General features: G+C 45.5%; 1 protein-coding gene across 6 annotated transcripts; it reads left to right on the top strand.

The window, feature by feature from the left end:
* Positions 1-19,188: 19,188 nt before the first annotated feature.
* Positions 19,189-34,441, top strand: SRSF10 (serine and arginine rich splicing factor 10). Of its 6 annotated transcripts, XM_062190630.1 has the most exons (7): positions 19,191-19,367; positions 21,023-21,129; positions 24,771-24,872; positions 27,729-27,891; positions 28,096-28,149; positions 28,283-28,384; positions 31,698-34,441. In XM_062190630.1, exons 1-7 carry the CDS (start codon positions 19,303-19,305, stop codon positions 31,756-31,758), a joined length of 654 nt encoding a protein of 217 aa, XP_062046614.1. In that variant the 5' UTR covers positions 19,191-19,302; the 3' UTR covers positions 31,759-34,441. The 6 variants fall into 6 exon arrangements, with proteins under 6 accessions (XP_062046613.1, XP_062046612.1, XP_062046614.1 ...); XM_062190629.1 differs by lacking the exon at positions 31,698-34,441 and having other exon boundaries at positions 19,189-19,367; positions 28,099-28,149; positions 28,283-31,691; XM_062190628.1 differs by lacking the exon at positions 31,698-34,441 and having other exon boundaries at positions 19,190-19,367; positions 28,283-31,691.
* Positions 34,442-54,517: the final 20,076 nt, after the last annotated feature.

Here is a 54,517-nt window from a genome sequence, read left to right as displayed (position 1 = left end):
ATAACTGAGTGCCGACACTGGTTGATGATGCGGAAGACACCTGCTTGCCATCTGGTAAGGGCACACTTGCTGTGTCATGACATGACAGGAGGCATCCCCTGGTGAGACAGGGCAAGTGTGCCATAGAGCTTGCTTTCATAACACGGCCACTACCAAGATAGCCCACAATCCATCAAGCCATGAAACGATTCATCTAATCATGAGGACAGAGTCTTCCTGACCCTGTCACCTCTCCAAGATCCCACCTCTCCACACAGCTGCATCAGAGGCCACGTTTCCATCACACAGAACTGAAGGCCACATTCAAACTCCCAAGACCTGTGGCTTATTCTTCAATATATCCTGGTGTCTGCCATGATACCCGGCATGAGAATGTAAGTGCCACATTTCTTGTGTGTTTACTGAATGAATAATGAGAATGAAACCGGTGCAACCTTTCCAAAAGGCATTTTGATCATGTATATTGAGTCCTTAAAACTACCCATATTCAACTCAACCATTCAATACTTAGAAATGTGTTCTTAAAACCTTGTGCATCCAGGGCCAGCATTGCCTGTGACACTGGCATCCTATATGGGCACTGGTTTGAGTCCTGATTGTTCCACTTCCAATCCAGCTCCCTGCTATTGCACCCAGGAAAGCAGTTTAGACACCTGCCATCCACTTAGGAGACATGGATGGAGTTCCAGGCTCCTGGCTTTGGCCTGGCCCAGCCCCAGCTGTTGCAGCCATTTGGGAAGTAAACCAGCAGTTAAAAGATCTCTCACTGTGTGTGTGTATCCTTCTCTTTTTTTTTTTTTTTTTTTTTTTTTTTTTTCCTTTTTGACAGGCAGAGTGGACAGTGAGAGAGAGAGGCAGAGAGAAAGGTCTTCCTTTGCCATTGGTTCACCCTCCAATGGCCGCTACGGCCGGCGTGCTGCAGCCGGCATACCGCGCTGATCCGAAGCCGGGAGCCAGGTGCTTCTCCCGGTCTCCTATGCTGGTGCAGGGCCCAAGCACTTGGACCATCCTCCACTGCACTCCCAGGCCACAGCAGAGAGCTGGCCTGGAAGAGGGGCAACCGGGACAGAAGCCGGTGCCCCTACTGGGACTAGAACCCGGTGTGCCGGTGCCACAAGGCAGAGGTTTAGCCTATTGAGGCGCGGTGCCAGCCTCCTTCTCTCTTTCTGTAACTCTACCTTTCAAATAAATAAGTAAATCTTTAAAAAGATTTTCTGCACCTGAAATGTTGTTCAACAATGTTCACCTCAAGATCAGTTTTTTTTTTTAAAGATCTATTTATTTATTTGAAAATCAGAGTTATACAGAGAGAGGAGAGGCAGAGAGAGAGGTAGAGACAGAGAAGTCTTCCATCCACTGGTTCACTCCCCAGATGGCCACAATGGCCAGAGCTGCGCCGATCCAAAGCTAGGAGCCAAGAGCTTCTTCCAGATCTCCTATGCAGGTACAGGGGCCTAAGGACTTGGGCCATCTTCTACTGCTCTCTCAGGCCATAGCAGAGAGCTGGATTGGAAGAGGAGCTGCTGGAACTAGAATAGGCGCCCATATGGGATGCCGGTGCTGATTCAGGCCAGGGCTTTAACCCACTGTGACACAGCGCCGACCCCAAGATCAGTTTTTATAATGAAAAGTTGGAAAGAATACCAATGGGAAGAATGTAAATTGGAAAGAATTATGAATTCAATAATAGATTAAATTTTGTTCTATTTTATAGGCTTTAAAACAGTTTTAATTGACACATAATTGTACAAAATTATGGGGTGCAGTTATGTTTCAAAACCTGTATACATTGTGTAATGATCCAATCAAGTAATAAGCATATTCATCACCTTAAACATCTAGCATTTCTTTGTAAAACATTCAAAATTATCTCTTTGAGCTACTGAAAAAATGCAATGCATTATTATTAACTAGTTACTCTACTGTGCTATAGATCACCAGCACCTATTTCTGTCGACCTACCTCTTCCCATCCTCTGCCATCACTCACCCTTAGCCTCTGGTAATCACGATGCTACCCTCTACTTCCATGAGATCGATTTATTTCTCTTCCACATATGGGTGGCCACACAGCAATTATCCTTCTGTGTCTGACTTACTTCACCTAGTGTAATGTCCTCCAGCTGCATCCATGTTGTTGCAAATGACAGGATTTCATCTTTTCATATGAAACAATATTCCATTATGTATATATATATATATAAATATATACACACATATATATATTACATTTTCTTTATCTACTCATCTCCCAATCACCTTAGGCTGATTCTACATCTTGGCTGTTGTGACTAGCACTGCAAGAACATGAGAGTGCAGGTATCTCTTCGACAGAATATTCCGACTTCATTTCCTTTGGGTGTGTGTCCAGTAGTAAGAATGCTGAGTCACAGAGTAGTTCTAGTTTTAATGTCTTTGAGGAACCTCTAAATTGTTTTCCACAATGGTCATACTAATTTACATCCCACCAACAGTATACAAGGGTTTCCTTTTCTCAACATCCTCACCAGCACTTTTTGTCTTTTTTATAATAGCCATCCTAAGTGGAGTAAGGTAGTATCTCATTATGATTTTTATTTGCAATTCCCTGATGATTAGTGGTGTTGAGAATTTTTTCATGTATCTGTTGGCCTTCTTTTGAGAAATGTCTATTTAGGTCTTTCGTCCATTTTAAAGATAAGATTGTTTTGCTTTGTTTTGTTGCTGTTGAGTTGAGTTCCTTATGTACTCTGGATACTAATCCTTTACCACATGTATACTTCACAAGTTATTTCCTCTCATCTGTAGGTTGTCTGTTCACTGCTTCCTTTGTTTTGCAGAAATGTCTTAGCTTGATGTACTCCCACTTGTCTATTTTTGCTTTAGTTGTCTGTGCTTTGAGGGATCTTATCCAAAAAATTCTTGCCCAATCCAATGTCATGAAACATTTCCCCTATGTTCTCTTGTAGTAGTTTTATGTCTCACATTTAAGTCTTTAATCCATTTTGAGTTGATTTTCTGTTTATAGTCAGAATGAGAAAGGTGACTTCTAGTTTAATTCTTCCCCATCTGAATATCCAATTTTCCCAGCACCATTTATAGAAAAGACTTGTTTTTAACATCTTTGTCAAAAATCAGTTGTCTACATATGCATGGTTTATATCTGAGCTCTCTCTTTGGTTCCACTGATCTATGTGTCTATATGCCAACACTATGCTGTTTTGAGTGCTTTAGCTATGTAGTATATTTTGAATTCAGGTAATATGTCTCAAGCTTTGTTCTTTTTGCTCAAAATTGCTTTGCCTATTTTTGTGGCTCCATATGAGTTTCAGGATTGTGTCTTCTAGCCTGTGGAGAAAGCCTTTGGTATTTTGACAGGAATTGTGCTGAATCTGTAGATCACTTTGGGTAGTAGGATATTTCAACCATATTAGTGGTGGGATATATCCCAAGGATGCAACATTCACAAATCAATAAATATGATACATCACATTCACAGAATGAAGGACAAAACCCATATGAGCATCTCAACAGATACAGAAAGCATATTTGATAATTCAACATTCCTTCATGATTAAAAAAATTCTGAACAAGCTAGGTATAGAAAGAATGTATCTGAATGTGAAACGGCCATACATAACAAACCCATAGCTAATATCACACTGAATGGAGAAAAGGTGAACACTTTCTCTTCATGATCTTGAATAAGACATGGACCTCCACCACTTTTATTCAGCATAATACTGGAGGTCCTGGCCAGAGCCATCAGGAAAGAGAAAGAAAGAAAGGCCATCCAAATTAGAAAGGAGGAAGTCAAATTGTCACTATTGGCAGACAACATGCTCCTAGATACAGAAAAGCTCAAAGGGGGCTGGCGCTGTGGCGCAGCAGGTTAAAGCCCTGGCCTGAAGTGCTGGCACCCCATATGGGCGCCGGTACTAGTCCCGGCAGCTCCTCTTCCAATCCAGCTCTCTGCTATGGCCTGGGAAAGCAGTAGAAGATGGCCCAAGTCCTTAGGCCCCTGCACCCGCATGGGAGACCCAGAAGAAGCTCCTGGATCCTGGCTTCGGATTGGCACAGCACTGGCTGTTGTGGCCATCTGGGGAGTGAACCAGCAGATGGAAGACCTCTTTGTCTCTACCTCTCTCTCTGCCTCTCCTCTCTCTGTGTAACTCTGATTTTCAAATAAATAAATAAATCTTTAAAAAAAATAAAAGCTCAAAGAATCCACCAAAAAATTATTAGAACAAATAAACTAATTCTGCAAAGATGCACAATACAAAATCAATATACAGAAGCCAGTTGCATTTCAATACACCAATAGTAAATAATCTGAAAAAGAAATCAAGAAAGCAATCCCATTTACAATAGCAACAAAAATTAAAATATCCAGAAATAATTTTTAAAAGATTTATTTATTTATTTGAAAAGCAGAGTTACAGAGAGGCAGAGGCACAGAGAGAGAGAGAGAGAGAGAGGTCTTCCATCTGCTAGTTCACTCCCCAGATGGCTGCAACTGCCTGAGCTGCACCAATCTGAAGCCAGGAGCCAGGAGCTTCTTCCAGGTCTCCCTCGCGAGCACAGGGGCCCAAAGACTTGGGCCATCTTCTACTGCTTTCCCAGGCCATAGCAGAGAGCTGGATCGGAAGTGGAGCAGCCGGGATTCCAACCGATGCCCATACGGGATGTTGGCACTGCAGGCGGCAGCTTTACCTGCTACACCACAGTGAATAAATTTAACTAAAGAGGTAAAAGATCTCTACAGTAAAAAGTATGAAACATTGATGAAGGAAATTGAAGAGAACAGGCCGGCGCTGTGGCTCAATAGGCTAATCCTCCGCCTGCGGCGCCGGCACTGTGGGTTCTAGTTCCGGCCAAGGCACCGGATTCTGTCCCGGTTGCCCTTCTTCCAGGCCAGCTCTCTGCTGTGGCCCAGGAGTACAGTGGAGGATGGCCCAAGTACTTGGCTCCTGGCTTCGTATCAGCGCAGCGCGCCGGCCGCAGTGGCCATTGGAGGGTGAACCAATGGCAAAAGGAAGACCTTTCTCTCTCTCTCTCTCTCACTGTCCACTCTGCCAGACAGAAAGAAAGAAGGAAAGAAGGAAAGAAGGAAAGAAGGAAAGAAGGAAAGAAAGAAAGAAAGAAAGAAAGAAAGAAAGAAAGAAAGAAAGAAAGAAAGAAAGAAAGAAAGAAAGAAAGAAGGAAATTGAAGAGGACAGAAAAAGATGGAAAGATACTCCACGTTCATGTTTTGGGTGAATTAATATGTCAAAATCAAAATACACCTAGCGGCGCCGGCACACCAGGTTCTAGTCCCGGTCGGGGCGCCGGATTCTGTCCCAGTTGCCCCTCTTCCAGGCCAGCTCTCTGCTGTGGCCAGGGAGTGCAGTGGAGGATGGCCCAAGTGCTTGGGCCCTGCACCCCATGGGAGACCAGGAGAAGCACCTGGCTCCTGCCATCGGATCAGCACAGTGCGCCGGCCACAGCGCGCCAGCCGCGGCGGCCACTGGAGGGTGAACCAACGGCAAAGGAAGACCTTTCTCTCTGTCTCTCTCTCTCTCACTGTCCACTCTGCCTGTCAAAAAAAAAAAAGTCAAAATATCCATATTGCCTGTTTTTTTTTTTTCAATCATGCTAAAGCACACATAACATAAATTTGCTGTTTTAACCATTCTAAAGTATAGAGGTCAGTGGCATTTAGTACATTCACAATGCTGTGCAATCATTACCCTATGTGGTTCAAGAATTTTTTTTAATCACCATTCCATTTTCCCAAAAGGCAATTTTCTACCTCTGTGGCTCCTCATTTCTCCCTCTCCCCTTCCTTCTGTCTCTATGGATTTTTGTATTTGTATAGCCATTTCATACAAATGGAATCATACTATATGTGTCCATTGGTGTCTTTTCTTCATTTAACATAATATTTTTAGGTTCATCCATGTTGTAGCATTCCTTTTTATGACTTAATAAATCCCATTGTATGAATACACCATATTTTAATAATCTATCAGTTGGTGGGTACCTGGATTGCTTCTATCTTTTGGCTATTATGAATAGTGCTGTTATGAACATTTGTGCGCAAGGTTTAGAAACAGAGTCTTTCCATTTTAGGTTCACGCCCCAAATGCCCACAATAGTCAGAGATGGACTAGGCCAAAACCAAGCGCCCAGAACTCAATCTGCATCTCCCACCTGGGTGTCAAGGGTTCAAGGATTAAAGCCATCACTCATAGCCTCCCAGGATATGCATCAACAAAATGCTGGAATTCCAAGTAGAGCCAGGAAAGGAACCAAAGCACTCTGATATGGGATGACATCCAAGCGATCTCTTAACCACTGCGTAAAACATTTGCCCCACAAACAAGATTTTATTTTTTAAATTTTTTTCTTAAGATTTATTTATTTTACTTGAGAGGCAGAATTACAGACAGAGAGAGGGAAATACAGAGGTCTTCCATCTGCTGGTTCACTCCCCAAATGGCCACGACGGCCAGACCTGGGCCAATCCAAAGCCAGGAGCCAGGAGCTTCTTCCAGGTTTCCCACACAAGTACAGGGCCCAAGGATTTGGGCCATCTTCTACTGCTTCCCCAGGCCATTAGCAGGGAGCTGGATTGCAAGTGGAACAGTCAGGACTCAAACCAGCACCCATATGGGATGCTGGCGTCACAAGTGGCCGCTTTACCTGCTACACCACAATGCCAGCCCCCCCCCCCCCAAGATTTTGTTTAAACATCTGTTTACATTTCCTTTGAGTACATTGCTTTATGGTCTCCAAAACCTTATGTTGATAGTAGTAAAAGGGTGTGAACTTTATATTATTGTTTCTATTTTTCCCCAGAAACCTTTTATTTAAGGAACACAAACTTCATGCATTTCATAAATACAACTTTAGGAATAAAGTGATTCTTCCCATCCAATCTGCCCTCCCACCCCTCTTCCTCCTCCCTCTCCTATTCCCATTCTTATTTTACTAAGATCTGTTTTCAATTAACTTGATACACATACAATTAACTCTATATTAAGTAGAGTTCAACAAATAGTATGAAAAAACAAACTGTTCCTCAACAGTCAAGACAAGGGCTCTTCAAAGTCATTGCATCTCAAAGTATCAACTTTACTTCTATAGATTACCTTTTAGGTGCTCTATTAGTTATCACAGATCAGAACATACGCTATTTGTCCTTTTGGGACTGGCTTGTTACACTAAGTATGATGTTTTCATCCATTTTGCTGCAAATGATAGGACTTCTATTTTTTTTTTAACCATTGTGTAGTATTCTATGGTGTCCGTATCCCATAATTTCTTTATCCAATCTCCAATTGATGGACATTTGGGTTGATTCCATATCTTAACTATTGTGAATTGAGCTGCAATAAACATGGGAGTACAGATAACTCTTTCATATGCTGATTTCATTTCCCTTGGGTAAAAGGGTGTGAACTTTATCCAATCATGTTGTCTTGGGGCAGAGCCTTTGAATGATAGGATTGGGTCAGGTCATTAGGGTAGAGCTCCCATGATTAAATCCTGGTTGCTTTATAAGAGACCACATGGATATAGGTAGACTCACACGCTCCCTCCTTTAAAAAAAAAAAGATTTTTTTATTTATTGGAAAGCCAGAGTTACACAGAGAGAAGAGAGGGAGGGAGGGAGGGAGAGAGAGAGAGAGAGAGAGAGGTCATCCATCTGCTGGTTCATTCCCCAGTAGGCCACAACAACCGGTGCTGCACTCATCCAAAGCCAGGAGCCAGGAGCTTCCTCCGGGTCTCCCACATGGATGCAGGGGCCCAAGGACTTGGGCCATCTTCCACTGCTTTCCCAGGCCATAGCAGAGAGCTGGATCAGAAGTGGAGTAGCCAGGACTCAAACTGGTGCCCATATGGGATGCCAGCACTGCAGGCGGCAGCTTTACCCACTATGCTACATGCTCCCTCTTGTCACATGATGCTTTGTGCTGTCTCAGGATTCTGCCAGCGAGAACACCACCAGCAGCAAAAGGCCAAACCAACAGGGCCTGCTTGATCTTGGACAATGAACCTCCAAAGCCATGAGCTGAAACAGAAATGTTTCCTTTATAAAGTTAGACTACCCGGTAGGTACTTGGCTCAGTGGTTAACTGGCCACTTGGGACATCAGCATTCCCATATGAGAGTGCCTGGTTTTAGTTCTGGCTCCTGCACTTCCAATCCAGGTTCTAGTTATGGTGCATCCTGGGACACAGCAGCAGATGATGGCTCAAGTACCTGGGTTACTGACACCCATGGGGAAGATCCAGATGGCATTCTGAGCGCCTGACCTCAGCCTGGCCTACTGAGGGCATTTGAAGATCTCTGTTTCTGTCTCTACCTTTCAAATAAAATTAAAAGAAAGAAAAATTTTTAAAAAATAAAATGAAGTTTGGGGGCCGGTGCTGAGGCATAGCGGGTAAAGCTGCTGCCTGCAGGGCTGGCATCCCATATGGGAGCTGGTTCGAATCCCGGCTGCTCCACTTCTGATCCAGCTCTCTGCTATGGCCTGGGAAAGCAGTACAAGATGGCCCAAGTCCTTGGGCCCCTGCACCCAAATGGGAGACGGGAAGAAGCACCTGGCTTCTGGCTTTGGATCAGTGCAGCTCCAGCTGATGCAGCCAAATGGGGGAATGAACCAGTGGATAGAAGACCTCTCTATCTCTCTACCTCTCCTTCTCTCTGTGTGTAACTCTGAATTTCAAATAAATAAATAAATAAATATTTTAAAAAATAAAATTATATTTGACTGTCTCAGGTATTTTATTGTAGTGATGAGAAACTGACTTATATACCAAAGGATCCACATAGGTGCCTCATGATAGCCTTTGCCAGCTGTAAAAAGAATGCACAGGTGCTGTAAGCCTGGCCTGAGAAGGGAACAGAGAAGGCAAAACTCAGGATCCCCAGTGGAGCCTAAGAATTCAACCAATATAAAAGAGGCCAGCAGGAGGAAAGCAAACAGATTCTCTCATGGATTTGAGAACCCCTACAGGAAAATCAGCCAGCAAGCAGGTCCAAGGGCTTGGGTGCCAGGTTGAACAAAGAGTAGCCATTGTGGAAAAGTAACTAAAAGATCCTGGGAGTCTGAGGAAGATAAGATGTATTTTAACAGAATCTGTTTGTGAAGACTTCTGTTGGCCTTGCCGCCTCCTCTCTGGTGAGGAGAACGACTCTTTCCTGCGGTGTAGGAGGGCATCTTGCATGTGGGAGTTTCATCAACTGCTTTCAGGAAGAAAGGGGGAGGTGAGCCTGCCCTTCCGGCACCTGCTGGCTTTCTAGTGCCTTTAGCTCAAAATAATCCATAGTCCACCACCCTTCAAGGGCTAGTGATCAGGGGCTCAGACCACCACTGAGCAAGCCATCAAGATTCACAGAGGTGACAGCAGGCTGGTGGGGGTGACGGAGGAGGGAGAGGATGAGTGCAGGGTGTGGAAGGGCTCTTGGTGGAGCAAGGCCTGGATGCCAAGGAACTGCCTCTTAGATCTGCCTTCAACAGTGATTGTAACTCAAGATCAGCCTGGGCTACGGGCCCTCCAGGATCCACTGCGGCACCGGGGCTGAGGCCGTGCTCTCCCAGTGGTCCCAGCCAAAGACTGAGCATGGTGGGATGCGGCCTGGCCACTTCCATGCCCGGAGGTGATCGCCGAGTGATTTCTGTGCCGGGCTCTCTGTGGAGCTGTAGAAACTTTCTCAGAGCTGTTCCAAAGCAGGAGGTTCTCCTCCCACGGCCTCCCTTCCCCTCGCCTTGCCAAGGCGCACCTGCTAAGGGCACGCCCTTGCCTCCTCATGCTCCCTTTCCCCCTCCATTTCACAGGCATTCACAACACAGTTCTTGCGTTTCTCATTCCAACTTGGCTCTGCTTCCCCGAGGACTCACCACAGGACCTCGTAATTCTACTGCTACATATTTACCCCTGAAAATGAAGGTAAGTATCCACAAAAAGACATGTGCACAGATGTTCACAGAAGCTTCATTCATAATGGCCCCATACTGGAAGCAACTCGAATCAATAAGCAAAGTATAGAACAACTGTGTGAGTTAGAGTTCTCCAGGGGAACAGAGCCAATAGGCTCGAGATGGAGGTGGAGGTGGAGATGATGGAGATGATGGAGATGGAGGTGGAGATGGAGATGGAGGTGGAGGTGGAGATGGAGGTGGAGATGGAGATGGAGGTGGAGGTGGAGGTGGAGATGGAGATGGAGGTGGAGATGGAGGTGGAGATGGAGATGGAGGTGGAGGTGGAGATGGAGGTGGAGATGATGGAGATGGAGATGGAGGTGGAGATGGAGGTGGAGATGGAGGTGGAGGTGGAGATGGAGGTGGAGGTGGAGATGATGGAGATGATGGAGATGGAGATGGAGGTGGAGATGGAGATGGAGGTGGAGGTGGAGGTGGAGGTGGAGGTGGAGGTGGAGGTGGAGATGGAGGTGGAGGTGGAGATGATGGAGATGATGGAGATGGAGATGGAGGCAGAATAAGATTTATTCTAAGAAGTTGGTTCATGAAATCATGGTAGCTGAGAAGTCCCAAGATCTGCAGCTCCCAAGTTGGAGCCCAGGAGCGCTGACGATGCATATCCACTGAAGTCAGGGGAGCAAGCCCGAGCAGTCAGGCAGGCTGGGTTCCCTCTCGCCCCCATGTCTGTTCTATTCAAATCTTCAATTTACTGGGTGAGTTTCATCCACAATGAGGAGGACAATCTCCTTACTCGATATACTGATTCAAATGTTAATCTTCTCCAACGCACACTCAAGAGACACACTCAGAATAATGGCTAACAAAATGCATGGGCACCGTATGGCCCAGTCAAGCTGACATGTAGAATTAGACAGCATACCATACAAAGGCTACTATTTGGCAATAAAAAGAAAAGAATTACAGATATACACAAAAATATGGATGAACTTGACCAACAGAAACAGTAGGTAGGCACTTGGCACAGAAGTTAAGATGCCTTCTCGGGATGCCTGCATCTTGTATCAGAGTCCCTGGGTTTGAGTTCCAGCTCTGTTCTTCATTCCAGCTTCCCAACAACGTGCACCCTGGGAGGCAGCGAGTGATGGTTCAGGTTCTTGGGTTGTCATCACCCACATGGGAGACCCAGATTGAATTCCTGGCTACCGGCCATTGTGTGCACTTGGGGAGTAAACCAACAGATGGGAGATCTCTGTCTCTCTCTACATTCAAATAAATCGCCTGGGACCAAGGGCAGATAGGACGTCAAGTGGGATGGGGAACAAGGGGAACTTTCAGGGCAATGACCATGTTCTATATTTTCATTGTTATGATTTTTACACAAGGTCAAACTCATCGAAAGGCACACTTAAAAAATGTGTGTATGTTCCCTGGTGTATGTAAATTGTAGCTCAATAAACTTAATTTTAAGTTATCTAATTTTAAGTTCATCTTTACAATATACGTAAGTGGCTTTATTTCCTTCCCAGAAGCTGTGGTTTGAAGGTGAAATTAACATGCAAGTACAGCACCTAGCTGGCAATCCTGCTCCCAGAACAAACCTCCCACTCGCCTGCAGTGTGGGCTGAGGCCTGCATCCCTCCCCTTCCCGGGATGCAATTTTCCTTGTTTATAAAGTGAGGAGGTTAAGGCAGATCAATGTATTTTTGTTTGTTTTTTAAGATTTATTTATTTATTTGAAAGGCAGTAACAGAAAGAGAGTGAGATCTTCCATCCACTGGTTCACTCCCAAATGATGACAGTTGCTGGAACTGGGCCAAGCCAAAGCCAGGAGCCAGGAATTCCATCCAGGTCTCCCAATGGGTGGCAGGGGCCCAAGCACTTGGGCCATCTTCCCCTGCTTTCCCAGGCCATAGCAGAGAGCTGGGTCTGAAGCAGAGCAGCTGGGACTTGACCCAATGTTCAGATATGGGATGCTGGCATCACGGGCAATGCTTTAATACCAGCTCCAGATAAGTGGTTTTTGAACTCTAGGAGTCCTTAAGCAGGTGAGGGATTACAGCTCTCCAGCCATGTTTTCTTTTTTAAAAAAATATTATTTATTTATTTATTTGAGAGGTAGAGTTACAGATAGAGGGAAAGACAGAGAAAGGTCTTCCATCTGCTGGTTCACTCCCCAAATGGACGCAATGGCCAGAGCTGCACTGATCCAAAGCCAGAAGCCAGGTGCTTCTTCCCAGTCTCCCATATGGGTTCAGGGGCCCAAGCACTTGGGCCATCTTGTACTGCTTTCCCAGGCCATAGCAGAGAGCTGGATCAGAAGAAGAGCAGCTGGGAAGTGAACTGGCGCCCACATAAGATGCTGGTGCTGCAGGCGGAGGATTAACCTGCTGTGCCATGGTGCCAGCCCCCAGCCATGTTTTTTTAAACATATTATATTGGGTTTCTGATAAGCATCTGTATAAACAAGAAGTTCTGTGGCAGGTGCTAGCATTGTAGCATAGCAGGTTAAGCTGCCACCTACACCACCAGCATCCCATATGGACACCGGTTCAAGTCTCGGCTGCTCCACTTCTGATCCGGCTCCCTACTAATATGCCCTGGAGAGCAGTGGAAGACGGCCCAACTCCTTGGGACCCTGTACCTATATGGGAGACTCAGATGAAGCTCCAGGCCAGTGCACCCATTTGGGGAGTGAACCAGCGGATGGAAGATCTCCCTTTCTATTTCTCCCTCTCTGTAACTCTCCCTTTCAAATAACTAAAATAAATCTTTAAATAACAATAATAGTAATAATAGTAAAAGAAGTTCTGTTTCTTTAAAAAAAAAAAAAAAAAAGACTGGAGTCCATGAATGGGGTGACCCTAAAGCTAGAACATTCTACCACTTCTCCACTGTCTCCCATGCTCTTTTGTTACATTATCCAAACTGTTGTATCTTCACCTAGACAACCAGGAAGTGAAGAACACCAAGCCTTGGCAGTTCTGTAAAAGTTTTAGGACAAAGATTGGGACCCTTCTTGGCAGCCACTGCACATCCTCCCAACACTGCCTGATAAACCCTGGCTTTGCTTCTTTAGACTTTATTTTTCCATGGATCTACTTTTCTAGGGAGAATAAGGAGATGTGTGACATTGACTTATGTATGTTTAGTTAATTAATTAGAGAGACAGACAGACAGAGCTCCCACCTACTGGCCCACGCCCCAAGCGCAGGCTGAGCCAGGAGCCAGACCGCCCACGAGGGCGGCAGGAACGCAGTCACTCGCACCACCACTGCTGCTTCCCAAGGTCTGTGCCCGCTGGAAGTCGTCGGGAGCCAGAGGCAGGAATCAGGCCCAAGCACCCGGACGCGGGACGTGGGTGTCTTAACTGCAAGCCAAATGCTGACCCCCGTGTGTGGCATTTAAAAGCCAGGCTTCACGACAGGTGTTTGGTACAGCAGTTAAGACGTCCCCTGGAATGCCGGCTTCCCACCCTGGAGGGCCCGGCTGGAGTCTCGGCTCCACACTTCACATCCAGCTTCTTGCTACTGCACACCCTGGGGGCAGCAGATGCATGCTGTTTCCCATAGCCTCCCATGTGGGAAACTCAGATGGAATACTGGCTCCTGCCTTTGGCTTGGCCCATCCTAGGCTATTGTAGGCATTTGGGGAGTGAATCAGAGGATGGGAGATTCTCTCTCTCACACACATATAATTTAAAATAATTTTAAAAAAATGTTTAAAGAGAGAATAAGGGTGGCCATGAGGCTGAGTTCCTGGCCAAAGAGCATAGCGCAAACTATTAGCCTGGGCTTAACAGAAGTTCTTCAGGTGTAAGCGGTAGATGGTGTGCCTTTTGCATTTTCTCCTATCCTTTCTTTTTCCTTTCTAGGATATAGATGTGATGCCTGGAGCTTCAGCTGTTATCTTATGACCATAAGGCAATTTGAGTATGGAAGCCAGTATTAGTCAAACTGAAGAAGAAAAAAAAAAAATGAAAGAAAAAAGAAAGAGGAACCCGAGTACATCATGGATACTAATGATGGACTGAGCTGCCTTCCCAGTCCTGGACTCCATTTTTCTTTTCTCTAAAGATTTATTTTATTTATCTGAAAGGCTGAGTCACAAACAGAGAGGGAGAGACAGAGAGAGATCCTCCATCCTCTGGTTCACTCCCCACAGGGCCACAATGGCCAGGCCTGGGACAGGCCAAATCCAGAAGCTGGGAGCTCCACCCAGATCTCCCATGTAGTTGGCAGGGACCCAAGCACTTGGGTATCTTCCACTGCTTTCCTAGGTGCATTAGCAGGGAGCTGGACTGGAACTGGAGCAGCCGGGACTCAAACCAACGCGCATATGGGGGGCTAGCATTGCAGGTAGTTGCCTGACCTACTACTCCACAATGCCAGCCCCATTATACAACTTTTTTTAAAAAAAGATTTATTTATTTATTTATTTGAAAGGCAAGGTTACAGAAAGGCAAAGGCAGAGAGAGAGAAAGAGAGAGGTCTTCCATCTGCTGGTTCACTCCCAAAACAAGAACTGTCACCCATTTGGGTACCAGAATCTCAGACAGTGGCTTTACCCACTATGCCACAACTCCAGTCCCTTAAATATATTTTTTAAAATTATTTATTTATTTGAGAGGCAGAGAGAGGAGAGACAGAGACAGAGACAGAACTCTCACCCTCACCCAATGGTTCACTCCTCAAATGTTTGCAATGATGAGAGCTGAGCCCCGGGGAAGAAACTGGAAGCCAGGAATTCAACCCAGGTCATCCATGCAGGGCATAGGAATCTAGTGACTTGAGCTGTTACCATTGCCTCCCAGGATCTGCATCAGCAGGAAGCCAGAGTTAGGAGCTAAGAGAATTACGTAACCCAGGCACTCTGCTATGAGACAACAGAATCTTAACCTAACACCCATCTGCCCCGAAATATAATTTTTTTAAAGATCTATTGATTTATTTGAAAGGCAGAGTTACACAGAGAGAGAAGGAGAGGCAGAGAGAGAGAGAGAGCTCTTCCATCTGCTGGTTCACTCCCCAGATGATCACAATGGCTGGAGCTGCACCAACCTGAAGCCAGGAGCCAGGAGCTTCTTCCAGGTCTCCCACATGGGTGCAGGGGCCCAAGGACTTGGGCCATCTTCTACTGCTTTCCCAGAACACAGCAGAGAGCTGGATCAGAAGTGGAGCAGCCAGGACTCAAACTGGTACTCATATGGGATGCCTGCACTGCAGGTGACAGCTTTACTGCTAAGCCACAGCACCAGCCCCCCAAACATAATTTTTAAAAGTTGTGTGGGCCGGCGCCGGCACACCGGGTTCTAGTCCCGGTTGGGGCGCAGGATTCTATCCCGGTTGCCCCTCTTCCAGGCCAGCTCTCTGCTATGGCCCAGGAAGGCAGTGGAGGATGGCCCAAGTGCTTGGGCCCTGCACCCGCATGGGAGACCGGGAGAAGCACCTGGCTCCTGGCTTCGGATCAGCGCAATGAGCCGGCTGCAGTGGCCATTGGAGGGTGAACCAACGGCAAAAAGGAAGACCTTCCTCTCTGTCTCTCTCTCTCACTATCCACTCTGCCTGTCCAAAAAAAAAAAAAAAAAGTTGTGTGGGGGTCAGCGCTGTGGCATATTATTATTTAATTGATGACCAGGGGAGGTATTGTTGATAATATGGTAGGAAAACAGCAAAATTACAAAATTGTGTATATACATGAGTATAGTATGATTTCAATATTAACAAATAAATGAGTGGAAATGCACAAAAGTTTTGATAGTAAGTGGTTCAGAATGGTAAGATTACAGGCAGTTTTTGTTTTCTTTACATTTTTTACTTCCAAAAGTTTAGCAATAAATGCATGACATCTATAGCTTGGAAAAAGGTTATTTTAAAACAGTAAAGTAGGGTTAAGAGATACCAAGTGATTTTACCTTCAGCAGATTCAAGATGGCAATCTGGATGCTAGAATAGGCCACCTGAGGAATACGAAGAACAAATGGTGTTCCCATGCCTTCACCCCAGGGCAGGAGCCTGAGAGCCCTGGGGTAAAAGGAAAGCCCGAGCATAAGTAACTGAGCAGTGTGCACACAGTAGAACCCAGTCTCCAGCCCACAGTGAGGAGGCTCCAATCAAGAACACTGAGTCCCCCATAGCCTGAGGAGCTGGGCTTGCTGTCTTCTCACCAGAGTGAGGACTGGCAGCCCACACCAGGCGCATCCTATTGAACGAGTTAAATGAACACGCTTCCAACTGCTTGTTTGCCCTCAGAGACACAGCATCACCGAGCACAGTCTGCGGCAACTGTCTGAATTAAACAATCGGGCCAATAAAATTAATGTTGTTGTAGTTTTTAAAAAGATTTATCATTTATTTATTTGTCAGAGTTACAGAAAGAGAGGGAGAGAGAGATCTTCCATCCATTGGTTCACTCCCTAGATGGTCACAACAGCCAGCACTGGGCCAGGCTGAAGCCAAGAGCTTCATGTACCCACATAGAAGGCAGGAAGTGCCATCTTCCACTGCTTTCCTAGGTGCATTAGTGGGGAGCTGGCTTGGAAGTGAAGCAGCCAGGACACAAACCAGCATGCATACGGGATGCTGGTATTGCAGGTGGCAGCTTTACCCACTACGCCACAGCACTGGCTCATGGATGACTCAAGGGTTTGGTTCTGCATATGGGGACAGCCTCCTAATTCCACTGACTTAACACAGAATTTGTCCCTGGGACCCCCTTCTAGCAAGCAGCAGTGCAGCTTACTACTGTGGTATCTATGTTGTCACCCACAGAAGAATACATAGCGATCTATTTTACGTTCAGGTCTCATTTGTGAAGTTCTGAGAAGAGGACCCAAGGAGAGTGGGTTTCTGACATAAATTCCAGTGAAACAGTTTCTTCAAGCCAAGAGGCAGTGTCCACAGAGCACTTTCCTAGGAGCAGGAGTCTGAGACCTAACATACTGCTTGGGACACCCACATCCCGCCACAGAGTGCTTGGGTTCAAGTCCTGGCTCTACTTCAGATCCAGCTTCCTGCTAATGTACACCCTAGGGGGCAGTAGGTGATGGCTTCAGTACTTGGGTGCCTGCCACTCATGTGGGAGAGCCGGATTGAGTTCTTGGGTCCTGGCTTCAGCCTGACCTAGACCTGGCTGTTGTAAGCATCTGGAGAGAGAACCAGTTTATTAAGATTTATTTATTTGAAAGGCAGAGCAATGGAGAGGGAAGGAGGCAGAGAGCGCGAAGGAGAGGAAGAGAGAGAGGTCTTCCATCCACTGGTTCAGTCGCCAAATAACTACAAAGGTCTAGGCTGTGTTGTACCAGGGCAAATCCAAAAGCCAGGAACTCCATCCAAGTCTCCTACATGGGCGACAGGGGCCCAAGCACCTGGGCCATCATAGGCTGTCTCTCAATGGCACTGGCTGGGAAGCTGCATTGGCAGTGGAGCAACCTAGACCCAAAGTGATGCTAAGACAACAGATGCTTGCAAAGCATGGCTCAATTCAGAGCCATAGTGCTACTCAGCCCCCGCTGAAATGCTTAATACATTTGAACATGGATTTTTCAGGGTGCTACAGGGCCCACAAATGACACAGCAGTTCCGTCCACATGTATAGGGCACTTATAATCCATCAGGCTCCGGACTAAACTCACCCTAGTAAACTGAGTGGTCACAGTACTCTACATTTTCGGCATTGATTAAGGTAATTTGCAAGAGTCTGTTTTCAAGCCCCTAAAAAGTACTTAACTGAGGAGGGCAGGGAACACACTTGTTCAGCAAGGCCTCCCTAGACAACATTCTGTTTTTGAAACTACAAACAAAAATCGCCTCTATTACACTACTACTTCTTTCAGATCCCAAGTCTGCACTTAGTTGTTTACTTGTTTCTATTGTCAGCCCCTCTCCAAATATAAGCCCCATGCTGCTCCTCATTTAATATCCAGTACGAGGCCTGGCACCGAGTAGGCAATCAATAAACACTGAATGAATCCAGTGTGCAAGGCTTCTCGGGCAACACCAGTGTGGTGACAACAGCTCAGCCACAGAGCACTAGACACCATCCCCAGCCATGCCACTCACTCAGTTGCTTTGGACGCCGACTGACGCAGTAACAGTTCACGTTAAGCACTCCTTGAGGCCCCACAGTCTAACAGGAAGTCCCTCATCTCTGGAAATGGAATCACACAGAGCAGGTCCCCAGGGTCCACACGCCTCGCCTTTTCCATGTCCATGCCCTCACAAATGAAGAGTGCCACTGGGGACAGGCATGACGGTCCTTGCCAGGCCGACGTTCAAGTCACAGCTACTGAAATGCCAGCCCAGCTTCCTGCTCACACGCCTGGGAGTCCGCAGCTGCCACCCAACTGGGGGACCCAGACGGAGTCCCTGGCTCCTGGCCTAGCCCTGGCTGTTGCAGCCACTTGGAGGGTGAACCAGCACACGGGAAACCTTTCTTTCCCCTCCCCCCTCTCTCTCGCTCTACTTTTCAAATAAATCTTTAAAGAAAAACACTACCCCCAAAGTTTAAAAAAAAGTGGCGCTTTTCCAAAGGCTACAGGATATAACGTGACGGAGCAGCGGGGGGTGTACTACTGTGCCACAGATGTCTCCATTTTAAGTTCTAACAGCAAATATTGGTAGCTATCACCCACATATTAAAAGGAAATTTAAAAACAAAACTGGGGAAGCGAGGCCTTCCAGAGTCTCTGAGTGCAGAGGGGTTCCGAGAGCGAAAAGCTTGAGAACCGCTGCAATAGAGAGCCGGAGCGGAGCCCAGGGAGCCGTCCGCAGCCAAGGATCCGCGCAACGGCAACGCCTTCAGCCCGGCGAAGCTGCGGGGACCAACACCTCCTTCCTTTCCGCACCCATTCTCCTCAGGCTGCTCAGAGATCTAATAAAAGCCAGGGCGCAAGTCGGCCCACACAGGACATTTTTGGGCCAGGCTTTCCGAATCATAATGCTAAGAACTCCGTCCGCTTGGTAATCACTCTATAAAAGTCTGGCGTAGGGGCTAAAATGTCCGCTTCCTGCTTTCTGGGGGGCGGCGCGGAGCTGCAAGGCAGAAAAGGGCGGGAAAACGTAGCGCTAAAGAAAGAAAAAGCGGGCGAGAGGGGGAAGGGAAGGGGCGGTGCAAGCAGCCAATGACCGCCACCCAGCCGCGGCGCGTGCTCGGCCTCCGTCTGCGCAGGCGCGCGCGCACGCCCGGCGATCTCGCGGGAAAGAACCGTTGCCGGTCCCGGCGCTGCGCGGAGCTGGGAGGAGTGGCGGGGGGAGGAGGCGGGAGGGAAGTCTCGCGAGAAGAGGCCGTTGCCGTAGCGGAGCGCTCTGGCTCTGTGTGCGTGTGTCTGTCTGAGGTTCGGCCGCGGACGGTTTGTTGAGCCCGTTAGTGCCCTCGGCCGAGACTCACGCCGCCGCCATGTCCCGCTACCTGCGCCCCCCGAACACGTCTCTGTTCGTCAGGAACGTGGCGGACGACACCAGGTAGGTCCTGGACCGGGACCCCGGGCCTGCGCGGCGAGGAGCGAGCGGCGGCGCGGCGCTGGCCGGGGGAGGGGAAGGGGCGAAGATGGCGGGCTCGGGGCCCGCTTTGGCGCCCGAACTAGGCCGCGCCGCCGGCCCCCGCCGCCGCGTGGGAGCGAGGGCGGCGCCCCTGCCGGCGGCGCGGAGCGCGGGCCCGTTCTCCATGGCAGCGCGGCGCCCCCGCCGCCCTCGGCGCTGGCTTGGCGCGCCCGGCCCCGCCGCGCATCCGCTCCCCCGGGCTGGAAGTTCACGTTCTTCGGGGGTGCGCGCCCCCTCGGCCCCGGCACCTTTTTTTTTTTTTTTTTTTAAAACAAAATGCGAGTGCGATAACGGGACTGGGGGGGGAAGAACGTGGCGGAGCATTTGCTGATCCTTTTGGGGTTACGTGTGTGGGTCTTGGTCCGGAGGCGATGTTTGGGCAAAGAGAATGTTGAATTTGAGAGGTGACATTTTTCCAGTTAAATGGCGAAGTTCTTCCCGTCCCCCGGAAATCTGGGCACGCTTTCAGAAAGAGGGCTTGGGAAGCCTCTGCCATTAGGCGATTGGTAGCTAAATTAGATTAAGCCGGACCGTGCCTTAAATAGGCTTTGTTCTTAACCAGGTCCTTTAATTGCTTCGAGCTGCCTTTAAGGATTTGGGGAAGCGATCTTATCACGAGCTGAGGCTTCGTATGTCGCAGGTGATCGGTCTGCAGACAAAAAATAAGTTGTTGAGGGCTTTTTGCGTCAACTTTGTGTGATTTATTGCTTTCCATCCTAAAGTAGGAAAGAAAGCAGTAGTAATTATTTTAACGTCTAGGGGAAATTTCCCCCTTTGTGCTATTGAAGGGAGTTTTTATATAATATATTTGTGACTAATTTTTCAGAGGAATACCTACCCTGGCTAACCCTGTCGCTGAAATTTTTAGGGTAAAAATAAGCTTGGTATTTTTCAGAGTACTAGAATCGATACTGTAAAAGAAAAACAGTGGTGCTTACATCCAACTATGTGCTGCTGTACCTTTTATGAAAACAAAAGCTAAGTTTAGTGAAAAAAAGTCAAAATCCATGCATGGGGGGAGTCTGAAAAGTTAGTGGAAATGCATGTTATGAAAACGGTGCATGGATTTCGACATTTTTTGCATCAGTATAAACATGTTTTAATACCGTTTTCCACAAGCTGTTTTTAGTACCTTCATGTTTTTTCTTGATTAGTGTGAAATAGTGATGTAGTTATAAACTGCAACTTCATTTTCCATTGCTGTTCTTCATCGAAAAGCTATATAGCCTGAACATTTTTGTATGTTCTTAACCTATTAAGTCCCAAGTTTTCAATTCTGCAGGCCATTTTGACATCATGTTTAAAGTTACCATAAGTGGTATATTTGTTGCTCGATTTAAGGCTGTACGGTGTTCTGTATATAGCACAATGGGATATAGCGGGTTAAAATTGGCTCTTAATGTTGAGATTTGGAAAGCTGAGGGATCGGGCTGAGAAAGACCTACCCGGTCACACTCTTATTATCCACAATCCCTTTCATTGATTGAGATATTATTACAGCCGCATAACTGCTGCTTACCAAGAAACTCTTAAGGACGTGAACAAAAAAAAATCGAGGTCTTTTTATGATGTTCTAGGTCTGAAGATTTACGGCGCGAGTTTGGTCGCTATGGTCCTATAGTTGATGTGTATGTTCCGCTTGATTTCTACACTCGCCGTCCAAGAGGATTTGCTTATGTTCAATATCCTTTCTTCAGAAGGCTGATTAGTGAGGGGTGTTGACGTTTGAAATTCAAGTTTATGTAAGTGGTAACATCTAAAAAGTAGTTTATTTTTGTCCTCTAATAAATGTCTTAATGTCAAATTTTTGAAAATTAACTTCAACTCACGTTGCTCTTACTATTTCTTAAAGTTAATCCAAAATAGTAAAATATAAAAATTCCCATTCATGCTGCTGAAACTCAAATCAGTGATTATATGTGATTTAAATTTGAATACACTCTGGTTGCTACCACCTTTAAGTCAAATTAAAAGTTAATATGTTCTTGTGCTTAGCAATTAAAGTTGCTATTCTTGTTTGTTAATTTGAATCACTTGATCAAAAACAAATTGTATAACGAGGTAAACTTCTTTAATATTGTCCCCTAATTTGCTGTCCTCTGTTGTTACCTCAGACAATGTAAAGCTGTACAGTTATGGCGACCCCAAAGAGAAAGCATGAAAGAACCTTTAGAGTAGAGTTCAACACTTAAGGCAAGTAGACAAGCCAAAGACCTCTTAAGGATCAGGCTTGAAGAGAAGGGATGAGTTTGGGAAAAGAAAAAATAAAGAAAAGCTGGAAGAAGGACAAGCCTAATGGGAGACAAAGCCTCGCTTTATCTACAAAAGGGGGAAAAAGGTTGTTTTTCAAAGTTAAAGATAAAGCCATCTGTCATATTTGGCCAAGCATCTCATGACAAGTCCTTCTGACAAGCACTTAAAGAGTTAAAGGTCAAGATGAAGTTCAATGATGGCCAAGATTAAAGGAGTCATACCTGATGTATCCTACAGAATAACTATTTTCCTTTTTTTTTTTTTTTTTTAAATGTTTTGTAAGCAGTTAATTTACAAAATTCTGGTTTGGTCTAGTGACAAAACCTGTAACTTGATCTGTGTGGGCCTTTGATGTTGTGATTGTGGTCTTGTATAAATGCACTCTCTTAACTTCTCAAGTTAAAGAGTAAGAGAATGTACTGTTGCTAAGCTTAAATTCAGCACGTTTCTATTTTGGACCAGGCAGCCAGTTACCACAGAGTAGCAGGCAGGGATTGTGGGAGTAGCATGTGGTTCTAGGGTCAAGCCACAGAGCCCTGCTCAAAGGGGAGACCAATGCATGTACTGGGAGCTACCTGGAAACAGTTTGGTGGCCTTGTGCAGTCAGACCCATTAGAAATACTCATACTGTCTATGGATAGATTTTAAAGTGGCTGATGTGGGTACACACAAATGCCTAACTTCTGAAATTAGCTCTGTGAAGGCCCTGCACTGCTTCAGCACATGAGATCAGTTGGCCCTGAATGGGTTGCTGAAAGCCTTCATCCTGGTGGGGGTGCCTAGTCAGAATCTATGGGAAGTTGATCCCTGGCCCAGAGTTTCAGGTCACTTTCTCTTCAGTGAGATCTGCTCCCTATAACAAAGATAAGGGCTGTGAGCCTCAGGCTAAGAAAAATTCTATGCTTAAATTCAGTGACTCTTGAAGTGTTTGTTACTGGAGTCCCAGGGAGACTTAAGGAAAAGGCCAAAAGCTACTCCTACAGGGCCAGTGATCAAGGACAGTGGTGGGAATTGGTTGCAAAGCTCTGTTACAGAGAGGACAGTGGCTATATCTGGCTTCGTAAATAAAAGTAGTAGTGCATTGGGCTTACAATGCTGACCTGATTTTACCTGTTTTGGGGTGGCCTGGGAGCCAGGGTTGGCAGCAGTGACTATGTGATCTGTAAGAAGTCATACAAAGGGAATCCAAAGGAGAGTGATTGCTTTTAAATATATATCCACTAAGTCTTGAGGGGTCTTGAAATAACTAAAAAGAAGTAACAGGCTTATCAGTTTCATTTTTAGAAAGACCATGAAGTGTAAATTTCCCTGTGAGTGGCATCAGAGTGATATTTGTCTGCCCTTCCTGCTGCTGTCTCTTCTACCTGATTGTTCCACTTAGCCTCCTCGTCCTGTCCCTAGCTTAACAGGTAAAGTAGAACCTTGCCATCCACCCCAGGTTTCTGTTTTGAGGGTACCCCCAGAGGATGCTCTGCTCTGGTTAATAATTTGTGCAGCTCTCAGTGTAACTCCTTCTTAAAATTACTATATCCTGTCTCTTGGGGTAACAGATAAAGTAGTACAATACCCATTAAGGGAACTTACTCCTTTTAATTAGTTTATAACCCAACTGCATTAACCTTGGAGGAATGCTCAGTTATAGTATTCAAGGTTCTAATCTTCCCATCAGCCTTTGCCTTTTCACTGGAAAGCCTAATTATTTAAGACTTGAGAAAACCTCTGCTTCCATTTAACCTCAGGTAGAGAACTAGAAATCTGCAGTCCTTAACTCCTTTCAGAATAGAAAGTGGTAAGTTGAGTGGTCCAGACCACTTAGTCTGTGGAATAAGAGAATGCTAGCTTCCATCTTCAAAGGGAGTCTGTCACTTCAGGAAATGGTTTTTAATTGTCTTTCTAAATCTACATTCTGGTGTTCTCAAATAAAAACAGGCAGGCTAGAACAGTGATTTATATATAGGATAGAATGAAAACCCATACCCGAACTTACCCACACTCCCTTTCCGAACCTTTTATATCAAACTTTGCCTTCAACGTGTGCTTGGCTTGGGTTAAAATGGTGGTTTTAGCGAAAGGGTTGGGGTGGAATGAGTATGTCAGGCCAAGGGTTCTCACTGTGTTATTACTGACTTCAGTGGGGACACAAGACCACTTAGCTTCTCAAACTAAAACGAGTATCCACAGTTACTGCTTAAAGCTGGTAAATATTATCTTGAAATCCTTAACATTGGAAAAAGCAGTCCCAAACCAAACTGCAGGAAGCTGTACATGGGGTCTTCAGAAAGTTCATGGAGAATGCATATTATGGGTGGAAATGCCATTTTCCATTAACTTTCTGAAGTGCCCTTATGTATGTAAAAGCATGGTTAGGACTTTCCAAGCTAGGAATCCTTACAGTGGTCTTTCTCTTGATGGCATGCCTCCCAGTCTGTGCATGGATCTGATGTGCTTTTGATGTAGTGATTGCTTGACTCTGTCTTGATACCCACAATGGCTAGTGTCCCAGTATGCAGTGCAAGGAAGACAGCTATATGAAATTGTAGACACCTCAGAAAAAACCAGCAAAATAAGTTTGAAGTCAGTGTTTTCATCTCTTGGAAGGTAAGGTATATTCTGCTTGCTTACACAAGAACTATTGGCATTTTTTTTTTTTTATTTGACGCAAATATATGGACAACAGTATTTTGGTTTTATTTTAAGAAATCCTTTTTTTAGCCTCCAACATAGAATTGACTGGCATTTTTTATTTTTATCTTGTTTTGTAAAAAGTTAATCCTTAATACTCAGGAAAAAGTTTTATAGGTTATCTTGGTGATGCAGTTGTAAAAGATCTTATTTTGATAATAGTTTCACAGTGTGTATTCACATGTGTTTTCAAAAATGTATTCCTTAGAAAATAACAAGTGCTTTTCTACTGTGAAATAATAATGGCTGAATCAACCAACTGTTAAGTGAGGTCTGGTTGGTTGAATTTCTAGAACAATATTGGGAGATTGTGAGTTGTTTCGGGCTTACCAACTGAACTTTCATTACAAAGCTTGCAAAACTTCCCAAGCCCCTTAACATTTAGCACATTTGAGGATGTTCGTGATGCTGAAGATGCTTTACATAATCTGGACAGAAAATGGATTTGCGGACGTCAGATTGAAATACAGTTTGCACAGGGAGATCGGAAGAGTAAGTACCCTTACACCTAACAAGGGTAATATTGTTATTTTTAGACGTCGTTTTGAGATTTCTTGGAAGTATTGATGCAGTTTGTTCAAAACTCCAAAAATAATTTTTGAAAAGAAACGGTATCTTGAATAGGTGTTCATTTCTCACATGGATTATAAAGTTTCGAGGTAGGTGTAGATAGAATGTGGAGATCAGAGGCCTGTGATGTATTAGCATTCAATCAGTACTCTGAACTGGCTTTTTTGAAAAATGATTAATTAACTAACTAATTGAAAGGCAGAGAGAGACAGATCTTCATCCACTGGTTCACTCCCCAGATGGCCACAATGGCCTGGTCTAGGGCAGGTTGAAATCCATCCGGGTCTCCTAAGTGAGGCCCAAGTACTAAGGTGATCTTTATGCTGCATTCTCAGGCGCATTAGCAGGGAGCTAGAATGGAAGTGGGACAGCCAGAACTTTGACCTGATGGTTCATATGGGATGCCAGCATCACAGGAGGTGGCTTAAGGTTCTGCACCACAACACTGGCCCCAGTTAATAATAACTGGAGATGGGTCCAGCTCTCTGCTGCGGCCCGAGAAGGCAGTGGAGGATGGCCCAAGTGCTTGGGCCCTGCACCCGCCTGGGAGACCTGGAGGAAGCACCTGGCTCCTGGCTTTGGATCAGCGCAGCGCCAGCCGTAGCAGCCATTTGAGGGGTGAACCAACAGAAGGAAGACCTTTCTCTCTGTCTCTCTCACTAACTTTGCCTGTCCAAAAAAAAATAATAATAACTGGAGATGTAAAGAATATAACATAGAAAGTTCTGCATCTTGCCGGCGCCGTGGCTCAACAGGCTAATCCTCCGCCTTGCGGCACTGGCACACTGGGTTCTAGTCCTGGTCAGGGTGCCGGATTCTGTCCCGGTTGCCCCTCTTCCCCAGCTCTGCTGTGGCCCGGGAGTGCAGTGGAGGATGGCCCAAGTGCTTGGGCCCTGCACCCCATGGGAGACCAGGAGAAGCACCTGGCTCCTGCCTTTTGATCAGCGCGGTGCACCAGCTGCAGCGGCCATTGGAGGGTGAACCAACGGCAAAAAGGAAGACCTATCTCTCTGTCTCTCTCTCTCACTATCCACTCTGCCTGTCAAAAAAAAAGTTCTGCATCTCTTGTCATTTCCCTTCTTCATAAAGATTTTCACGGTGTAATTGAATAGTTAATGTGGGTGCACATAGCTATGGAAATGGACTGGGGAACAATGGATTAAACCTAGAATAATTTTGTCGTAGCACCTGTTTTCTTTTTTGTTTTTAATTTATTTGAAAGTTACACAGAGAGGAGAGGCAGAGAGAGAGAGGTCTTCCATCTGTTGGTTCACTCCTCAATTGGCCGCAATGGCTGGAGCTGCGCCCATCCAAAGCCAGGAGCTTCTTCCGGGTCTCCCATGTGGGTGCAGGGGCCCAAGGACTTGGGCCATCTTCTACTGCTTTCCCAGGCCATAGCAGAGAGCTGGATTGGAAGTGGAGCAACCGGGTCTCGAACTGGCACCCATGTGGGTTGCCAGCCTTTCAGACCAGGGCATTAACCCACTGTGCCACAGAACCAGGCTTTTATCATTATGTAAGCACATGTCAGATGTTAGCTGTATACTGTTGAGTCAGGAGTACTGGGTTTGAATTCTAGCTTAGTTATTGTGTTACCTCAGGCAAGATATTAGAAATAGGGATTAAAGTTGGCTGCTCAAGAAAGTAGTGGGGGGCGTCACTGTGGCATAGTAGGTTAAGCCTCTACCTGAGGCACCACATCCCATATGGACGCCAATTTGTATGCCGGCTGCTCCTCTTCCAGTCCAGCTCTCTGCTGTGGCCTGGGAAGGCAGTGGAGGATGGCCCAAGGGCTTGGGCCCTGCACCCTCATGGGAGACCAGGAGAAGCACCTGGCTCCTGCCTTCGGATCAGCCCAGCTCTGGCTATTTGAGGAGTAACAGTTGATGGAAGACCTTTTTCTCTACCTCCTTCCCTCTGTGTAGTTCTACCTCTCAAATAAATAAATATTTAAAAATAAAAAGAAAGTTATTGGTAATCCTCTAGTTGTTGAATTGGGTAATGAGTTCCTGGGTATTCACTATGTTACTTAGATGTACGTACACAAAGTTTCTGCTTTATAGAACTGAATGAGATAATAAAGGAAGACTGGCCAAGGGTGTGGGTGTGTATATGGTATTCAGTAGGTGTTACCTTCTTCCACTTTATTTTGTTATGGTTTGTCAAAACTGTACATTTTGACCCTACGCATTTGTTCATAGGCCATTGATAAATGTTATTCTCAATTACATTTCTAATAAACGGACACTATAGCAGGATAATTCCAAACCAGCATATGGCTCAAAATATCTCAATTTGGAACTCTTAACTTCTTGGGGCCAGCGTTGTGCTGTAGCAGGTAAAGCCACTGCCTGTGATGCTGGCATCTCACACTGGTGCCAGTTCCAGTCCAGCTGCTCCACTTCTGCTCCCTGCTGCAAACGTGACTGGGAAAACAGCGGAGGGTGGCCTAAATGCTCTGTCCCTGCACCCACACAGGAGACATAGAAGAATCTCCTGGCTCTTGGCTTTGATTTGCCACCAGAGGCTAATAGACTTCCTTAAAAGTACCTGTTCCAAGATGAATATTTATAGTAAACCTTAGCCCATCCCGAAAAAGAACTGAGGCTAAATCGTTTTCAGCATCTCAACATGAAAACAAGAAGCACCTCTAAAACAGCTGCCAAAATACACATGGTTCCTTTGGTATGCAGAGAAGGGGGTACAGAAATTTTTCTCCTGTAATTTAAGGGCTTACATTTTTAGTATTTCCAAATACTTATTTTTTGTCTTTCATAGCACCAAATCAGATGAAAGCCAAGGAAGGGAGGAATGTGTACAGTTCTTCACGCTATGATGATTATGACAGATACAGGCGTTCTAGAAGCCGAAGTTATGAAAGGAGGAGATCAAGAAGTCGGTCTTTTGATTACAACTATAGAAGATCTTATAGTCCTAGAAAGTAAGTGTGATGTACAGTGATCTGTTAAAAAATGTTTGTTAGCATTTTAATGTTTTTACTTTAATTGTATACTTTGAATGCTTCATTCAGACTAAAAATATTTTAATGTATCATTTAAAAAGTTTTATGGTTCAGTTTTAATTAGAAATTTAAGACTATAAATAGACATTTGTCACTGTTTGCTTTTTCTGATATGCTTTTTAGCAGTAGACCGACTGGAAGACCTCGCCGTAGCAGAAGCCATTCCGACAATGATAGGTAAATAACTTTGCTTTGAAAAAGACTCATACATTTTTCAATTTCAGAGTGAACTTTTGCTCTAAAAATAACAAATTTGATTAATATAGAATCTAATTTTTACTCTAATTGTATCTCTCCTCTGTTTTGAAAGATTCAAACACCGAAATCGATCTTTTTCAAGATCTAAATCCAATTCAAGATCACGGTCCAAGTCCCAGCCCAAGAAAGAAATGAAGGCTAAATCACGTTCTAGGTCTGCATCTCACACCAAAACTAGAGGCACCTCTAAAACAGATTCCAAAACACATTATAAGTCTGGCTCAAGAGATGAAAAGGAATCAAGGAAAAAAGAACCACCTAGATCCAAATCTCAGTCAAGATCACAGTCTAGGTCTAGGTCAAAATCTAGATCAAGGTCTTGGACTAGTCCTAAGTCCAGTGGCCACTGATAGCATAAACCATGATAATTTTTAGGCATGTATCATTCATTTACTCATAGTTTGGTTTACTTAAATTATCAGGAATACAATGTTGCAATGATGCTTAAAAAACACTTGTTAGTTTTCCCTGTAGCAGGCAATGGTTATAATTAAAATGATATGCTGTTGAGAAGCCACTCTTAAGAGTCCAGTTTGTTTAATGTTATGGGCAGCTACCAATTTGTGGTGTCTCTGTATATTTTTGTAAAGATTCTCATTTTTTATGCTTGAAGTATTTGGTGAAAAGATGTTGGTTGACCTTAATTTGCAACATTGTCTCATTAAAAATGAACTTTCATATCCATATTTGGTAGAAGTGTTAACCTAGAGCTGTAGCTTGCTAATAAGATAGAATGATACAAAAGCTAAGTAGCCACAGTACAACACTGACTGCTCACACAGTAGGTTCAGGGTGGACCTTTATGTTTTGTCGAGATGTGTAGGCCCTTGTTAATAGTTTATTTATGACACAGTTTGGACTAGTTCTTTTGCTAACCCCACTATTTGGGGGAATGCCCCCATCTGGGTTAAGTAGCATTTTCAGGGCTATGAGTTTTTGGCTGAAACATGGAGCCTTCACTGCTTTTTTTCTGGTCTTTATAAAGATGTAGAACATACATACATCAGAAGAACCCACCTTAGAATTTGAGCAGGTCAATAATGGCAGAAATAATTTGAAGGGGAAAAGAATATTATGTACTTAACACTGAAGTTTAAGAAGCATTGTTGACTAGCTTTCTTACTGCTGTTAGAAGCAAGTAAGTTGTTTCAAAGTAAGTTTTGTTTGTGTGTGTGTGCATAGTGTAAAACTGAATTTTGATGCTTATAGCACTTGGCATGTGCATTTGTATCAAAACATGCCTACCTCTTTATGAGGGAGGCTTAACTCTTCACACCTCAGTTTTATTTAATGTGAGGCAAGTTGAAAGACAACACTCCCCATTCTAGGTGATTCTGTGGTGCCATGAAATTTCAAATAATTTGAGAAAAGGATTAGTTTTAAGCAAGAGTCATCTCTCAGTTTTTAATTATCAATGTAGCTGACTAAAAATGAGCAAGTAATGCCCTTAACCATTTATAATTTCTAGTATTTCTCTGAAAGATCGTTTTGAGGCAATAAAGTGACTTGACATGTCCAATCTCATTTCAGAAAAAAAAGCTAGCATCTTTTTAAAATCTCAGATTGCTTGCTTGCAGATCTAAGTAATATTGTGGGAAAACGATTCCTTTTAGAGGAATATTTTTTCCAATTTTGGTTTTAGAAATCTAGGCTTTGCCTGTGAAGAACAATGGGATGGTTTTTAGATACTGTTTGTGGAATGTGAAGGATTGATTCTAGAACCTTTGTACATTTGATAGTATTTCTAACTTTCATTTCTTTACTGTTTGCAGTTAATGTTCATGTTCTGCTATGCAATCATTTATATGCACGTTTCTTTAATTTTTTTAGATTTTCCTGGATGTATAGTTTAAACAACAAAAAGTCTATTTAAAACTGTAGCAGTAGTTTGCAGTTCTAGAAAAGAGGAAAGTTGTGGGGTTAAACTTTGTATTTTCTTTCTTATAGAAGCTTCTAAAAAGGTATTTTTATATGTTCTTTTTAACAAATATTGTGTACAACCTTTAAAACATCAATGTTTGGATCAAAATAAGACCCAGCTTATTTTCTGCTTGCTGTAAATTAAGCAAACATGCTATAATAAAAACAAAATGAAGGAAATAATGATTAACTGGAATTATTATAGTACTAAATATGATTCTAAAATAATAATAGTGGAACTAGCCTTTTGTAGCTGTAGGAATATTTTTTAATCAGTGTTGCACTGGGCACAGCTAACTTACCTTGGAGATGATAAAACTTGCCAGAAAACTACATCTTTTACATAATACTTAAAAATTCCATATGTAATGTCAAGTTGTTTCATGGTTTTTCATTAACCCTCTTGGGTTAAGTAACTTACAAGTTATTTGGTAGTGTTAGATAACACATTAAGATGAAATTGAGCCAGCTAGCTATAAATTTATACTTTGTTATTAGATGAATCAATAATTAATTCTCTGCCCCTTCCTAAACTAGCTGCATTAAACCTGAATGTTTATGGCATGATTTAAATTTCTTTTCATTGATGTTGGTGAGCAGTTAGTATTAAGTAACTTAGGGGAAGGAGCATAGGTGTTTTAACGTTTGAATTCTAGCTACTTTGTAATGACAGTTACAACTTATAAATTTTTCAAGTATTTATGATGTGCCAGACACTCCTTCTTGAGAGGCTTTATTTGACTAATTTTCTCTTCAGAAGACCCTGTGAGAAAGATACTTTTATTTTCCCTGTATGGTAAATAAGGAAACTGAAACACGAAGAAAAAAGTAAAAGGCAGAGCCAGGAGGATTTAAGCCCAGGCCTGGTTATTATGTTTTTTTCTTTCAGTGGATTATTCAGAGTAGATTGAGGACATAGCCCATTGAAATTGTTCTTGGTCTCTGTATAGAAGTAGAAGGCCTGATGCTTTTGCTTTTATTTTTTAATTGCATTGGATTATTTTTAAATTCAGTGTATTTTCTTTAGAACCTTGATGTTGTTCCTAAAGTGATGTACCTGACAGCTTCAAAAGGACTATTGTAGTTGAGCCATGATATTTCATAGTCTACTCATACTTGATAAGGATCTTTATGGTGTTTTAAGCTAATTTGGGGTTGCATAGTTGAGTCCAATATTATTGAGTTACCTACTGGGTGTCTGGCACTGGGCTCAATATTAGAGTAGTCTTATCACCATTCAAGTGAGGGCTGACAACTTCACCTCTCTTTACCTAAGATTTCTCTGCGTGTGTTTTGTTTTTGTTTTTAAGCCAAGTAAGCAAGAAGAAAAAATGAGAGATAATGCTTCAGTGAGAAAGGAAAGGTGCTACATGTAGAGTATGAGCTGTTAAGTTACAACCCAGGGAAAAGACCTGGGGGCTGTTGTACTATTCTCTTGAAAATTTGGCCCAGTAAGCTGCTACATCCAGTTCAACTAACAAAATCCTGTATACCACAGAGAAGAATAAAAGAAAACCAAACTGACAAACATCCTTCTTTTATTTAAGACCAAACTGCAGCTGGAATACCCAGTACAGTTCTGCTTACTACACTTCAAGAAAGATCTGAAAGCGGAAAAAGAACCAAAGAAGGGCAGTTCAAGCGACCAAAGGGTGGGTGGAAGGTGCTGCAGTATGAATACTGTACGAATATTTTGACTCTGGTCTGAAAAGATAAAAGAATTATCGAAAACTACATGGAATAATTGAAGTCCCTTCAAGTTTGAAAGTAAGCATTTTAGGACAAATAAAAGGAAGTTCAACTTTGTACTTGTGGAAACTAATCCCTAAATATGAATAGGTTTATATTGATTCATGGGTAACAGGTCCATAATAAGTTATTTGAAACTAGGATGTCTGAATATCAAGGAAGACAGCCATAGTCTCTTACAGTGCCTCTATTGGTCTGTCTCAAACTGAATTGGGTGGGAAAAGGTATGGTCCAATATATAAATTTTTTCTGGATTCTCCTTAAAATTCCTCTTTAGCCATTATTGGCAAACTTTGCCTTTGTTTATTCTGGTGCCAGTATTTTCTGCTTAATCATTTGCTTTGTTGGCATCTGAGTATATTTGCTTAAATACCACATACAGTTGACTTCTTTAACCACTTTTTCCCACATAGATTCCAATTATACTTGACATCCAGCTGAGGGGGCCCATCTCTTCTCACCTCTTTCCTAATCAGTATGTTCAGTGAATATTTATTGAGCCCTTAACAGTGGGCAAAACATTGTACTAAGTAATTGGATAGAAAAATAGGTAATTCTCATATTCAATAAATGTCTACTGAGCACAATCTAGTGTATCATTACATATGGCCTCATTGTTTTATTTGAGGTGTATTATTTGTAACTATATTACACCATTCACATCTTAAATGTAATTATAAAACCCGATATACTATCAAAGATAAGTAATTTTGTGGTTTATCTGCCTTTTAAAAAGTATCCAGTATTTGTTTGCACCCCATTAATAATGAAAAAAATGTTTCAATCTGTAATAAACTGATTTATTGTGCCGTTACTGTAATATACTAGAGTTATATTAAATTGTTAACTCTGCCTCGTCAAATACGTTAGGAAATAATCCCACAAATAAGTATTTAACTTTGCATCAGATATAAAGGAGATTCTGGGTGCTATAATTAGATTATTTTGAGGCAGACAGAGAGCTGTTATCCCAGCTGATTTAGTATGTTCTGTAATGAGAAAATGTTCACCAAATTATACTTTTTAGTGATTTACATGTACATTTTATAGGGGACATGTTCTGTGTATAGTGAATAAATAACTTTTATAGTATCACAAAATGCTTTTGATTCCTTAGTTCTTATTAGGATATGAACTTTTTGTTTAGCTATACATTGGTTCCATCACATTTGAGTTTTGTCATATTTTGCCATGTATTTAAAACTTGCATGTAAAGTTATCTTAAAATTTGGAAATGGAATTTAACTTAGAAGAATTTTGAAAATACAGGAGAATACGCGTTAACTTTAAGGAAGGTGTAAAATGGAGGTATTTTTAATCCCTATTTTATTAAAAATATAAAAAGTTGTTAAAGTTGCCCAGGATCACGGAGAAAGTAGAGCTGAGGTTTAGAATCCATTTTTCTCTTGGTTCATCTCTGTTCCTTGTTTTCGTTTTTTGTTTTGAGTCATATGGGAAAATGTCTTATAACTTAATTTTTGTGGAAAAAATAAAGTTGGTATAATGGAATCTAGAATTTACAGCAAAAATGGCTAGATTTAATTAGGAATTGTATCTTGTTTTATGCCTTTACATAATAGCATTGTAGTGGTAGTTATTATGGGTAGAGATTCTGTGTATTTTCAAAAGTTAATACCTAATATGGTTCATAGATATTTTGCCCTCTTCCTCCCTTCTCCACTTCCTTTTGAATTGAGGTTAAAACTTTCAAGGGGAAGGAGAATTAAGTTGCATATTCAGTTGAGAATTTATTCAAAAAAATATTGGTGAGTACAAATAATGAATGTTTTCGTTAATCTTTTGCTGGAAAACGTGTCATAAATACAGTAATAATACTTGATAACTCTGTAAAAAATTAAACATGTTAAATCAGAAAAGGCCCATATGGTTTTGGCAGCTGTTGAATTTGCTTTAGGGTATCTCCTGTGGTGGTTACGATTTATGGAATGCTGTCACTATTGAGCACTTAACATCAAGCCATATGCTTTTCAGATACTCCTGTTTAATCCCAAACACACTCCTGGGAAATGGGTACTCTCCCCATTTTATAGATGGAAATTATCATTTATGGAATGCCTATCATGTGGATAGGCTTTTTTTGCATAGCTTCATTCCTCACCTTCAGTAATTTTTCTGGATGAGGAAAAGATTGTCATGGGTCAGAGACTCATTCCAGCCCGACTTCGCAAATTCTGTAAGGTTTTCATTGTATTGCATTTTGACCATGTTCCTGTTTACAAAGTGCCAATATTACATTTTTAATTGGGAAGCTGTATCTTGAGCAGTAGTCTAATGGCATTCTACCAGGACCTCCACTGCTTCTAGGACTCCTAGGAGAGCTGTGAAGTAAGCAATCTGCTTGTCTTCAACCATGGACATCTACAGGATGCTGTTAGTCATTTTGGGAAAGGTTCATTCTCTTGGGTTTTTTTCCCCCTTTACTACTTCCTCTAACAGTGTTGGTTACCTTTATTATGTTTCTCTGTATTTGTAACAGCTGTCTAACCCTTATGCTTAAGATGGGTTTTTTTTTTGTTTTTTTTTTTTTTAATAAAAAGGTGAGGCGTGTAAATTTCCTAACATAATTGACAGTAGTTTGTAAAGAAGTTAAAAGGCCTTTGTGTCCAGTTTTCAGATATTTCTTGCTCTAGAGAGTGAAATAATAAACTGATCTAGGAGCCAAAAAAAAAATCTTGTTTTTTTTTTTTTTTTTTAAAGTTTTTGTTCTACCATAGATATTTGTGATTTCCTCAGGTAGACTTTTTCCTCAAGAGGTTTTAAAAGATGGATTGTCTCCCTCATGCTTTACAAAGTAACTGCCTAGGAGAATGCAGCTTAATTTACATAACTTAATCAAAAACCCTTTGGTTTGTTTTACAAATAAGGACTTGGGTTTATTTTAAGGTTACCTGATGGAGTTGAATTCCATCAATACTACATGCTGCCATAGAAAAAGGCTTGACAAGTTGAAGTAGTTTACAGAGGCATATAGTATATTGCTGACTCTGCATCTAGTTAAGCTCTTAAACCAGAAAATCCAGCCACTATGCTTTAATAAAGTAAGCTAACTTACCATTTTACCGGTATCTAAATTAAGATGTTCATATGGTCACCATCCTTTTTATAATTAAGAGCCTTTCCCACTCCCACCCTCTGAGTACTTTTTACTTAAGTACAATTTTGCTTAAGTTGATCCAAGCAAGTCATTTATATTAGTATTTTTCAATGTATAGATGGAGAACTCTGACACTTAGGCTGAGAACTGTTCCAATTTAGTAAAAGTTGCCGTGAAGTAGAGGATTAACAACCAAAAAAATCCCAAGGATCCAAATGTGGTTTTCACTTACTCCAGTTTCCATGAGAAAATACAGCTTTGCTTTGCTGAGATTACTAGGAGACTTAAAGCAGGGATGGGGACCACCTCCTGCCGAGGCAACTCCAGAGTCAGAATTCAGTGTCTACTGTCCTCTATGTAGCCCCTGGCAGAAAAAATACTCCCTACCCCTGATTTTAAAAGTATTCTTAAAGAGGCTTAAGCTGTCCTGTAATTGGTGGTTGTGATGCTTCTCTTCCAAAGTCCCTGTCTGATTAACACTTTTACATATGTTCACACTGAAACACATGAGGCTCTTCAAATTTGAGATTTTTTTTTTTTTTTTTTTTTTTTTTTTTTTTTTTGACAGGCAGAGTGGATAGTGAGAGACAGAAAGGTCTTCCTTTTTGCCGTTGGTTCACCCTCCAATGGCCGCTGCGGCCAGCGCTTCGTGCTGATCAGGAGCCAGGTGCTTCTCCTGGTCTCCCATGCGGGTGCAGGGCCCAAGCACTTGGGCCATCCTCCACTGCCTTCCCGGGCCATAGCAGAGAGCTGGCCTGGAAGAGGGGCAACCAGGATAGAATCTGGCGCCCCAACCGGGACTAGAACCTGGTGTGCCGGCACCGCAAGGTGGAGGATTAGCCTGTTAAGCCACGGCGCCGGCCAATTTGAGAAATTTCTAAAAACTCTGAGTATAGACAGATAAGGTAATTAAACTTGGTTTGACTCTCAAAAGCTTTGTGAAGTTTGCCAAGTTCTTTGTCAATCCTGTCACCAAATTCATAGCTGCTTTTCAAGCCAGCAATCCTGTCCTATTAATGTCTATCAGGCAGTCATAACAATTAAACAAGCCACTGGGGAGGAAAAAGTTTATTTTTTAATTTCATGCTTCAAATTCATATTATGTACACGAAGTACTATATAAACTTGTCTTTAGGCTATTCGAATGAGAGTTGGACATTAATTTATCTGACATATTTGAGGAAATAAAACTTGATCACTCTTAAGAACATGAAGTTAGGTGAAAAAATAGGGCGTTAACTCTTTAAGTTGATCAACAGTGTAACTAGCTTAATTTTTTAAGTTTTATTTTGAATTTACCTTTCAAAATGTACCTAGGTATTATATGCAAGAAATGCCTTTTTTATATAATAGGTTGTCCCCTGGATTACTTATTACACAAAATTCCACTGGTACCACACATTTAAAGTGTTTTTGAATCATAGAACCTAAGAATTTGTGAAAACCAAAAGGAACCTCTAAGACTGGAGGAACAACAGCTCAACTTTGGGCTTGATTGGAGATGGGGGGGGGGGTCTGTACTGCATTTCACATCTCTTAAAAATAGGAAGTGTTTTAGCAGCTTAAAGCTTTTTCAGTTATATTATAAAACTCATTACACACTAGGATTTCCTCTGAAATATAGTTTACATCCAAATCAGTCATTACATACACTGGCACTTCACAGGGGCGAACTAAAAGCATTTCAGACCTTTAAAATTAGGCCATTAGTATAAAAAAACAATCCATGGTCTTACATTCAGCAAGTTCATACCAAAATACTCTTTGTAAGATAAAAGCCAAGAAAACTTTACATATGCTACAAGATTACATGTATTTACATGGCTCTTTCTTCCCTAGATAAGTTTCACATTATACAGTTCCCCACTTTGAGCAAGCTTTGCAGGGATGTTAAGATCACTGAGAGAATAGCTTGTGCAGTGCTATAATACAAAATATGTATTTGAAAGCTATTGAGTGACCATCAAATACTGTTCCTATAAACAAATGGTTTGGATGCATTCATTGGCTGACACCTATGGAACTGCAGTTAAAGGCTGAGGGGTAAACGTGGTGCCCTTCCCACATTCACCACTGCATAATCCACTAACTTATTAAGGAAAAGTCACATTTTCTTTTGGCAGTGCTTTGGGTTGTTGACATATTACTAGTTTCTAGAACATAAACTTTCAAAGGTTCAACTAGTTTTTAATCCTTGTTAGGTGATTAATTTGATTCACTGACCTTAAGCAGCTCACTACTGATCCATGAATGATAATCGTAACTACTTTCCCCCAACAGACAATAGAAAACTTATTTCTTTTGCCCTCCCCTAAATCTAAACGAATGAGAATCCAAACTTGAATGGTTTCACCTCAAAGTTACTCAATTGAGGACACTTAGTAGGAAGTACAATTATTTAGTTACCTTAAGTTGCACTGATGCTACCATTATATCACAGTGCACACAAAACAAATGAGATGATATATGCTTATACTAGTAAGTTTTACACAAATAAACTCCCTAGTCAAATGTTTCAGGCCAATTTAAACATTAGCACTTAACAGTTTTATACCTGTACTTTAAGTAAGGTTTTAAGTTGAAATGTCATTATTTCTTTATCTGAAGGATTAAAGGAAACAGGAACCCAGTGGCTAGGCGGTTTGGGAAGAACGCTTGGTGATGGCGGCTCACTGAATTTGGCTCCAGCATAGTTCTGATTGGCTTGTGGCTTAAAAAGTAAGCTAGGACTTGACAAGTTCGCGTTCCAGTTTTGATTATTTGGGAAGTTTTTGTTCTTCCCTCCGTTTTGCATGGCCTGCCATGTGGCTGCTGATGAGTTGTAACCATGTCCTCTTTCTTTTTTCTTATGAACAATCTTCATCTGGGCATTCTGATCCTTGGTCTTCTGTCTGTTAAGCTGCTGTTGGTTCTTACTATTTCTAGACTGAGGGGCTGGAATGTTATACCTCTCTCCACCACCCATCTTCAGCTTCTTTGTCACCTACAAATGAACGGAAGCAACATTGAGTAGATTTTCAGTCAGAAAAGTTCAAAATTCTGTTTAAGCTTCTATGGCCCTAACTTGTAGATACAGAAATCTGGGTAACACATGTTTAGCTCCGTGGTGTACGTGGCCTCGTTTGCTGCCTCTCCTAAGACCAGCCCCCTGTCAGATGGGAGTTTTTGTACCTTTCAGTCTGCTGCCCAGAGTGCAGGGTTCGCACCGCCTGGCCTCTTCCTTGCTGCCACGCCCAGGATCCCAGGTGTTGCTTTCTGGCCGATCCTCTCCTTTGTCTCAGGACAGAAGTTTTCATGGGCCGGTCTGCCGAGTTCAGCCTAGGAGCTGAGGCCAACATCTGAGTGTCCTCAGCACACGAGCCTGAGAGAAGTCCTAGCTGGGAAAGGAGACATGGTAACTCAGGTACCTGGCCAACAGGCGGGGCCTCGGCCCGCCACAGCTGGCCTCCTCCGGGGAGCCTCTCGGACGCCCTCCGGCCCTGCCGGGAACCGGGCTTCCAACCGCCGCAGAGCGCACGGCCAGAGTTCCACGGGACTCGCATTGTTGCGACAGCACGGCCGCCCTGCGCCGTCGGCTCCGCCCCAAGTGTGTGTCCGTCAGAAACGGGCGAACCGCCGCTCTGCAACCAGTACTTTAACACGGTTTCGTCTCCACTTCGGGTTCCAAGGGGGTCGTGAGCCTCCTTTCGCCCTTTCCCGGCGGGGAGGGGCTTCCAGGCAGCTTTACCAGCCCCGAGGAACAGTCAGTCCCGCTCCGAACCCAACACTCGCCCTCCCACACCTCCAGGCTGTGAGCGGCTGCGCCTCGAGCCGCGCCCGGGCCTCCCGACCTCCTCCCCCAACAATGGAGCGCGGCCGCCAATATGGCCGCGCCCGCGGCACCGCCGCCACTCACCGACTTCACGCTCGGAACTACAGCGGCCGCTGCCTCTCGACGTAGAGGCCTCCTTCCCTTTCCAGGGAGAGACGAGGCACGGATCAAACAACCCGCAAGCACCGACCAGCTAGCAGCTGACCGCCTGGTGTCTCCAACCGACGTCCGCCTCCTGCCTCTACCGACAAAATGGAGGCGACAGCGAGCGCAGACGCAGGGCGGGGGGCTCCGCGGCCAATCAGAACACGGCGGCTCGGGCTCCGGCCAATGAGGAGCAAGCCCCCGCCTGTTGCTGGGGCAGGGTGGGGACGTGGTGGTTGCTGGGTTTGAAATCCCAGGGAGGAGCATGTCGGGAATAACTGCCGAGAGCCTAGCCCGGCGGCGTCTGGGTGCTGGCGCGGGGTCCGGGGGCGGCCCGGCGGCGCCCACTCGCCTCCTGCTGAGGCCCGCGGCCTTTGGAATAGCACGGGGAGGACGTTAGGCTCAGCGAGTCGCCTGGCCCACGTTCTGTAGATGGAAAATACTTTCTTGAAAAGTTGCCTTCCGAAGCCGGGCCCGTGCGCACCTGCCGGGGTCGCTCTGCTGTGCGGGCAGCTCTGGGCGGCCCCGTCGCGTCCACCGCGGAGGTGCAAGCAGCTGGGACTGCCCCGCGCGTCCTGGAAGCTCAGCGCCCGCAGGTGCACACGCCGCTTGCTGCCTCCTTAGGCCTCCCACCCGCCTGTGGTCCGAAAGCGGGGAAGAGGCGGAGGTGGGTTGACTGACAGGTGCCGGGCGGGGTGGGGGCTACGTCGGAGCGACTCCGGTGAATGCGGGAGAAGAACGCTGATGAACAGGAGTGATCCGGGGCAGATGGCCTAAATTGACCTTATTACTTGAAACTCAAACGTTTGTACATAAACCCTTGCACCACATAATGCATATAGACTTGTGACTCCCACTCCAACCGAGACCCTTACATTCTTATGTTCTTGAGGGGAAAAAAAAAATCAATGCATCTTGGGCCAGCGCTGCGGCGATGTGGGTTAAGCCGCCGGCTGCGACCCTGCCGGTCCTTACGATCCAGCTCCCTGCTAATGCACCTGGGAAGGCAGTGGGAGATGGTCCAAGTGCCCCTGCACCCATGTGGGAGACCTGGATGAAGCTCCTGGCTTCCACCTGGCACAGCCCCAGCTGTTGGGGCCATTTAGGGAGTGAACCGGAGGATGGAAGGTCTCTTTATCTCTTCCCTCTGTAATTATGCCTTTCAAATAAATTTTTTAAAAATCCTTTTAAAAATTAATGCATTTTTTAAAATGTATTTTTGTTTATTTGAGAGGCAGAGAGGTCTTCCACTGCTGGTTCACGCCCCAGATGGCCTCAATGGTGGGAGATGGGCCAACCCGAAGCCAGGAGCCAGGAGCTTCTCTTGGGTCTCCCACGTGAGTGCAGGAACATCTTCCACTGCTTTCTCAGGCTGTTAGCAGGAAGCTGGATCCAAAGAGGAGCAGACAACACACAAAGCAGTGCCCATATGGGATGCTGGCACCACGTGAAGAGGCTTAGCCCACTACACACCACAGCCCACCCAAGTTAATGCATCTTAAAAGATTCAGTTTGTTGACATGACATGATAAGATGAGATGTTTTTGAGTGCAGGGACTTCCTGGTACTACTCATAGTCAAGTGTTCCCAAGAACTCAAAAGGTTTGCTTAGACATTTAGGCAAATAATGGCCAGGATGTAGTTAATGGGCTCAAAACTTTTTTTTTTTTTTAGACCTGCCTGTTAGGTTGGATTGAGATTTGATGGTGATTGCAATTTTGAGATGACTAGTTTTTTTTTTTTAATATTTTATTTATATATTGGAGAGAGTTACAGAGAGAGGGAGAGACAGAGAGAAAGGTCTTCCATCTGCTGGTTCACTCCCCAGCCGCAATGGCCGAAGCGGCACCAATTCAAAGCCAGGAACCAGGAGCTTCTTCTGGGTCTCCCATGTGGGTGCAGGAGCCAAGGACTTGGGCCATCTTCTACTGCTTTCCCAGGCCATAGCAGAGAGCTGGTTCAGAAGTGGAGCAGCCGGGACACAAACTGGTGCCCATATGGGATGCGGCGGATGCGTAGCCCACTATACCACAGTGCCGACCCCAGAGCCTCAAGATTTTGAGCTCAAAAGACCTACCTGACATTAAAAAAATCCAATGATTTATAAAATGGATAGCTTGTTTCCAGTCTGAGCGCTTTCTTTTTCTCATCCTATTTGTTTGAAAGGGAGTGATGATAGCAAGATGGAGAGACAGAGGTCTTCATCTGCCGATTCGTTCCTCAAATGCTCACAGCAGCCACTCATGGTCCAGGCCAAAGCCAGGAGCCAGGAACCCCATCTTGGTCTTGCACATGGTGGCAGGAACTGAAGTACTTGGGCTGTCTTCTGCTGCCTTCCCACTCACAACAGCAAGAAGGTGGATCAGAAGTGGAGGAGCTGGGGCCGGCGCTGTGGTCTAGTAGAGGGGAAGGCTGCTGCCTGCGGTGCCAGCATCCCATATGGGCGCCAGTTCCTGTCCAGGCTGCTCCACTTCAGGTCCAGCTCTCTGCTATGGCCTGGAAAGCAGTAGAAAATGGCTCAAGTCCCTGGGCCCCTGCACCCACATGGGAGATCCAGAAGAAGCTCCTGGCTTCGGATTGGTCCAGCTCCAGCCATTGCAGCCACCTGGGGAATGAACCAGCGGACGGAAGACCTCTCTCTCTGTCTCTCTCTGCCTCTCCTTTTCTCTCCGTGTAACTCTGACTTTCAAATAAATAAATAAATCTTTAAAAATAAATAAATAAATAAATCTTTAAAAATAAATAAATAAAAGTGGAGGAGCTGGGACTTGAACCGGCACTCTGATGTGGTACGCAGCATTGCAAGTAAAGGCTTAACCTGCTGTGCCACAACACTGGCCGCCCACTGGCCGCCTCATACTTTTTTATTATCAACATCCAATCCCCTTTCAGATTTGTCCCTTCTCCCGTTCTTCCTTTCTGCTACCATTGTTCTGGTCATGTTACCTTTTTTTTTTTTTTTTTTTTTTTTAACACTTCAGTGGGTCCAAATACAGAATAAAATCTAAACTCCGACTCTCCCAGGCCGCTGCCGTCCAGAGTCGGTCTTTGGCTTCCTCAGCTGCCCTCTGCGTCTTCTCCCGGGGCGACACCCACACATGGCAGCCTGGAGACCTGTCACCGCACCCCTGCCGTGCTTGTGCTGCCCGGCTCCCATCCTGTGTGAGTCCTCGCGATGTTACAGAGGAGGCGCTGGTTTGCACTCACCCCACTGTGCAGATGAAGCATTGGAGGCTGAAAGCCACACGGGAAGACTCCAAACGGTGGCTCCGTGGTCCCTTCAGCGTGGCCATCTGATTCAGCTCCGTGTCCTCCCCAGCACTGAAAAGAGGCTTCACCCCGAGCAGATGCTGTCGGACCTGCTGTTTGGGCCATAGGCCATGCTCCACCCTGCCATCTGGCTGGAGCAGGTTGTCTGCCAGAAGGTCAAGGTCAGGCCGCCCTCAGGAGCCCGCTGACCAGCCTCCCAGCACAGCACGCCACTCATTCGTGTCTGCCAAGTGCCTGCAACAGCTCAGAAGCGGGGAGCAGGCGTTAAAGCGGAATGCTCTCCCAGGACGTCCGACACAGCCTCTTCCTGCCCCACGCAGGTCCTTAAAGTCAGCTCCACTGACGCAGTCCAGTTAGTGGCCGTCAGCTCAAACAGGAAAATGCCGATGCAAACTGACAGCTCTCAGGATGCAGATGGCCATGACCGGGAGCCAACTGCGTAATAAATACATGGGTGTCTAACAAAACATTAATTTAGCAAAGATTTATCTGGTGCCAACTTTGTGCCAGGCCTTTGGCCAAGCCCTGGGGAGACAACAACGAACGAGACTCCATCCGGGCCCTAAAGGAGATCGAAAGCTGTTCCTGGACTGCTTGTCCAGAGAAAAGCTGGTGTCTGGCAGAGACTCAGACTCATTGTCTCCGTTCTTCCCCTGAGAGTTGAAGACAGGGAATGCCGATGGTAGCCTGAACAAATCCACCTGCTGGCTTCCCTGTGGAGATGTGGGTTACAGACATCGCCCTGGGTCCTGGCAGAATCGCATGGAGAAGGAGGGGCCTTGGAGTCATGTGCAGGGGGAGCCAGCACCAAGGGAACAGCTCCAGTGTTCCCTGTGTGATGGGGGGAGGAGAAGGACTGGGGGAAGGTGTCACCGGAAGACCAGCCGTGGAGGACAGGCAAGCTGTAGGCTGAGGCCTGTTGGGCTTCAGATCCCAGGAGTGCCAGGGGCTTGGGCCATCGCCCAAGTTTGCGGTGCCTTTGGTACAAGTCTCCAGTGGGACCGAGTGGCTTCAGGCTGAGTCTGTGGCCAAACAGACGCCGGCTGGGTTCTTTGTCTTCCTCAAGCTTGTCTGCATTCAGCCAGATGTGTCAGCCTTGGCCTACAGCTCTGAGCGCTGGCAGCTTCAGCTAGAAGCTGCAGATTCTCGGAACCTACACAGAGAGCGATGTGGAGCTCGGGCCCAGTGTTTCAAGGTGTTTCATGGCTCTGACCTTGTTGCTAAACTGTGTGAAAACCCGCACCCCTCCCCACACCGTGAAGCTGCTTCCTGGGCGAGCAGGGCCTCCGGTTCCCACGCGCCGCCGCCTTCCTGAGAAGCCAGCAGCCTATTCTCAGCCGCGGCAGCCATTTCTTCTGAATAACTAAATAGGGCACAGGAAATCAGTCCTGAAGTCCCACACCTCCTGGGCGTCTGCCCCGGGGTTCGACCGCCAGGACCCCAGGCTGGAACTGGAGTCTGGGGATGGGCACAGGGGTGTGGCCATTCCACTCGTGGACTCCAGTGTCCGGCTCTGGGGAGAGCCACAAGTGCTACTCTGAGCTTGCCGGGGTGTATGTGTGTATGTGTGGCGGTGTATGGATGAAGGAGACCACCTTTTCCGATGAATCCCCCCAGAAAAGAAACACAAAGGAAGTGAGAAATGTGTTCCTGGACCCTACCCTGTCCCGGGATTCTCTTAGAAGAACTTTTTTTTTTTTTTTTTTTTTTTTTTTAACGGATTTACTTGAAAGGCAGAGTTATACAGAGAGAGAAGGAGGGAGGGAGGGAGGGAGAGAGAGAGAGAGAGGTGTCTTCCAGCCGCTGGTTCACTCCCCAATTGGCTGCAACAGCCAGAGCTGCGTCAATCAGGAGCCAGGAGTCTCCTCTAGGTCTGCCATGTGGACGTCTCCCACATGGACACAGGGGCCCAAGGACTTGGGCCATCCTCCTCTGCTTTCCCAGGCCATAGCAGAGAGCCAGGTTGAAGTGGAGCATCTGGGTCTTGAACCAGCGCCCGTATGGGATACCGGCACTGCAGGCAGCGGCTTTACCCCCTACACCACAGTGCCAGCCTCTTAGATGAGTTTTTTTTTTTTTTTTTTTTTTTTTTTTTGACAGGCAGAGTGGACAGAGAGAGACAGAGAGAAAGGTCTTCCTTTTTCCGTTGGTTCACCCCCCAATGGCCGATCCGGTGGTGCACTGCGGCCAGTGCACCACGCTGATCTGAAGCCAGGAGCCAGGTGCTTCCTCCTGGTCTCCCATGCGGGTGCAGGGCCCAAGCACTTGGGCCATCCTCCACTGCACTCCCAGGCCACAGCAGAGAGCTGGACTGGAAGAGGAGCAACCGGGACAGAATCCGGCGCCCTGATCGGGACTAGAACCCGGGGTGCCAGTGCCACAGGCGGAGGATTAGCCTAGATGAGCTTTTAAAAGTGTGTTCAGCTCTCAGGTGCACTGCCAGGCTCCGTCACCAGGTCCCCACAAGTCTGTTGACCCCAGTCGCCCCCTTCTTGAGCCATGCCACGGTCTGAGCTTCCAGTCTGCAGGCCAGAGGCTGTGTAACCAGCAAGACTGGGCAGCTACCTTGACAAAAATGATGTAAACCACTGAGACTGGCACCTGGATCGATGGCGAGAGGAAATCTGGGCAAGCAGCGCTCATCAGAAAATAAAGGACGGTGGGTGCCACCTGCTTCCGGGAAGATCAGGACAGTCCTGTGGCAGCGAGAACACTACTACCCCTGGCCGGAAACCAGGGGACGCTCTAAAAAGAATGGGCACAGGAAACCTGTCATGGTGTTTACTCAGTGACCACCTCGGAATTCCTCTGAACACGCTGGCTTCCTCTCTTTCTACTATATAGCTAGCATTTTTAAACGTTTCCCATCTACGCCATCAAAGTGCGTTCACGATCGGTATTTCATTCAGTCCTGCCCCTGGCTCCACGGACAGGCCGGATGGCCATCCCACAGACGAGAAAGCTCAGGCTCGGAGACACTCTCATGTCCACAAGGAAGACTTGGTTCTTGAAACATTTTCCTTGGGGTTTTGTCTTGTTACGTAAATAACATATTGAGTCAAACACTGTGGTGCGGTGGGTTAAGTCGCCCACGACGCCAGCATCCACTATCGGCATGCCAGTTGGAGTTCCAGCAGCTCTCTTTCCAATCCAGCTCCCTGTTAATGCATCTAGGAAAGTGCTCTGGGCTCCTGCCGCCCACGTGGGAGTTTCTGCCTGGCCCAGTCCTGGCTGTAGCTGCTACTTAGGGAGTGAAGTAGCAGATGGAAGATCTCTCCCTCTCTCTCTCTTTCTCTCTCTGCCTTTCAAATATATAAAAGAAATTCTTTTTTTTTTTTTTAATTTTTTTTGACAGGCAGAGTGGACAGTGAGAGAGAGAGACAGAGAGAAAGGCATTTTCCATTGGTTCACCCTCCAATGGCCACCGCGGCTGGTGCATCACGCTGATCTGAAGCCAGGAGCCAGGTGCTTCTCCTGGTCTCCCATGGGGTGCAGGGCCCAAGCACTTGGGCCATCCTCCACTGCCTTTCCGGGCCACAGCAGAGAGCTGGCCTGGAAGAGGGGCAACCGGGACAGAATCCGGCGCCCCGACCGGGACTAGAACCTGGTGTGCCGGCGGAGGATTAGCCTATTGAGCCGCAGCGCCAACCAACAAATTCTTTTAAAAATAACATATTAACTGTAGAAAAAGCAGATAAAATATTAAAATGAGGGGCAAGTGTTTGGCCTAGCAATTAAGATGCTGGTTACAGGGTCAGAATGTCCGGGGTTGAGTCCCAGCCCCAGCTCCTGACTCCAGGTTCCTGGTCGTGCAGATCCCAGAAGGCAGCAGGGATGCTTGGGTAATTGAGTTCCTGCCACCCTTGTGGGAGACCTGGCTCCTGGCTCTGGCACAGCCCAACCATTATGGGTATTTGGGAAGTTAATCAACAGATAGAAGCTCTTTCTCTGTTGGTCCATATCTCAAATAAATTTTCAAAATTGTTCATGCTTAAAAAAATAAAAATTATCCAACATCACCTCCCAGAGATAACCATTGTTAGCATCCAGCATTTGCTTCCAAACTTTCCTCTGTAGTAAGAGGCAGTGAGCAGCGGCGAGAGTATGAGCACCAAAGGCTGCCCAGCATCAAACCTTAGCTGTGTGGCTTCCTAGCATGTGGCTGAGCCAGGCCAGGTTGTTTAACTGCTCTCTGCTTCAGTTTCCCCATCCAGGAAATGGGCATGATAACAGAATCTAACATTTAGTGTAAGGATTAAATAAGCCAACATCTTCGACATACCTAAAGAATACCTATCATGGATATCCCTCAACTACTGAACTTTTTTTTGTCTTACAAAAATGGTAATAACTGGTAAATGTTCTTGGGGTAGGCATTTGGCACAGCAGATGCCCACATCCCATATCGTAGTGCTTGGGTTCAAGTGCCAGCTCCGCTTCTGATTCCAGCGTCCTGCTAATGTACACCCTGGGAAGCAATAGGCCATGCTGCCCAGGTGGAAGATCCACATTGAGTCCCTGGCTCCTGGGTTTGGCCTGACACAGTTCGACTGTTGTGGGCATTTGGAGGGTGACCTGAAGGATATCTATCTATCTATTTATCTATCTATCTATCTATCTATCATCTATTTATCTCTTTCAAATAAAATGAAAATCAAAAAGTTACATTTTTAATGGTATGTATTCTCTTGTTACCTTTCCTTTCACTTTTTAAAGTCAGTATATTGTGAATGTGTTTCAATGTGTTATATGCATACCTCTATTGTGGCTAACAATATTTTATGTTATGACCCTTTATAGCATTAATTTTACTATCTTCCACTGTTGCTTCCAAATGTTTGCTATTTTATGCTCAGCTGAATATCCTTATACAAAAATCTTCACTTCCTTAAAAAAGATTCCTTTAAATAAATTCCTAGGGGTGAAATGAGTAGGCTACAAGGTATGTGTATGTGTGTGTGTGTGTGTATGAGACTTTAGACACATATTACACAATATTTTATTTGTTTATTTTTTTATTTCTATTTATTTGAAAGACAGAGTTACAGAGAGAGATAGAGACAGAGAGAGAGGTCTTCCTCCGCTGGTTCACTCCCCAAATGGCGCAACAGCTGGAGCTGCACCGATCCGAAGCCAGGAGCCAGGAGCTTCTTCCGGGTCTCCCACGTGGGTGCAAGGGCCCAAGCACTTAGGCCATCTTCTACTGCTATCCCAGGCCATAGCAGAGAGCTGGATTGGAAGTGGAGCATCCGAGTCTCAAACCACCTCCCATATGGGATGCTGGCGCTTCAGGCCAGGGCGTTAACCTCTGCGCCACAGCACCGGCCCCTACGCAATACTTGCATAAACGTATGTGCCCACATCTGTCCCCCCCACGGTGAGAGCGGGGTACCCTCCTGGCTTTGGGGACACCATTCTCCCCCTTGCTGTCTGTGGCTCTTGGGTGCTCATCCCCTGGATCTGTGAGAGGCGGTCAAGAATGTACATAGAAGGGAGACAGTGAGAAGAATTTTAAAAGGCTTTTTAACGATCACATGGTGTGTATGACTTGTTTACAAATTGTGTCTGTGGGCGGCTCTGTCTTCAGAACCTGGAGCTAAGAGGTCTCATGACTCATCCCACTTGACAGCTCCCATGGCTGGTAATTGGGCAGTTAATGACCCACAAACACCTAGACGTTTCCACTGACTCAGGCAGGCAGGCCATTGAGTGTGCTCTGACTGATTGCTTGGGATGGGGAAGAGACTGTGAGTCCAGCTTCCGTGGCCCAAGAGCATGTGTGTAGCCACAGCAGAAGAAAACAGACGGCGCAGCTTTAATCGGTGTTTACGACTGCATGGCCTGGTAGACGCCCTGGCTGCCATTAGCCGGCGGCTCCTGTGGCTGAAGAGGAGAAGGAACTCCCCCAGGACAGGCGGCTCTGGGTTGTGTTTCACCATGGTTGAATTTTCACACCGTCCCCTGCCTTAAACTGGTATAACTGTATTACTGTTACCTATGCAATCCAAAGGTGTGAACTTCTACATGTTACAAATGTTCACAACAATAAGTATCAAGTACTCACCGTAACCCAACTGAAGTCAGTAGTACTATTATCACTATTATCCCTCCATTTAACAGATGAGAAAACTGAGGTTCAGAAAGGTAGGTTAACCGAATTCCCCAATGTCACGTGCATAGAGCATGAACCTGGGTCAGTCTGATACCAAAGCCTTGGTTCTCAGCCACTCTGCTACGCTGGCGTGGTCTCCAGGAAGTACCTGGAATACTGCTTGCTCTAAAATAGAAGGTGGACATCTTCTGGGCCCAGGCAGCCAGTGACCCAGTAAAGATGCACTAGATTCGCACTGCCTATTAGAAAGGTAGCCAAGAGGGGCCAGCGCTGTGGCGTAGCAGGTAAAGCTGCCACCTGTGAAACCAGCATCCCATATGGGTGCTGATTCATATCTCAGCTGCTCCACTTCTGATCCAGCTTCCTGCTAATGCACCTGGGGAAGCAGCGGAGGATGGCCCAAGTGCTTGGGCCCCTGTTACCCATGTAAGAGACCTGGAAGAAGCTCCTGGCTCCTGGCTCCTGGCTTTGGCCTGGCCCAGCCCAGTCTGTTGTAGTCATCTGGGGAGTGAACTAAATAGATAGAATTTCTCTCTCTCTCTCTCTTCTCTCTCAGTCTCTCCCTCCCTCTCTGTAAGTGACTTTCAAATAAACAAATAAGTCTTTAAAAAAAATTCAAGAAGATAGCCAAGAGGGGCCAGCATTGTGGCTCAGCCAGTTGGGCTTCTGCCGGTGACGTCAGCATCCCTTGTGGGTGCTGCTGCACTTCCTAGACAGCTCTCTGCTAATGCAGCTGGAAAAGCAGCAGAAGACTGCCAAAATGCTGGATCCCCTGCACCCGCGTGGGAAGCCCACATTGAGTTCCAGGCTCCTGGCTTCAGCCTGGCCCAGCTCCAGCCATTGCTGCCATTTGGGGAGTGAGCCAGCTGATGGAAGATCTCTCTCTCTCTCTCTTTCTCTCTACCTCTCTATCTCTCTGTAACTCTGCCTTTCAAATAAGTAAATCTTTTTTTAATTTTATTTGAAAGGCAGAGTTACACAGAGAGAGAAGTCTTCCATCCACTGGCTCATTCTTCAATTGGCTGCAATAGCCAGAGCTATGCTGACCCGAAGCCAGGAGCCAGAAGCTTCTTCTGTGTCTCCCACATGGGTGCAGGGGCCCAGGAACCTGGGCCATCTTCTACTGCTTTCCCAGGCCATATCAGAGAGCTGGATTGGAAGTGGAGCAGTCGGAACTTGAACTGGCGCCCATATGGATGCCAGCACTGCAGGCGGCGGCTTTACCTGCTGTGCCACAGCACCGGCCCCAAGTAAATATTAAAAAAAAAAAAAAGAAAGAAAGAAAGAAAGAAAGAGAAATGAGTATTTGCAGTCCTCCACATGTAGTTATTTTTAAAATTTTATTAAGTATTTATTTGAGCATTGGAGAGGGAGAGGGAACCCCATCTACTGGTTCACTCCCCAAATTTCCACCCTGGTCAGGATGGAGCCAGGGCTGTACTGTAGCTGGGAGCCAGGAACTCAATGCGGATCTCCCCATGTGGTAATAGGAACCCAACCACTTGAGCCATCACTGCTGCCTCCCTGGAGGCTGGAGTCAGGATCCAGAGCTGAGGAACGAACCCAGGTACCCAATATGGATGCAGGCCTCATAGCAAGTGCTTTCCCCACTAAGCCACGGGCTCACCCCAGGAGTTAGCATCAGCAGGAAAAGCCTCCTGCAAGTGTGGCGCTGCAGCGACAGTGCCAGTCCGGCCACACCGTGTGCTGCTGAGAGGCTGGAGCTGCGGGAGCCCTCCGAGCAGCAGCCCGAGGAGCATCGCTCACTGTAGGCCTGAGGCCAGGGAGGCTCACGCCAAAGGATGCCCCGAGTGCGTAGCAGCAAAGGGACGGCCGTGGGTGCCGATCACGCTGGGGAAGCAGGTGCCATCCGACAGGGCTAGGTCCAGCTCTCGGCTCCTGCACGTCCACCCAGGGGCGGGACGAGAACTGCAGACCCTGAGCAGCACTGAAAGAAGCTCACAGCCAATACCAGAGCATCAAAATGTAGGACGCAAGCGACAGAACCGAAGGGAAGCACAGACGTTTCTCCTTCGAAAAGTTCAGGGAAATGTGGATTATGAAAAGACTATGCATAGATTCCAAAGACATTTTGCACCAAAATAAATGTATCTTTTAAAAATATACTTATCTGGCCGGCGCCGTGGCTTAACAGGCTAATCCTCCGCCTTGTGGCGCCGGCACACCGGGTTCTAGTCCCGGTCGGGGCACCGATCCTGTCCCGGTTGCCCCTCTTCCAGGCCAGCTCTCTGCTGTGGCCAGGGAGTGCAGTGGAGGATGGCCCAAGTGCTTGGGCCCTGTACCCCATGGGAGACCAGGAGAAGCACCTGGCTCCTGCCATTGGATCAGCGCGGTGCGCGGGCCGCAGCGCGCCTACCGCGGCGGCCATTGGAGGGTGAACCAACGGCAAAAAGGAAGACCTTTCTCTCTGTCTCTCTCTCTCTGACTGTCCACTCTGCCTGTCAAAAAATTAAAAAAAATAAAATAAAATAAAAAAAAGAGGATGGAGAAATATTAGAGAACCCAAAGGCTGGGTCTTTACAAATTCAACAAAATTGACTCATCTCTAGCGAGACTGACCGGGAAGAAGATTCAGATTCTTACAAGAAGAGAAAGTGAGGACATTACTAGGCATCACTATTGATCCGACAGAAATAAAAGGAGTCATAGGTGTGCTATGAACACTTGTACACCAATAAGCTGGAGAGTGTGGATGAATGGACACCGATAACATACACGAAATTCCCGAAATCCAAAGCCTTCCATGACTGAGCCACAAGGAGCCAGAGCATCTAATTGATCTATAACGAGTAATGAGACGGAATCAACAATCAAAAACCTCTCAACAAAGGAAAGCCCTGGACCTGATGGATTCTATCAAACATTTAAGGAAGAATTAAAACCGGTACTTCTCAGATTTTCCCAAAAGAATGGAAGAAGGAAGAAGCACTTCCTAATTCATTCTGTGAACCAGCATTACTCCAATACCAAAGTCAGACAAAGACACTAACAAGAAAACTACAAACCAATACCCCTTACAAACATTGATACAAAATCATCAACAAAGTACTATCAAACAATTCAGGGGCAGGCATTTGGCATAGGGCTGAAGATGTAACTTGGGGTGCTCACAACCCATGTGCCTTGGCTTGAGGCCTGGCTTTCCTCCTGATTCTAGCTTCCTGCTGGTACCTTCCTTGGGAGGCAGCAGGTAATGGCTTGGGTAGTTGGGTCTCTGTCACCCATGTGGGAGAACTAGATTGTGCTTCCAGCTCCAAGCCTGTCCCCACCCTGGCTGTTGCAGGCATTTGAAGGGCGAACTGGTAGATGACAGTTTCTCCCTCTCTCTCTTTCTCACTCTCTCTTTCTCTCTATGCCTCTCAAAACAAATCTTTTCAACAGCATATTAAAAGAGAATGCCCTTGGGGCCGGCGCTGTGGCTGGGTAAGGCCGCTGCCTGCAGTGCCTGCATCCCATATGGGCGCCAGTTCAAGTCCCAGCTGCTCCATTTCCGATCCAGCTCTCTGCTATGGCCTGGGAAAACAATAGAAGATGGCCCGAGTCCCTGGGCCCCTGCACCCACGTGGGAGACCCGGAAAAAACTCCTGGCTCCTGGCTTCGGATTGACCATTGCAGCCAATTGAGGGGTGAACCAGCAGATGGAAGACCTCTCTCTCTCTCTCTCTATCTCTATCTCTCTGCCTCTCTTTCTCTCTCTGTGTAACTCTGACTTTCAAATAAATAAATAAATCTTAAAAAAAGATGGCCAGCGCCACAGCTCACTTGGCTAATCCTCCGCCAGCGGCGCCAGCACTCCGGGTTCTAGTCCCGGTTGGGGCACCGGATTCTGTCCCGGTTGCTCCTCTTCCAGTCCAGCTCTCTGCTGTGGCCCGGGAGTGCAGTGGAGGATGGCCCAAGTGGTTGGGCCCTGCACCCATATGGAGACCAGGAGGAAGCACCTGGCTCCTGGCTTCGGATCCGCACAGTGCGCCGGCCGTGGCCGAACCAACGGAAAAGAAGACCTTTCTCTCTGTCTCTGTCTCTCTCACTGTCTAACTCTGCCTGTCAAAAAAAAAAAAAAAAAAAAAAAAAAAAAAAAAAAAAGAAAAGAAAAAGAAAGAAAAAAGAAAAAGAGAGAGAGAGAGAGAGAGAGAGATAATACCCAATACTACCCATAATTGAATGAGATGCATTCGTGGAGTGAAGATAGGTCAGCATATGACAATCAATGTACTTCATCCCAATAACAGAATTAAGAGGGGAGAAACCTCATAATCATCTACACTGATGCAGAAAAGCCATTTGACAAAACTCAACATTTTTTCACTCACCCAAGTAGGCATAGAGGGAAACTACTTCAACATAGCAAAAGCCGTATATGAAAAACTCACCACAAACATCATACTCAGTGGTGAAGGACTGAAAATATTTCCTTTTAGACCAGGAACAAGGCAACAAGGTCTTCCCCACCTCTATTCATATCACTGCAGGTCCTAGCAAAAGCAATTAAGCAAGAAAAAGAAATAGAAGACACACAGATTGGAAAAAAAAGTAAGAATATCTCTGTTCACAGAAGGCATGCTCTTAAATGTAGGAGACCCTAAAGATTCTATGCAGCAAGAAGTGGGGGGAAAGAAAAAATTAGAGCAAATTCAACAAAGTCCCAAGCTCCAAAGCCAACACAGTTACATTTCTGTGCATTATGATGCATTAACTGAAAAGAAAATTAAAGAAACTCTCTTTATAATAGCATCAAAAAGAATAAAATATTTAGGAGTTAATCAAGATAAAAGACTTGTAGAATGGAAAACAAAAATTGTATGCTGAAAGAAATTAAAGAAAGCATAAATAAATGGAAACCTATCATGGATTGGAAGGCTTGATCTTGTTTAAATGCCATTGCTACTCCACACATTCTACAGATTCAGTGAAATCCCTATCAAAATCGCAAGAATATTTTTTGCAGAGATAAAAAAAGGAAACTCTCCTAAAATTCACAGGGAATTTCAATGGACTGTGAAAAGTCAAAACAATCTTGAAAAAGAAAAGCTACGTTGGAGGATGCTGTCCCATACTTCATGGTTTCAAATGAACAATAACCAAACCACTACATTACTGGCAGAAAAACAGGTAAGTTAGAGGCAAAGAGTAAAGAACTCAGATATAAGCCGTCTTCTTTTTTTCTCTTTCTTTCTTTCTCTCTTTCTTTCTTTCTTTCTTTTTTTTTTTTTTTTTTTTTTTTTTGGTAAAGGGAGTCCTGAGTAGTGGTGGGTGTTTGGGTCTCTTCGTGTATGTGTGTGTGTTTTAAAGATTGATTTATTTGAAAGTCAGAGTGACAGAGAGGGAGACACAGACAGAGTGAAATCTTCCAGCCACTGTTTCTTGCTTCCTAAATGGCTGTAACAGCTGGGACAGACCCAGGAAGAAGCCAGGAGCCAGCAACTCCATCTGGGTCTCCCATGTGGGTGGCAGGGGTCCAAGTACTTGAGCCATCTTCTTCTGCTTTGCCAGGAACATGAGCAGGGAGCCGAATTGAAGCAGAGCAGCGGGGACTCAGACCAGTGCTCATATGGGATGTCCCACAAGAGCGCTGCTTCCAGATCACTCCACGGTCAGAGTGCAGCCCTGGGGTGTGCGCGGCCATCGTCCCAGCCAGAGCATTGAAGTGCCAGGAGTGCCTCACGGAGCGGTTAAGCCCACTTGCTTCTCTTTCCCCTGCTTTTGTGACCATATCTGCAAGCTCTCAAGAAAGAAAATACTGGGGCCGGCGCTGTGGCGTAGCAGGTGAAGCCAGTGCCTGCAATGCCGGCATCCCATATGGGCACTGGTTCCTGTCCAGGCTGCTCCTCTTCTGATCCAGCTCTCTGCTATGGCTTGGGATAGCAGTGGAAGATGGCCCAAGTCCTTGGGCCCCTGTGCCCACGTGGGAGACCCGGAAGAAACTCCTGGCTCCTGGCTTCAGATCAGCACAGCTCCGGCCATTGCAGCCACCTGGGGAGTGAACCAGCAGATAGAAGACCCTCCTCCTCTCTGCCTCTTCCTCTCTGTAACACAGACTTTCAAATAAATAAATAAATCTTAAAAAAAACAAAAAACAGAAGGAATGGGGCAGGCATTGTGCAGCAGGGCTAAGCCATCTCTTTGGACCCCTGGATCCCATACTGGA

The sequence above is a fragment of the Lepus europaeus genome, chromosome 5 (genome assembly GCF_033115175.1).
Source record: "Lepus europaeus isolate LE1 chromosome 5, mLepTim1.pri, whole genome shotgun sequence".
Classification (NCBI taxonomy): domain Eukaryota; kingdom Metazoa; phylum Chordata; class Mammalia; order Lagomorpha; family Leporidae; genus Lepus; species Lepus europaeus.
This window is presented reverse-complemented; position numbering and strand designations above follow the sequence as displayed.

Excerpts from the sequence above, each read along its gene's own strand:
- SRSF10 (XM_062190628.1), top strand. The coding sequence starts at position 19,303 with ATGTCCCGCTACCTGCGCCCCCCGAACACGTCTCTGTTCGTCAGGAAC. Across the intron at positions 19,368-21,022 it reads AACGTGGCGGACGACACCAG|GTCTGAAGATTTACGGCGCG; the intron begins GTAGGTCCTGGA and ends ATGATGTTCTAG. Across the intron at positions 21,130-24,770 it reads AGGATTTGCTTATGTTCAAT|TTGAGGATGTTCGTGATGCT; the intron begins ATCCTTTCTTCA and ends CATTTAGCACAT.